The sequence below is a fragment of the Sapajus apella genome, unplaced genomic scaffold (genome assembly GCF_009761245.1).
Source record: "Sapajus apella isolate SASKATOON/1434 unplaced genomic scaffold, GSC_monkey_1.0 scaffold5, whole genome shotgun sequence".
In the NCBI taxonomy this organism is placed as follows: Eukaryota; Metazoa; Chordata; class Mammalia; order Primates; family Cebidae; genus Sapajus; species Sapajus apella.
The window spans coordinates 8,493,794-8,565,882 of NW_022436945.1; positions in this window are offsets into that span (position 1 = coordinate 8,493,794).

Consider the following 72,089-nt stretch of genomic DNA (forward strand, 5'->3'; position numbering starts at 1 on the left):
CCATGTATTAAGCACTGTGATTTTAAAGAGAATCTCACGTTGTACAATAGATATCTTGAACTTATTCCTCCTAAGTGAAATTTTATGCTCTTCGACCAATAGCACTCCAACCTCTCACCTCCTTCAGCCCCTGGTAACCACCGTTTTACTCTCTTCTATGAGTTCAACTTTTTCACATTTCACATATAGTGAGATCATGGAGTATTTGTCCTTCTGTGCCTGGCCCAGCTCAGAACATTGTGACGATAGTGCATAGCAATTTATTATGGTTTGAAAATCACAAGGAAAGTAGATTTTAAGTATTGTCACCACAAAAAAATTCTGTAAGTATTTGTGGCAATGCTTGTACTTATTGGATTGATCAATTCACTCAACAACATATTTACGTTTTAAAACATCATGTAGTACACAATAAACATATACAATATTTTGTCAATTAAAAAAAGGGAATGTCAGTGGGTTTTGTTACAGGAAAGGATTCTGATCCAGACCCCAAGAGAGAGTTCTTGGATCTTGATCAGGAATGAATTCAGGGCAAGCCCATGGAGTAAAGTGAAAGCAAGTTTATTAAGAAAGTAGAGGAATGAAAGAACGGCTACTTTACAGACAGAGCATCCCTGAGGGCTGCTGGTTGCCCACTTTTTATGATTATTTTTTGATGATATGTTAAACAAGGGATGAATTATTCATGCCTCTACTTTCTAGGCCATATAGGGTAACTTCCTGATGTTGCCATGTCATTTGTAAACTGTTATGGCACTGTTGGGAGTGTAGCAATGATGACTGGAGGTTACTCGCATGGCCATCTTAGTTTCGGTGGGTTTTAGCCAGCTTTTTTACTGCAAATTGTTTTATCAGTAAGGTCTTTATGACCTGTATCTTATGCTGATCTTCTATCTTATTCTGTGACTTAGAATGCCTTAATCATCTGGGGATGCAGCCCAGTAGGTCTCAGTTTCATTTTACCCAACTCCTATTCAACATGGAGTTGCTCTGGTTCACAGGTCTGACATTCCCTGCCCACATTTTATTTATTTATTTATTTATTTATTTATTTATTTATTTATTTTTAAAATTTTATTGCATTTTAGGTTTTGGGGTACATGTGAAGAACATGCAAGATTGTTGCATAGGCACACACGTGGCAGTGTGATCTGCTGCCTTTCTCCCCATCACCCACATCTAGCACTTCTCCCCATGCTATCTCTCCCCAACTCCACTCCCCTCACTGTCCCTCCCCTATTTCCCCCAAACAGACTCCAGGATATAGTGCTCCCATCCCTGTGTCCATGTGTTCTCATTGTTCAACACCCGCCTATGAGTGAGAACATGCGGTGTTTGATCTTCTGCTCTTCTGTCAGTTTGCTGAGAATGATGGTTTCCAGGTTCATCCATGTCCCTACAAAGGACCCAAACTCATCGTTTTTGATGGCTGCATAATATTCCATGGTGTATATGTGCCACATTTTCCCTGTCCAGTCTATCATCAATGCGCATTTGGGTTGTTTCCAGGTCTTTGCTATTGTAAACAGTGCTGCAATGAACATTCGTGTGCACGTGTCCCTATAGTAGAATGATTTATAATCTTTGGATATATACCCAGTAATGGTTTTGCTGGGTCAAATGGAATTTCTATTTCTCGGTCCTTGAGGAATCACCACACTGTCTTCCACAATGATTGAACTAATTTACACTCCCACCAACAGTGTAAAAGTGTTCCTATTTCTCCACATCCTCTCCAGTATCTGTTGTCTCCAGATTTTTTAATGATCACCATTCTAACTGGCGTGAGATGGTATCTCAATGTAGTTTTGATACCTTGTAGCATTTCTCTGATGACCAGTGATGATGAGCATTTTTTCATATGTTTGTTGGCCTCATGTATGTCTTCTTTTGTAAATTATCTGTTCACAGCCTTTGCTCACTTTTGAATGGGTTTGTTTGTTTGTTTCTTGTAAATCTGTTTTAGTTCTTTGTAAATTCTGGATATCAGCCCTTTGTCAGATGGGTAAACTGCAAAAATTTTTTCCTATTCTGTTGGTTGCCGATTCACTCTAATGACTGTTTCTTTTGCTGTGCAGAAGCTGTGGAGTTCGATTAGGTTCCATTTGTCTGTTTTGGCTTTTGTTGCCAATGCTTTTGGTGTTTTGGCCATGAAGTCCTTGCCTACGCCTATGTCCTGAATGGTATTGCCTAGATTTTCTTTTAGGATTTTTATGGTGTTAGGTCTTATGTTTAAATCTTTAATCCATCTGGAGTTAATTTTAGTGTAAGGTGTCAGGAAGGAGTCCAGTTTCTGCTTTCTGCACATGGCTAGCCAGTTTTCCCAACACCATTTATTAAACTGGGAATCCTTTCCCCATTGCTTATTTTTGTTTGGTTTGTCAAAGATCAGATGGTTGTAGATATCTTGTGTTGCATCTGAGGCCTCTCTTCTGTTCCATTGGTCTTTATCTCTGTTTTGGCAACAGTACCATACTGTTTTGATTACTGTAGCCTTGTAGTATAGTTTGAAGTCCAGCAGTGCAATGCCTCCCACTTTGTTCTTTTTGCTTAGAATTGACTTGGCTATGTGAGCTGTCTTTTGGTTCCATATGAAGTTTAATGTGTTTTTTTCCAGTTCTGTGAAGAAGGTCATTTGTAGCTTGATGGGGATAGTGTTGAATCTGTAAATTTCTTTGGGCAGTATGGCCATTTTCACGATATTGATTCTTCTTAACCAGGAACATGGAATGTTTTTCCATCTGTTTGTGTCCTCTCTTATTTCATTGAGCAGTGTCTTGTAGTTCTCCTTGAAAAGGTCCTTTACATTCCTTGTTAGTTGTATTCCTAGGTATTTTATTCTCTTTGTGGCAATTGTGAATGGCAGTTCGTTCTTGATATGGCTCTCTTTAAGTCTGTTATTGGTGTATAGGAATGCTTGTGATTTTTGCACACTGATTTTGTATCCTGAGACTTTGCTGAAGTTGCTTATCAGTTCAGGAGATTTTGGGCTGAGATGATGGGGTCTTCTAGATATACAATCATGTCATCTGCAAATAGAGACAATTTGACTTCCTCCTTTCCTATTTGAATGCCCTTTATTTCTTTTTCTTGCCTGATTGCTCTGGCTAGAACTTCCAGTACTATATTGAATAGCAGTGGTGAGAGAGGGCATCCTTGTCTAGTGCCAGATTTCAAAGGGAATGCTTCCAGTTTTTGCCCGTTCAGTATGATATTGGCTGTTGGTTTGTTGTAAATAACTTTTATTATTTTGAGATACGTTCCATCAATACCTAGCTTATTGAGGGTTTTTAGCATAAAGGGCTATTGAATTTTGTCAAAGGCCTTCTCTACATCAATTGAGAGATAATCATGTGTTTTTTGTCTTTGATTCTGTTTATGTGGTGCATTATGTTTATAGACTTGCGTATGTTGAATCAGCGTTGCAACCCCGGCAGCAAGCCTACTTGATCATGGTGGATTAGCTTTTTGATGTGCTGTTGCTATTGGCTTGCCAGTATTTTGTTGAAGATTTTTGTGTCTATGTTCATCATGGATATTGGCCTGAAGTTTTCTTTTCTTATTGAGTCTCTGCCAGGTTTTGGTATCAGGATGATGTTGGTCTCATAAAATGATTTGCCTGCCCCCATTTATAAGGGAACCCTTAGTCCTAAGGCTTGCAGAGGGATGAAGATCTATCTTCTAATTTCTTGAGGCTGAATGGGGCAATCATCTTCCTACCTAACTATAAGGTTCTCTTGTGTTCAGGGTAGAATGAGTTCAGTCAGAAAGCATCATTATGGTGAGGGGCTTTCATGACTCTTGAGTTTTGACAAAAGGTGATATCTAGAAAATTAGTCAGTGATCAATTTAAGAAAATATTCAGTAAGCCAATCCTGAACTCCTACCCAAAAAGTACAACAGCAATATATTCCACAAAAGTAAAAAAGAATAAGTAAAATTATTCAGGATAAACTAAGTCTTTGCATGAACTGGGCAACTGTTGGACCAAGATGATATGGGGTATAGCTGATTGAATATGCTCAGAATTAGAATACTAATCCAGATTTTTACATTACTCATCCCTCTTCTTCTTCTGAGCAGCAGTCAGAGATCACTGGTTAGTTCACATGAACAAGCCTTCAGTCTAAGTTGCAGAAAGAAACTTAGAAACAACTGATGAGACTAGAATTTGATAGCAAATGCATCATAGTTCTTGAAACATAATATTTTTCTCCAGTTTCCCCATTTTACTACAGACAAATCATGGTAAGACTGACATGCTTTATTATACTTGGCCTGATTATTTGTATCAAGTGGAACAAGGACATTCTTCTTTACATAAGTTCTTTGTAAATTTGCTTTGATCAAACTTCTTTTCCACAGAAGGACTCTTGGACATGACTATTTTTAAAGCCAAGTCCTGCCATGGGTTTGTACCCTCAAATACCTATAAGTTGAGTTAATTCCTCTTCTCTTGGGGTCCAATATAACCTGGGGCTCCTGGATCTGTTAGAAAGTGAAATTCTTTACTTACCACAGTCAAAAACCTTGCACAAGAACTGTGAGGACAATGTCTGAGGCCAGTTCCCCAAGGGACTTTTATTGGCTTTACAAGTGAAGTTTGATTGATTCCTTAAAGGAAAACACATCATTCCAGTCAAAGCCTTGGTAAAATAACCAATTTCTCCAATTGTGTCCTGTTGCAAAAGAAAACAGATTCTTATTGCACTTAAGCAAGTATCTACATTGCTGTAAATTAAGAATACTCACAAATAGTTTCCAAATTCTGGAGAAATCAGGTAGCAATCAACAAATATGCTCCAAATGTTATTCACAACAATATACTTCATTCAATTTCTACACACTATAAATAGCTCAAAAGAAAAGTTTTCTTGACTCTGAAAAACAAATCAAAGGCTTAGCAACATTTTAAGCAAAATTAAAAAGATTAGACTTCTTCAGTTCATCCACGTACTTAACTTCTGTTTGATATTTACGAATGTTTCAACTCTCTATAAGAGCTCTGAAAGTTAGGTCTTCTATTCTAACTGTTACAATTTCCAAAGTTATTAGAAACTTGCATAAGTACTCCTGTTAAAGCTCTATAGCTGATTATAAACCACCTGCTAAAAAGGATTAAAACAATACAACGATTGTCTTTGGATGACAAAATGTCTTAGGACAGCCAGTCAAAAACACAATTGACAAAGAAATTTGGTTATCTCTTTGGCACACAATGATTTTGTTAACAAACATGAGTATTAATAATATGCACTAAGTTATATCAAAATTATAGGAGCTTCCCATTATTTTGGAACATATACCAAAACACGTTTATACGAATAAAGCCCAAAGAAAATCAAACACCATTTCATATTTGATAATGCTTCCTATATAATTTTTGTACCAAATAGGCCACATTTTACGTTTACATTAGTGTACTATTCATGTTAAATCCAATTCTGTTTTTTTTTTTTTTTTAGACAAGAGTCTCATTCTATTGCCCAGTGTGGAATGTAGTGGTGCAATCTTGGCTCACTGCAACCTTGCCTCCTGGGTTTAAGCAATCCTCCTGCCTCAGCCTCCTGAGTAGCTGGGATTACAAGTGCCTGCCACCATGCCTAGCTTTTTTTTTTGTATTTTTAGTAGAGATAGGGTTGTTGACCAGTCTGGTCTCTAACTCCTGACCTCAGGTAATCCACCCAGCTTGGCCTCCCAAAGTGCTGAGATTACAGGTGTGATCTGCTGAGCCCAGCCAGTATTAAAAACAATTCTTAATAAAATCTTATAGACATTTTTACCCAATTTCAATGTTTGACTATAAGGTAAGATTCTTATAAACCTCTTATTAACTCCTTACAATTTTTGTGAAAGAGCAAATCACAAGCAGATTTTGCTTAAAGAAAAACCTATTGTGCTTTTATTCAGATATTTAATTTACAGAAAAACTGAATAATACTCCTTTAACTTTAGCCAATGTGTTCGCACACAGAATCTGTTACCATTTTTAACAAGCCTTTCATAACTGTCTAAAACTTTAGATTTTTCCTATCTCATTTTAAACAATCCTTTGACCCTTTCATCTAGGCAAGAAAAATCCACATTTCCATGCCTTTTTATTATCTTTTACCAAATTATATTCTATTTTCCTTACACACCTTGCATGTAAAACTATCCTTCAGTAGTTTCAATTACATGTCATAATGTTAACTCTTACGACTTTTATTTTTGGTGAAGACCTTGGTAAATAGCAATTTAAATAAGGTGCTAGGTGTGGAGCCTAGCATAGTATACACCAGGCAGAATGCAGATAAGGGCTGCCTCCGGCGTACTTCAGGGTCATGGCTAACTCCACATGTCCCCAGCCTTGTTTAGACTCTAATGCCCCAAAGTAGGTAAACGGAACAATTTCCAAAGGTCAAAGAAGCAATTTATGATCTGTGTAATTTAGACCAAATGTCTTTATTTTACCAATAATCTTTAAAGTTATCTTTCTTTCCCAATAATTACTTAAGTCACATGAACTAAAATGCATTATGCTTTTTACTTTTGTGACAAAATATTTGATTTAAGCTCTTACAATTTATAAACCAATTAATAAAAACTCTTATTTTACACACACATAATATATATAAATACACAGAAAGAAGATAAAGGATCATTCCCTAAGCTGGGAACTGAACCCTGAACAAGGGCCATCACTGTGACGGCAGAGACCAAGAGAAACTACTGTCATGTGGTTACAAGGTCAAACTGCCAATGACATGACAAACAGTTTGTTGGACCATCTTGAAAAGCAGGCTTACAAGTGTCCTAAGCCCATGTTCTGTCCCAAGTTGTTCTCCTCCATTATAGGTCACCGAAAGACACACAAGACACACCAAATTCATTACAGCTCAAGGCTAGCCTCACAAATCCTTTTCCTATTAATTAAAACTTTACAGAAGAGATAAACAGTGATTTTTACCATTGAACCAGTTTACACACAGAGAGGGAGGGAGAGAGAGAAACAGAGAGAGAGAATGAGAGAAGAGAGGGAGAGAGAGAGAGAGAGAGAGAGAGGGAGAGAGAGAGAATGAGAAAAAAGCATTGCCTGAGGCAGAGAGGGTGAGGAAGGCGAGGCGCTTAGGGTGGCCAGAGAAAGCCCTGCCCATTGCAGCCCTGCTGAAAAGTTCAGGTGGCTGCTTTTCAGTAGTGAAGTGATCTTTACCAGCAGTCCCATCAGCTCTCAATTTTCCCCTTTTAGGGAGGAAAGAGTTCCCCATGTCCCACGATACTGTACATGGCTAATCCTGTCAGCCACAGCCATCAGGAAAGAGTGTAAGGCAGATTATTCCAAAAAGAATAGTAGTTAACATCCCGTAGTGTCAAACCCCTTCTTAGCCAAGAGGGACTTTACTGAGAGGGGCCTTCAATCCCCTAAATCTCAGAAGGGATGCGAACCCTCCTAAGTTGGGCCTGTAACCTGAGGTCAGTCAAGCATCCTTGTCTTTCATTGAAAGGAACCTTTAACTAACTCTCTCTGTCTTAGGAAAGACTCTAACTCCCATAAGCTGGGCCTCTAATCCAATTCCATATTTTTACCGGGTATTCCACAACTTACCCAATGTTGTCCAATCAGTGCTGCAGCCTATTTCATTTGGGTCGGGGTTTCCTCAAATTGTTCTTTCAGGGTTTGCCAGAAAGCTGTTACCAAATCCCATCACTTACCGAAAGTTAGCATTTGGATTGGGGGTTTCCTCACTATAGTCCCTTCTGTGGTCACCAGTAAGATGTTACAGAAAAGAAGTCATGATCCAGACTCCAAGAGAGAGTTCTTGGATATCATGCAAGAAAGAATTCAGGGTGAGTCCATAGAGTAAAGTGAAAGCAAGTTTATCAAGAAAGCAGAAAAATAAAATAATGGCTACTCCATAGACAGAGCAGTCTTGAGGGCTACTGGCTGCCCATTTTTACAGTTATTTCTTGATGATATGACAAACAAGGGGTGAATTATTCATGACTTCCCTTTTGAGACCATATAGGGTAAGTTCCTGATGTTGCCATGACATTTGTAAACTGCCATGGCGCTGGTGGGAGTGTAGCAGTGAGGACGACCAGAGGCTCGTGGCCATCTTTGTTTTGGTAGGTTTTAGCCAGATTCTTTACTATAACCTGTTTTATCAGTAAGATCTTTATAACCTGTACCTTGTGCTGATCTCATATTTCATCCTTTGACTTAGAATGCCTTAACCATCTGGGAATGCAGCCCAGTAGGTCTCAGCCTCATTTTACCCAGCTTCTGTTCAAGATGGAATTGCTCTGGTTCACACACCTCCAACAGTTTCTTCTGTGAAATTAATTAACAGCAACAAGAGGAATGATAAAACTGACATTACAGTCATCTCACACATTACAAACATCTTACATTACAGTCATCTTCTCTATAGATTCCTTCTCTTTCTATTAATGACTGTACCCACTAAAAATTGATAAATAAATTTAGAATTGGAGTGTAAGTTGGCTTTGGAAATTTTTCTTTCCTTGGTATATTCAATACTCGAGTAATAAATAGTCAATGATCCCAGTGATATATTAATATTCTAATGTGCAGAATTAAACAAAGCATTTAACTATGATGGTGGAGAAATTCAGTTATACTTTATGTTGGTTAATTTAAGTGGTTTATCAAATCTACATTTGTATGATCTATTGATCTTCTCATTGAGGATGGCTAAAGTTGCCATGCCACCAATTTATCTAGTCTTTTGGTATGGCTATTAGTCTGCCATTGTTGCCGTAACAGAACATCACAGACTGGATACTTAAATAATATGAATTTATTTTTTCACAGTTCTGGGGACTTTAAGTCCAAGATCAATGGGCTGGCAGGGTTGGTTTCTGGTAAGAACTTTCTTCCTGGCTTGCAGATGATGACTTTCTTTTTTTCATCTTTTCTTTTTCTATTTTTTTTTTAAGACAGTCTCGCTCTGTCGCCTAGGCTGGAGTGCAATGGCACAATCTCCGCTCACTGCTACCTCTACCTCCTGGGTTCACGTGATTCTCCTGTCTCAGCCTTCTGAGTAGCTGGGATTACAGTCATGTGCTATCACACCCAGCTAATTTTTGTACTTTTAGTAGAGATAGGGTTTCACCATGTTGGCTAGGCTGGTCTTGAACTTCTGACCTCAAGTGACCCACTCGCCTTGGCCTCACAAAGTGCTGAGATTACAGGTGTGAGACACCGTGCCCAGTCCAGGTGGCCAATTGGTCCTACTGGGTTGGGATCCATTCATAACTTTCACTGCTTCCTTAAAGGCAATAGCTCTAAATACAGTCACAGTGGGAATTAGGGGTTCAGCATATAAATTTTGAGGAAAGAAAATTTAGTACATAACACACTGTCCCCCTCTCCCTCAAAAGAAAAACATGAGGAGAAAATAAATCTGTATCCTGCGTGAATAACAAGGCCAGAGACTTTCAAAATATATCTGCAATATGGGCAGCTTCATCATGTTCATTAATTGTCATGTTAGAAATCACAAAGCAGAATTTCAGTGGAACATGAGACAGAACATTTTGGTGGAACTCGTCCAATGGCCAGGAGAAGACAGTGTACCATCTGGAGGTCAAAAGGTCTCGTGGAGAACAAGTAGATGAAAGATGAAATGAGGAACAGAGATGCAGCAATAGGTTATACAAGTTATAGTTGTTCCATTCCTGCTCTTTTGACATAAGCCACCTGTCTTTCTACTCTTGGTAACATGCAAGGAGCACATTCCTAGGGGTACCATTCTATGATTTAGTGTCACTGTCTTGATGCCGTTTTTGTGTCTCATTGTTCCTTCTCAGTCTCAACCTCTGACATTTGGTCCTAATAATTATTCCTCTAATTTCTTTGACGTGTTGATGGAAACATCCATTAAACATAACTTTAAAAATAATAATATACTTATCTAAGTATAAATATTGATACAATTATTACAAGTACTTATCTATAAAAAACATCAACTGACATTTCCTGAGTACTTACAGTGTGCTAAGTGCTTTATACTCATTGTGTTAGTCTGTTCTCACATTGCTAATAAAGTCGTACCCCAGACTGAGTAATTTATAAAGAAAAGAGGTTTAACTGACTCACAGTTCCACATGGCTGGGGAGGCCTCACAATCATAGAAGGCAAAGAGGAAGCAAAAGGATATCTTACATAGTGTCAGGCAAGAACGCTTGTGCAGGGGAACTCACATTTATAAAACCATCAGCTCTCATGAGGCTTATTTACTGCCATGAGAACAGTATGGGAGAAACCGCCCCATGATTCAATTATCTCCTCCTGGTCCCGCCTTTGACAGGTGGGGATTATTACGATTCAAGGTGAGATTTGGGTGGGGACACAGCCAAACCATATCACTCATCTGTTCGTTGTAGTCTCATAACAGCTTTCCAACATACATTCTTTATTATATTCACACTTTCCCAGTATTGAACCTAGAACCTTTTCATTTAGCGAATATCTCTTCCTAGCATGTCACCTATGTTTTAGAATATAACTTAGTAAATAAAAGTATATTGAAATTCAATAACTTAGGATACAATATTACAGGGACTCAGAATGGAAGATTGCATTAAGTCAAGCCCCTATAACATGATAGCACCACAGTAAGTGGCCAGTTCTGTGATAAGCATCCATCAGATCTGCCTGTTTGGTGCTGGGGTAGATTTTTTACTTGATAATGAGGTTATTATTTAGTAGAGTATAGCAAAAAATATATGAGTGCTTCTTTGCATCTGCCATCTTCCCAAAGGGCCCCTCTAACCTATACAGTGTGGTTTGCTCATCTGGCATTGCTACGGCACATCAAGGGCTCCCTTTTCCTCAAGTACCCAGGAATTTTATTGATAAACATAACTGTACAGATTGAAAGAACATAGAAGTAATTGTGCTTTCAACTTCTTAATTTTGTGAATATATAACTCACTTAATGTAGCTTGAATAAGATTATCTTAAAGTTGATCTTACTAAATATAATTTAAAAATCATTTTAAGCAACTATTAAATTATATTTATGTATCATAAGTATTTTGCATGAGTGTCTCCTATGTGCCTGGCATTATACTCCGTATGCTAACAACAATTAATATTTGTTACCTCCACTTAATGGCGCAGAAACTAAGTTACAGAGAGGTTAAATATCTTTTCCAGTGCTATAGATCTTATAATTGGTAGACAGAGCTGTGGTTTGAAGCCATGGTTGGCTGAGACTACAATTCTGATATGTTTTGTCATTAGTCTGTGATTTTTCAAATGATTTTGACTTTTCTAAATTATTAAATATGACCACAGGTAACCACAGCCACTGTGGTTAGTTTCTATTCTAGCCTATATAAAGATTTATTTGCTCCTCTTACCATTTCCTTCATTTTCCAATAACACGTCTCTTTATATGTTTATGATTTAAGTAACAATCATGCCTGCTTTTAATGGTTTTTTTTTTTTTTCATATTGAGTTAAAGAAACTCCAGAGAAACATTCAGATTAAAATTTTCTTGAGACATTTTAAAGAAAAAAAAGTAAAAATTTAGATTTCCATTTGCTTTTTTAATTTGAAGACACTTTTCTGTTTTTGCAGGTTAGGGATTTGGTTTAAACCCTTAGCTCTGCTATTCACCCCCAAGTTTGTGTATGACCTAAGGATCACTGTGCAAATATCACAGATAGGCATATTTGGGTGTTTTTTGAGAATACGTTTTCTGGTCTGTGGGCCTCATGTCTGTTTCCAAGTGAATGCATTTTTATATGAGTATTTGCAAGTCTCTTTTTCCCCCCGGAGATGGTTTCATTTCCAATGGGATCTATAATGGTGTAAAGATGGCTCCTGATTTTTAAGAGACTTAAAATCCTGCTTCAAGAGAATTTAATCTTAACCCTTCTATTTTTGCAATATTTGATTATCCCCAGGTCCCTCTGCCCACTTATTTTCTGACTTAAACCATAAGTACTCTCAGAGCCAATTTTCAAAAAAATTTTACTTTGAAATTTTTATTTGATCAGCAGCCTCAAGATCTGAAGGGGATTACATTTTTCCCCCTTTCTTGTTTCTCGAACTAGCATAAATAATCCTCTTTGTGATAATACCCTGTGTCCCAGAGCGCTTGTTTATCATAAGAGGACTCTTGTTTCCATGGACTAATGAACTCAGAAGCTTGGCTGACTTTCTGATGCAAATGTCAGACAGGAACCATGTCTTTGCTTTTCCAGCCAAATTGCTTCGTTTTTACAACACGATGCTTGATTTATAGGAGTTTTTGAAATATTGAAATTGCCCCCTGTACTAAAAGAAATGCAACATGTAGGCATTTTATTATAGAAACATTAATAAGAATAATTTATAGGGGAAATAGGTTGCAGGGTTTTGGAAAATACTCAACTCTTTGAGAAAAATATGGCAGTGTCAATGAACAACACTGACATTCTAGAGGGAGGTGCATATATTGAGGAATAACCAGAGGCAACCTCAAGAGAATGTCATAATTTCTAAGTTTGTATTTAAATAAACCTTAAAGAAATAGCAAAAGGGGGTCATAAGACATCAGTTTACTTTTGTTTTTTCTAGTATGTTTCTTTATTTTTTATTGATAAATGTTCCAAAGTGACCATCAACCATGTGCTCACTCAAAAATAGTGTTTCTATTTTAGTCATGCATTTAACTCGGAACCATAGATGTTCCTTCATAAGCACTGGTGAGAGTGGTGAGAGAGACTAATTTATTGTACGTATTCAACATGCCAAAAATAGGGACAGACAGCTTACATGTCTTTAAATCTCATTCATTTTGTGTAACTGGGTGTTAGTATCTGCATGTCATTGCTTTGGACACCAGAAGTGAGAGAGACAAAAGACATGCCTAACATCTCACAGTTAGTAAACTTTGGGTAAAATACACAATTCAGAGACCATAGTGGTAAGAAGGACAAAACAGAGTAAAACAAAAGGCTGGCTTGAAAACATTCATTTTATATTGTTAAAATATAAAAAAAAGTTGACTAAATCCAATTAGTAAAAAACGTATATATATTTTTTATATATACTTAATATATATATTAAAAATATATACTTTTTATAATATATAAATATGTAATCTATATTAAGTATATATGTGTGTATATATATTCCCCCTCCCCAAATGCATGACATTATTTTAGCCACAATTGGTACGTTGGTGTTGTGGGGATGGAAAGTGGGTTCTGGCAAGATGACTTGCATGCCTCTTCAGAGTAGTTTTTACAGTGTTTTTATGTAAGAATTCAATGATTTTATGACCACTTAGAGGTTGGAGAGAAACTTTCAAGATGCATTAAAAAGGGACCGTGTGTAACAGCAGACACATGACATAAAACTTAAAATAAGAGATGGAAAGAAGAGTAGAGAAAAAAGGAGAGTAGAGAAAAAAAGTAGAGATACAACAGAACACAGAATACTGGCAAATTGAGGTGCTGAAGAAGAAAATGCTAATTAAATTCCGTGCCCTAGAGATATAGACTGTTTCTGGATAGTGCTATTTATTTTTGTTGGATTATTTTGGGGATTATTAGTTTTTGAACACCTGGTAGATACCAGCCTTTGTTCTGCACAGTGAAGAGACAGAATTCCATGGCACAAGGAGCTCACAGCTTAGGAGGCACAACAACCAAAGAGACATGTGACAGTGCCAAGATGGGGATAATCCAGAGTCACCCTGGGAGAACAACAGAGGGCCCCCCACCCACATATAAAATGTCAGGAAAAGCCTTTCAAGGGAATGACAGTTAAACTAGGCTGAGATTAGAGGTGTAAGAAAGAGTTTGGCAAAGAAAGGGAAGTTTGGAGGGGACAGAAAGTGTTTCAAACACATTCTTTGATGCACAGTATCCCATAAGTGAGAGTGAAATGGAACAGTCTAGGAGATGTAAGCAGTTTGGAATTCCTGGAATGCAGAGCGAGAGGGCACAGCAAACAGAGTAAGACTGAGAAGGCCAGCAGGAGCTATCCATAGTTGCATTTAAAAAAATAATCACCATCACCATCATTATGTTATTCACCTATTCACTGTTCACAAACATTTATTATAGGGCAGGTACTCTGACATTTAATGTGAGTTTTTTCCGACGGAAAATACTATCTTCTTTATAAGAACAATATTTTATTTATCTTTATATTCTTCATGATAGCCTGAAAATTGCACTGTACATAGAAGTTGTTATTATATATATATTAGATGCTTGTTAAATTATCTGGATGTGATAATGAAGTATAAATATCAGCTAAGGATCAGAAAAGATTTTTTAAATCTATGAAGAAATTTAGAAAATAATTTAATTTACTACAGCATCAAAAAGAATAAATTAATTAGGGATATTTTAATAAACAAATATATAGAAAAATGCTATTGAAAGAAATTTAAAATGACTTAAATAAATGGAAAGACAGTTTATATTTATAGACTACAAGATTTAATACTTTTAAAATGGTGGTACTCCTAAAATTAATCTACAGGTCTAAAGCAATCCCTATCAAAATCCTAACTGCCTTTTCAAGTAAAAAGTGACCAGCAGCTCCTAAAATTCATATGGAAAAGCAAAGGACTCAGAATAGCTAAAATAATTGTATAAAAGTAAAAACAAGTTGGATGACTAACACTTGTCAATTTCAAAATTATCTATAAAGCTTTAGTAAGAAATACGGTGGTGGCATAAGGAAAGGCACATAGAACAATGGAAAAGACTTGAGAATCCAGATATAAACCCTGGCTTTCATGGTCAGTTGATTTCTGATATGAAAGTTAACACAATTCAATGGGGAAAATAATCGTCTTTTCAAGAGATAGTTCTGATTGGCTCTCTATACATGAAAGAATGAAATTGGACTTCCTCCTCACACCCCATAAAAAATTAATGTACAATGGATCAAAGACCTAAATGTAAGAGCTAAAATGATAAAACTCCTAGAAAAAAATAGAGGAGTAAACCTTTGTAACCTTGTTTTAGGCAATGGTTTTTTAATATTATACCCAAATAAAGATAAATAAATTGGACTTAATTTTTTAAAACTTTTGAGCTTCAAAGGATATAGCAAACAAAGTAAAAAGACAACCTACATATGGGCAAAAATATTTGAAAAAAGTTTATAGTCAGGTAATAAGTGTTGGTGAAGATATTGGGATATCAGAACCCATATACACTGCACATTGTAAAATAGTGTGCAGTTTTACAGCGTGTGCTATTTAAACAGTTTAGCAAGTCCTCTAACAGTTAAACACATTGTAGCTCTATGTCTCAGCTATTCCCTGCCAAGTATATGAGTGTATATACATAGACACACACCACACACACACACACACACACACACACACACACACACACTTTTACATAGACATTTATAGAAGTATTATTCTTATTAGGGAAAACATGATAAAAGTTCAAATATTCTACAACTGTTGAGTAGATAAACAAAATGCAGCATATCCATATAATGAAATATTATTTGGCCATAAAAAGGAATAAAGTACTGACACATGGTACCACGTGAATACACTTTGAAACTGTGATACTAAATACGCCCATATAAAAGTCTATATGTTGTATGATTCCACTTGTAAGAAATGTCAGAATAGCCAAATCCATACAGACAGAAAATAAATTAGAAAAAACAAACCAAACAAATGAGGATAATTTGGAAGTCTCTTATTTCTGTCTTCTACAAGTAAGGGTCTCGTATTCCATGAGACTCATGATGTATATATATTTTTTACCATAGTTTCACTGAGTAGCATAATTTTAATTTTAATTTTTATCTTTATACAAACGCGATAATAGAATATATTTTTAATAGAGGAAGAGTTCAACAAAGGAATGTGGCTAGGACCCAACAAAGTCTGCTTACTGCATTTGAAAACAACTTCATCCTATCCCACCCGAAGGCAGAAATCCCTAGGATGAAACAGAAACTATATCTTTTTTGTAAATTGCATAAATGGCCATCATACTTTGCAATACTTTCCATCAAACAGCGAGTTTAATGTTCTCATGTCTTTTATCTGTGCTCACTTTTGATTAGTAGAATGTGCTAAATATGATGTTATGACTGTTCTGACCCTATGCCACAAGAGGTATTGCAATTTCCAATGTCATGCCTTTTGACTTGGAAAAACATCATGTGGACCATCGTGGATTAGCCTGATGGAGCAGGAAGAAACAGGTGGACAGAGGATCGAGTAACATCCATGCCAGAAAATCTATCCTGATCTAGCAAGTCCAAGGGACCCCAATTCTTCTGGAAAGTACCTGAGCAGAGATCAGCTGAACCTGTTCCTTATTTTGCTACAATACAGCCCAAGATAGATTTTTAAATGTCTGAAAACAAATTGACCTACTGTCTTACAAAAACTTTTTTAGAAATCTCAGTTGTAAATTATCTATTCTTGAGTTTGATTATGTACATTTGGCCTAGCTGAAATTTCATTATCTGTTTTCTTCAGTGCAAACTAGAAGATTCCACTCTTAGCATGATTTCAGAATAATGATCAGTCAGTGCTATCTGCTTTGAGAGGCAAAGTGGTCTCTAGAATAAAATATGTGGCTGTGGCAGGACAGTATGCCACTCCAATTCTTAGATATAACTGTCAGTTTTTTCTTACAAAACAACCTGACAACGTATTCGTTCAATTATTGAAAAGTGCTAACAAGACTATGTAAGCAGTAACAGAGTATAAAACATTGGGTTTTTTAATGCGTTGCCTCAGGGTATAACCACTGGTGATTTTTATAACATAAAACTTTTAAAAAAACATACACATACACACACAGCCAAACACAGTGGTTCACACCTGGAATCTCAGCATTTTAGGAGGCCGAGGTAGAAAAATCACTTGAGCCCTGAGGTTTGAGACCAGCCTGTACAACAGAGTAAGACCTTGTCTCATTAATAATAGTAATATTGAATTAAAAAAAATAAAAACCACAATTTAAAAAAATGAAATATACTCTTCACTTACATTCTGAAATAAGGTGGTTAAATAAATAAAGAAAAGCTCTGCCTTTTAGCTTGGCCTTAAAACAAACTAGTTATTGATTTCAGTCCATCAAAAATAACTATAAGCTTTGAGTCACGGCATATCTCAAAATAAACCCCAGATAGTTACACAATTTAATAAAAGGAGATGAAAAACATAAATATATTTTTATCTGTAACATGGAAGAGGAAGACTTTCTTATCATAATCAAAGCATAGGGAAAAATCACAAAAGTATATATCAGATTTGGTGTTCTTAACACTTTGTAAAAATATCATAAAATGAAAATGCAAGTAGAAACCTAGAACAATATTAAATGCAACCTGTGTAATACCATAAAAGCTAATGTCATTTATACATAAGGTGTTCATACAAATTTAAAAAGAAAAATCCCTGTAATTCGTCAGTTTTATAGATTAAAATTACTTATAATCAAATAAATACAAACAAGAAAGTTTTTACACATCAGTCTAATAAAAGAACTTAAAACCTATTTTCACTGGGGACCATTGCTAGGGGTTAGATTTACACAACTAAAATTTTGTGTTTTTCCTTGGAAAGTTTTCAGTTTTGTGTGAGAAAAATAGATCAACAGGCCTACTAGGTATAGTTATGTAGGTTGTGCATACTATACAGTTGAAGATGCAAGTGTATTCTACTTATCAAGCCATAAGTCCTGATATGAGTTTTATTTGCTAATATTAGATATTAAAAATATTTTATATAGGCTAGCAGCATGCATGCAGGCACAAACATTAAAAAGGTAGGTATCATACAGTAACTACGAAGGGAAATTTTCAGAGTTCTGTGTGAACACAGCCTGGTGTTCAAGAAAAGGATTCTGCATGAAGAGGTCAGGGGCAGAGTCCTGAAAACTAAACTGGAATTGATCCCATTGATAAATATGCATAGATAAAATAATGTGTAATGCTTTAGACAGGAAAGATTACATGGCACATTTCCCATGACATAGAGTGTGTGAAGAGTGTCATTAGGGTTGAGGCTGGCAAAGTAATAAGAAAAAATATAGGAAGAACTTTATATAACCTATTAGGAGTCTGGCTGAGAGTGATGGAGAGCCATGAAAGGCTTTCTAGGCAGGAAAGTAATAAACAGATCTTAGTTTTAGGGAGATTAATCTGCCACACCAAGGAGACTAGATTGATAATGGTTTTGGAAAGAAATTAAAGTCTGTCAAGAATTGTTGTTCCTCTGTGTATCTCCTAACCAAGTTTTTCCAGTGCCTTACTGTAGTACAGATCTGAGTTCTCTGTGACATCTGTCCAGCCAATTAGATAATCTTTCCCCAGCTCACTTACTGTGCAGTCTGATAATTTTTGTCAATGATTTTTTAATGTTATAGCTCCAGGAACATACAGAAGCTGACTCAAACTGCTAATGGTCTTACCTCCAAATTCTCAGGATGAAATATGGTTGGTTTAGACAGTGCAGGGTAGTTTGTCTGATCTAAACAGCCATGGCTGGGGGCTCAGAGTCACCTGTGGCTCAAAGCTGGCTGCTGCCTCTGCTTATTCAGGGAATAAACATGGAGCAATTCCTACAAAAAAAAGAGAGATTTTGAGTTAATTTTGACACAGCCACACACTTAAAATATACTGTACTAAATCAGGGGAAGTCTGGTGTTATGGTCTGAATATTTGTGTCCCCCTCAAATTTGTGTGTTGAAGCCTAATTACCAATGTGAGTATATTGGGAGGTGGGGCCTTTGGGAGGTGATTAAGTCATGAGGGTGGAGCCTTGGTGATTGAGATTAGTGCTGTATAAAGGAGGTTGCAGAGATCTGTGTTGCCTCTTCCGTCACAGAAGGACACAGTGAGAAGATGCCATTTATGAATATGAAATCAGTCCTCACCAGACAGTGAATGTTCCAGCTCCTAGATCTTGGAATTCCTGCCCTCTAGAACTGTGAGAAATAAATTTCTGTGTTAATAAGTGACCCAGTTTATGGTATTTTGCTATAGCAACCTGAATGGACTCAGACAGCCGGTATTCTAAGGACAGGCAGAGAAAATAGGCTGTAAAAGAGAGAGATGGGAAGGAATAGAAGAAACATCAGGACAATGTCTGAAATCATTATGAAATATATTAAATAAACCAATCTGAAATAAATCAATAATTTTTATATTACTCACATTTGACTCAGCAATTTCCCTTCTAGTATTCCACATACACCAGGTACATCAGAGGTCTAGAAGCACAGGAGTCTCGCTGCCTTCTCTGCCTTTCTTCTAGGCTCATCTACAAGCACTTCTTGATCTACTCTCTATGCCCCGGTACCATTTATATGCACCAAAGTTCTCTACTTTTTGCCTGAGCTTTTTCAATTCTGAGTTATTTATATGCTTTTGTCTTTGCCTAAAATATCTCCTCCTGAACTGTTTCCTATATGTGTGCAGGACTTTTCTTCAGCATGTGAAGAAGCCAACACAGATATCAACTCTTGCAGAAATATTTATGTTCCAGGATGGGTGGAATATTCACCCTTTGAGAGAGTTTCCTTACTGTTCATTTCACTCACCTCTGGAAACACTAAATACTATTATTTTTTGTTTTTTTTTAATATAACTGTCTCATAATTTTGTTCATTCTTAAAGGTTAACAATCATATCTTGTTCATCTTCATTAGTTTGAAGGATATTACAGTACTTTGTTAATAGATGACATTTGATAAATATTTGTAGAATAAATTTAATGATAGGATAATTATAGTCAAATATATTGAGAAGAAACAGGGTAAATATATTAGTTAACTGCTATAATTGCTAAAAAAATTGTCATGTTAAAATGTGGGGACAGAGAGAGTAGCTCCTCTATAGCTCTGGGAACTGCTATGTGCATTGCTGTGAATATTTTGATTCAAGAGAAAGGTCTAACTTTGTTTGACTGAAAAGGTGAGCTTTTTATCTTATAATCTTACAAGGGAATTTGATGCCAAGCCCAGCGTCTGGATTAACAGGGTAAATTATTAACAAGTATTTGCTAAGTTAAAAGACAAGCCTTCTTATCCAATCAAAATTATAATACAGTAAATTCTCATGTGAGGTCATCAATAAATTTTTGGAAACTGCGACTTTAAGTGAAATGACTTACCATAGGCTACTTGATATAAGGACAAGTTCCTACTACATCTATCTGGTCACAAAAACGTTATCAAATTTCTAAATAAAGACCCTAAATCCTTCTAATATTAAACATTAAAATGAATCTGAGCTATCCACACATTTAAGAAACATTAATTAAAACAAATAAGGTAGTTATTTACCCATTTATTCCCTATTCAGGGTCACAGATGTCTTGAGCCTCTCCCTGTAGCTCAGAGCACTGGGCAGGGACCCACAGTGGACAGGAAGCCATTTTGTCACAGGGTACACTCACATACACCCATACCCTTGCTCAAACTGGGACACACAAATTCACCTAATGTGCACATCTTTGGGATGTGGGAAGAAATGAGAGTACCTGAAGAAAACACACAGAAACATGGGAAGAATGTGGAAACTCCATAGAGGAAGTGGACTCAGCCATTTTTCTCATCAACATTATAATAAAACAATGTTGAAGGACATGGCATAATTTGAGGGCCTGCTGTAGTCTTATTCTGAATTTCTAATTGTGTTTTAAAATGATTACTGTTTGGTTTGATTCTTATTTCACCTTATTAAGGATTTCAAGAATTGGCATATTGGCCTGAGGCAGTGACTCACACCTGTAATCCCAGTGCTTTGGGAGGCCAGGGTGAGTGGATCACTTGAGGTCAGGAGTTTGAGACCAGCCTGGCCAATGTGGTGAAACCCCATCTCTACTGAAAATACAGAAATTAGTCAGGCATGGTGGCGTGCACCTGTAATCCCAGCTACACTGGAGGCTGAAGCACGAGACTTCCTTGAACTTGGGAGGTGGAGGTTACAGTGAGTCAAGATGGTGCCGCTGCACTCTAGCCTGGGTGACAGCAGATTGTTGAGTAGGCAATACCAGTATTTGATGTCATCAATTATAGCATCTCATGAAAGTCTTTCACATACCCAATAATCTCAAGCTCACTTCAGATTTTTTTAAAGCTGCTTTAAGGAAAAAACAATAATATATAATCACTTATAATCTCATATAATTTAAAATTAATTTTTAGTGAGCATTAATCCTCCTTTCTGATTGTGGAATATATTCTTGCTCTTCCTTCCTCCTTTCTTTCTACTATTCTTTGTTCCTTCTTTCCTCTGTCTTTTAATTCTCTGCCCTTACCTCCCACCTTTCCTTCCTTCTTTCCTTTAAATTAAATGGATGAATACATTAGAGAGATATTACAATGAAAAAAGAGCCCTCTGGAACTTGTGAAATCACATCTAAACCTGACACTAGGATTTATGCTTCTCATCAAATATTTATTTAGTTAATTTAATATTAGTCTTCCTTAATGCATACAGCCATGGATACTTTCTGAGAAATGCATTGTTAAGCAATTTCTTTGTTTTGCCAACTTCATAGAGTGTACTTACACAAACCTAGATGGTATAGCCTACTACACACTTTGACTATGTTGTATAGACTATTGCTTCTAGGCCAGAAACCGGTGAAACATGTACTGTACTGCTGTACTGTGTTATACTTTACTGTAGGCAGTTGGAGCACAAGGGTAGGTATTTGTGTATCTGAACATATCTATACATAGAATAGGTAGAGTAGAGATAATGGTATTGTAATTTTGTGGAACCACTGTAGTACATGTGGTTTGTCATTGACTGAAACATTGTTATATGGTGCATGACTATTTCTTTAGGAGAGATCCTGATACTGACAGGTAAAAGGCCAAAACCTGTTTTGAGAAAAGCTATATATTTTTTTATTCCTGTGGCTTAGAAATTGTCTTGAAACTAAATAACATTTTAATTTTTATCGTCTTCAAGTAACATAAGGCTGAGTCAAACTTAATTAATAGATTGAAGATTGTTTGCTTCAGGACAGCATTTAGAGGACATGTGTTAATTCCTTCGTTGAATTTCTGATTTGAAGCACAAAAGAAGTAATAAGCATTATTTCAAGAAAAGATGCTTTTCTGTCTTCCATTAAGCTTTGCTAAAAAGGTAAACTTATAAATAAGAATAAATAAGAAATAAGAACCTACAGAGTTTATTATTTCCAAGAGACATTTGCAGGTGGCTGATTTCTATTTAAATTTAGGTGTTTTCAAAGAACAAACATAATAAATGTGCTTAATGATTAGAACTTAAATATATTAGGACCCTCATTAAAATCTAGAATATCTGCTTGAAATTACCATTCAATGTAGATGCATCTCAAGTAAACTGATTAAGTGTACATTTCTTCACAATTTATGCTCTTCTGAGAATAAAAACTACATATATGTCTTCAGAAGTATATCAAAAGGACTTTGGACAAAATGACCTTTAGTTTTCATGAGTCTGTGAATTGAAAATATGGTGTATCTCAAAGGGGAGCAAGGCATTATATATTAGGACTGAAAAGCAACATTTATTTTGATTTTGAGGCTGTTCCCTTCTCCTAAGAAAAATGTTTTCAGAAAGCTCTTAAAATAAGATTGGGATGCTTTAAATGATAAGTAAAATTTATATGCCCATATTTTGTATATTTGCTTATATATTTGCTTATATACATATTACATGTAGACTAGTAAACTTTCTTATAATAAATTGTATACTTGAAACTTTGAAATAAAGATGAATGAATCCAGTACTAGCCTTTTAAATATATTGTTAGTTGAGAAAGTAGTGAATTTTCCTAGCTACATCAATTTGTCACTTTTGTTGACAGGGTGGGTATAATAAATTTCCACCCAGAGAGAATCAGTCAAATTTATACATAGTCTTTGTCATGACTCAAAGAAGAGATTTTGGTGATATCCACATATTCAACTAGAGTTGTGTTTTTGTTGACTTTAGAGTTACAGTGATAAGGTAGGGTAAGCCTTGGAATAGAGTAAAAATGCACTAGATGTAGTTAAGCTTAAAGGGAGGTAAAGAAAGATAGGACAAGATATCCACCATGATAATACAAGCTAGAGAAATGGCAGACCTTTGTATCTAGAAATCACATAGATAATAAACCTGATAATAATCTTTAAGATAAATCACTTGTAAAGAGCCATCCTGGAAACTATCACCTGGACTTGCATTTATTGACTTTTATCAGTGGCGCTGAGGTATGGGTAATAAATCTGGTTAATATAAATTCATAATAATGCATGTGAAGACTCTAATAAAATAACTATGTTTTCACTGGAGTGTTCAATTTACAGTTTTTGAGTGTAAGCCTTCTGAACTAAGAACATAAGGCCTACCTACCATGTGTTCCATTCTTTTCTGTCCCTTGCCCAGTGGTAAATCTCTCTCAGAAATTGTGGATTTGACATGAGTTGAGGTGTTAATTGGAGTTTGGGAACTAATTGAAAACCCTGACCCTAATGGTTGAAAATGTACAATAATCATACATTCTTACAAAAATCATGCTTTAATGCTTTTCATGAAAATCTTGATCAAGACAGAATGTTCATGAGACTGTCACATTAAACAAAACAAACACATTTCCAGTTGGATTTGATCACCAAATTCTACCTGCAGAAATCACACTGACTCAAATCAGCATGTTACTAATTTGAGTCAGTGAATAAAAAACAACAAAAATTTTGTTTTTTTTATTTACAGGGAAACTGTTGGATTAAGTCATAAAATTGAATTCTATTTTATTTAAAGGCAGCTGGGCACAGTGAATAGAACAGATTTTACAGGACTTGTTTAAAATTGAATTGTAAAGCATTTGCTGGTCTTCCTGCATTTACAATAACATTTAATGTATGTTATCTCTGTTAGTTACATTTATCTACAGCATTATTTCTGTATCATGGATGTATGTGTATATGTATTTATGTGTCTATGTATAAAATGCCAACTAAATTTATTATTATCATGTTATTAGGCAATTAATTTAAACATTTACTCAGCATAGTAATTTGGGCAAACCAAAAGGGAAAATGCCCGCCTTTTGGTAGCCTATTTAATATAACATCTTTCTTTGACCTTTGATTCTCAAGTTCATCTGAAAAACTTACTATAATGGCCTTAAAATAGCACTGTCCTGATAATCAGAATGTTTTCAGCCTAAACACAATATTTAAGTTTGTTTTCAAGTTTAATGTGTTTTTAAAATTATGAGTGACTAGCCAGGCACCATGGTGTGGGATTCTATTCCTAGCTATCTAGGAGGCTGAGGCAGGAAGATAAATTGAGGCCAGGAGTTTCAGGCTACCGTGCACTATGATTGCACCTGTGAATAGCCACTGCACTCCAACTTGGACAACATAGCAAGACTACATCTCTATTAAAAAAAAATGGATGACTGACAATAGTCATTTGACCTTCCATACATCTGAGAATAGTTTTCCAGAGTCATCTAAAGCATTAACTCTTCAAAGGCAACCTTAACAGAAAGACCCTCAAATAGTGATAGAATATCTAGATTTTCATTGTGGAATTAATATAACTTATTTTAGCGGCTAAAATTGTATATCAGTTATCAATAGCCTAGCCTTCAGATAAAATTTTCTTTCTTAAACAAAAAAGGAAAAAGAAGTTTTTGAAGTGGTAGCTATATGAATTCTATCGGCATATTTATATTGCAGGTGTGAATATTTAATTTTTTCTATATTTATTATTTTCATTCTTAAATTTTTGTTTTGCTTTGTATTTTTTTCAGAGTCAGCTTCTCAGTCTGTCACTTAGTCTGGAGAGCAGTGATGCAATCATAGTTCACTGTAATATTGAACTCCTGAGCTCAAGATATCCTCCTGCCTCATTCTCCCTACTTACTAGGACTACAGGTATTTGCTACCTTTTGCAGAGACAGGGGTCTTGCTATGTTGCCCAGGCTTGTTTGAAACTCCTGAGCTCAAGCAGTCTTCCTACCTTGGCCTCCCCAAATGCTGGAATTACAAGTGTGAGTCGCTTCATCTGGCTTCATAAATTTTTTAATAGAATGATTTTTTTTGGCACTCACCTTGATTAATAGTTTTGATTAGTAGTACCTGAAAACAGTGCCACAGTTTTCATATCACTACTTGAACAGGTCTGCCAATCTGACAAATGTATAATTTTTGAACATTTTCTGAAGGATTCATGAAATCTAAACATTGATTTCTCTTTTGTAGTTGGTTGAATAATAGTCCTGTCAAGATGCCTATATCTTGATTCCCTGAACATGTACTTTATGGCAAAAAGGGTCCTTGCAGCTGTAATTAAGTTAGGAATTTTGAGGCTTGGAGATTGTCCTGGATTATCTGAATGATCCAATAAAATCACAAGTGTCCTTATTAAAAGAAGGCAGGGGGAGATTGAACCACAGAGGAAGATGAGAGGATGATGGAAACTAAGGTTGCAACGGTGCACTTTAAGATGGAGAAAGAAGCCCCAAGTCAAGAAGTGAAAGCCTAGAAGCTGGAAATGCAAGTCTAGCAGCTGGGAAAATCAAGACACAGATTTTCCCTTGGAGAATCCAGAAAGAACTCAGCCTAGTCAATCCCTTGACTTTAGACTTTTGACATCCAGATCTGTAAGATAAATCTGTGCTCTTTTAAGTCAATAAGTTTTGGGTAACATGTGATAGCAGCAATAGGAAACACACACTACTGTTTTAAAAGAAGAGCTGAAGTTACATATTTTGATGTTTTTCTCTTCCTCTCCTAAATTAAATAATTAGTTGAACAAATTATAGACCTATATTCTGATAATTTTCAGAGAGGGCAAGTTAGGGATTTTAACCTTACAATGGTTGTGAAGTCTCTGATATGCAAGAATATGCTGAACAGGGTGAAAGAGATGGGGTGAGAGCATCTCAGTTAACCTGTGCTACTTATAGTGGAATTGCCTTAACAAACGAGACCCTCATTACCCTTCCCTTTGCAAAAGTGACTGATGTCTTCAGCTGCTATTAATAAATGGTGCTGGCAATTCTACTGGGTTATTATTTTTTTTTAATGTCCTTCCCCAATCTTCACATTGTCTACATCTTAGACCTTTTCACTCATTCATGAACAGTGCCTAATGCACCAGAACATTACATTAAGTTGCTATCTGGATCTCTACATCAAAATTAAAATAAAGGAGTCATTAGGAAGGGGATGAAAAAGATTATAGTAGAAAGAAAGGCCTTTTGTAAATTGCTTTCCAAGAGCTGGGCACCATTCCAGGAAAATGAAGGGCACTTTTCAATGGACTTTAACCTTCTCCTTTTGGTGACATAAAGTCCTTCTTTAGGGCATCACCTATGCAAGCCAAAGGTGAATATTTTGCCAGAATTTTTGCATTAAAATTGTAATCACTTAATACTTTGAGGTTGGCTAATGAGATTTTATTACATAGAGAGTGATCTTAAAATTTTCATTTTATATTTTTTACAATTAACAGAACAAGCCTGTCGAATATTTCTTCTGGAACTCATATAGCTAAATTTTATTCTTTCCATATATTTGTGCCAATATAAAAAGAATTCCCACTTAGGAAAATAAGTAGTTCTTTTATGAATAAAACCCATGTTTTCAATACTATGATTCCTTGGAAAAGTAAATATCCCTTACAAGTTAAGAGTAATAGAAATTTGGACATGAGAAAGCAACCGTTCCTTATACATTGCCTACCATCAATAAAATAAACAAACAAAATAAGACATGTAAGAAATAATTACAACTGTGAAATAAAGTGAAATATATATATATAATATATATATGATTATGTCATGTTTATTAATGAAATAGAGCAGAGCCAAATTAGATGTTTATGTGTAGGTTAAACCCTTCTTTCTCTGCTACATTAATCTACATGAAATCAGGTTTAGAAAAGCTTGCACATTTATTTTATTTATTTATTTTTCCATGCTTTTCTCAGAGAACAATATAAGAGCTTGCACATTTATTATATCCATCTCCTTTTCTACATTTGACACCATTAGTATGACACCATTTCATAAAATATAAGGAAATGGAATCCCTAGGTGGTCCTTGATTAGAATTTCACAAATAGCACATCACAGAGATGAAATTAGAACATGTTGTTTGATGCGAAAATTATGCTCTTTTCTCAAATAAGAGGTATTCTGAACAGTGAGCATCAAAAGGGAAAAGGAAATGTTACACTGAAATTCTTCTTTGTGAAGTTAATGTAGAAGGGATGATATTTTGAGATTTGTTGGATTACTGTATGAATCTTTGTTCCATCTGTGTATCACAACTGATGGGTCACCTGTTTGTCAATGAAACAATCCATCCACCAAAAATTCCTTGTCACAATCCCCTTTAAAAAAGGAGAAGTAATTAAAATGGATTTATCAATCCAATGAAAATGAATCTATTACCATACCAAGAATCTGAAATTTACAAAAAAACCATAGAACTGATAAGTCAAGTACATGTGTGTTATTTTTGCTATTTGGTTTATGATATTTTCTCTGAGAAAATTCATGTAGTTATCATTTTGCAATGGCCAAAGAGATTATCACTGGCCTATGGAGGCATTATAGTGTATTAAAGATATAAATATAATATTAAGAAACATTTAAATATCCTAGTTGCCAGATAGAGTTCTCAGATTTTTAAAAAATTTGTTCTTTTTGTATAATGCATGCTAACACAGTCCTCACAATTATTTATGCTGTTGGGTCTGTTATAATCTCTATTTTATAGATTAAGAAACAGCACACAGAGGTAAAGTAACTGATACAAAGTCACCCACATAGTGTCTATACCTGGGATTCAAATACAGGTGTCCTGACTCCAGATATCTTTATGCTTAAATACATGCTCAAATATATGACAATTTCTAATAGAATTTGAGATTTTCTTAAGATATTAAAAATTGTTTAAAAATGGAGAAATAGAAAAATGAAATTTCCTAGACCTAAATTATGATGTGATTTTATAGCATGAAAGAGTCCACCAAGGACTAAGTATGATGAATGAAAATGCCCATTAAGACACTTCTTTGTAACATTTCAGAAAATTAAAAAATATGTAAAATATTCCAAAAAGATATGAATATAAACAACAAGCCAGTTAGTTATAAAGATATAAGAATTCGAGGTCAGACATAGTGGCTCACGCCTATAATCCAGCACTTTGGGAGGCCGAGACAGGCAGATCAACAGAGGTCAGGAGTTTGAGACCATCCTGGCCAACATGATAAAACCTTGTCTCTACTAAAAATACAAAAATTAACTGGGCATGGTGACACACACCTGTAATCCCAGCTACTCAGGAGGTTAAGGCAGGAGAATCACTGGAACCTGGGAGGCGGAGTTTGCAATGAGCCGAGATTGTGCCACTGCACTCCAGCCTGGGCGACAGAGTGAGACTCCCTCTCAAAAACAAACAAACAAACAAACAAACAATGAAATAAAAATTGGAGTGGTATTTGACTTCTCATCAGCAAATCGAAATGTGACAGTGGAAAAAAATTATTTTAAGTTATAAAGAAAAATACTATTTTATTTTAAGTTCTAAAGGAAAATACTGTTCCCTGCCAAAATATCAAGGACAAGTGTGGGACAGACATGTATTTGGATATGCAGGAACTCATTAAGTTTACCACTCACCTCCTAAAGTGATTTTGTTGAATGAACTCCAGCAAAAGTAAGATGAAATACAGGGAAGTGGAAGACATGATATTCGAAAATATCACATAAAATGTGGGTGAAATTTAAAAAATAGATGTTAACCGTGCAATTGTCTTAGAAAATAAAGTAGAATAGAAAGTGAAAAAGTTTTAAAAGAAACACATTGAAGGAGACAATTGATTCACTGAAACATAGAAAATAATATAGAAATTACATAATTTTGGCACAGGCTTTCTCAATCTGGGCACTATTGACATTTTGTATCTGATAATTCTTTTGCATGAGAGGTTGTCTTGTGAATTTTGGAATGTTTAGCAGCAACTTGAAAAATGATGGAATGCTTTACTTTCCTGACACAAAAGTGCTCTATAAATATTTGTTAACTGGACTAAGTTTACAGAAGTAAAAATGGGATAAATGTCAAAAACATTTATGTGAAAAGCAATGGTGAATAAAATATGAGCAAACATCAAGCATTACATTCTTAGCTCATGTCATAACAAATCAAGAGATAATGACAAGTTGATGGGTTAGGACCTAATATTAAAGTGAGTATGCAAAGAGTTGAGTATACAGAGAATAAATAGGGAAGCCAAAAATAAATTTGGTGTAATTTGGGAGGAATGGGGAATTTATAAAGTACAAAGGAAGATATACTTTATATATGTGTATGAAAAATAACTTCCCATATTAATGAAAAACAAATAAGAAGCAAACAAAACAAAACAGAAACACAAATTAACAAAAACCAACTTATTAGTGGGATAAGTCAATGATTATGAAAGTCAAATCATTATCTTTTACTCTCATATCTTTCAATTTACTATTTTATTTAAAACAGAAATTACATATTTTATGGAAGAAAACGTGAAAATAACAAAATTGTTGTGCCATGTAATTAATTGGTTGTTTCATAGGAAACCTAACATCCTCTTCAGAATCATTGAATGCTAAATGAGAAATTGGTAGGTGAGTATTCACGAGCTGCTCCCATAGAAAAGTCTAAGTTATGGCACGGTGCAATAAGGCTTACATTTTCAAAATATTTTCAGGGATGAATAAACAATAGGTCAAATAGATACTACATTCGAGATACAAATTCAGTTAGAAGGTTATTTTGACCAACTGGGTGAGAGTAGCTGTAGTTTGAAAGGAGGAATCAACAGGCTGATGAGAAACTTGGGAAATAGGAGGGGCAGGATGGGGGACAAATTCTAAACTTCTAGCATGACTTCAACTGCAAGAGGTAATATATGTTTTAGGAAAAAGAGAAAATTAACTTTTGGAAATGTTGAATATGAGCATATTTTAGTTCATTTGCACTGCTATAACAAAACACCATCAGCTAGGTGTCTTCTAAACAGAAGAAATACATTTATCCCAGTTTGGGAGGCTAGAAACTGTAAGATCAAGGCACTGTCAGATTTGGTATCTGGTGAGGCCCCTATACTGGTTCATAGAAATTGTGCCTTCTTACATGGTGGAACTGGAGAATTTTGGTCTCTTTGATCCCCTATATAGGCACTAATCACATTTACCAGGACTCTGTTCTCATGACCTAATCATCTCCTAAAAGGCCCCCCTCCTAATATGATCACCCTGGGGGTAAGAATGTCAACCTATGAAGTTGGGGGAACACAAACATTCAGACCATAGCAGGACCTGCTGTTTTTCACACAGATGTTGAAAATACAGGACTGAAGATTCAAAGAGTGATTTAGAGATATAAATTTGTTGAAAATATTCAGTCTAGTGCTATTATTGTCAAGATAATATTATGAATATGGTAAGTGGTATGCTATTTAGGGCTCTAAGCACCCAGCTGTGTCAACTTGAATATTATTTCTTTTCCACACCAATAAAATAAAACAAAAGTGGGATGAGATAGCATTGAAGATATCTTGAAGTTCTGGGAATTTGTCAAAACTTCTTACTGAAATTAATCTACTATCGACAGTAACCAGATACATATAGACTGAGTTGCAGTCTATGTCAGAGTTACATGTACTCTAATCAGCTCTCTCTATAATTGATGCTTTATAATGCAAATACTGAACTGAGTATGGCCTTTTCTGAGTTGTATAGTCTCTGACAAATTGCCCTTCATTTATGTTTATTATGGTGTTCATGGATTATATATTATGCAGTAATGCCCAATATGTTCCTGATTTTAAGCAAAGGAATTTATTTATTTTCAATCCACTTATAATATATTCTTAATTTAAAAATATCTTCAGGACAACTGGTTGAGTTGGGAGGGAATGTGCTATGGAACTCTAGGGTATCTTCAAAAGATAACGTACATGTTTCTGGATAGAAAAATAGAATTTTGGCCTGAGCAAAGTTTTGTGGGTTAGATTGATACTATCTCCTTCAGTGTTTATTTCCTGAATTTATCCTGGTTGCCCAAAACACAGTTAATTTTCTTGTTTTTTTGTCTGCCTCTCCAGTCTAGACTGGAAATATGTCTTCTCTAAACATTTGGTAAATAGCCCAACCTGAAACTCCTCTATCAAATCTATGTACAGCATTTCCCCAGGGAAAATGCTAAAATTGACCACTATACCCAGAAGAAAAATCTTAGCAAGCTTTCCAAACTTAAACATTATGATTTTTCCAGCAAGGATCTTTAAAAGCAAAGATATATGGAGCTTGCATATTTTGGTTTACAAAACTCAAACTGAGATTTGATTCACCTTACTTTTCATTAAGTACAAGGAAGAGAATAATCTAGGCTTTTCCTAGAATTAAATATAATCTCTTTCCAACTGTATTCTGTGAATTTAAAAGCACTTCAAGTGATTAAAATAACCTTGTATGTATAATTCAGTCACCATGCATATAATCTCAGCACAGCTGATTTTTATCATATATGATATCTTACAGATAAATGGCCTTCTTTGTAAAAAAGAGGAACTTTCAATTTATAAAGTTGAAGATTAAAACTAAGCAAATTCCAGGTTTTATTTTAAAGTCTATGCTTTAGCAAGATACTTTCCAAGTAATGCTTATTAGAGAGCAATGCATATTAAACTAGTTTGAGATTTTTTATTTGCATAGATGATTTTACTCTTGTAAAAACACAGTTTAATACTTTAGTCTATGTTATAATATACATTATTAGTGCTATAGATCACTTGAAAATTAAATATTACTTTTATCACTCATTATTATTGTTAAACTTGAAACCTTTACACAGAATAAATTACACATTATTTGCAAGGTCTCTCAGGAAAATTATGTGTGTTTGCATCTTTCAAAATGTACCAGGGAGGCTATTTTAATAATGTGTGGAAATAAAGATTTTGGAAAAAGGGAAAGGAGCTAATAGACTATTCAGTCTTGTGTTAAATTAACATTAGGATAAGCTCCTGAAATTTGAGTGGATTTATGAACTATAAAAATATTCAATATTGAGATGGATTGACCTAAACCTCATAATTTTAGGAGTTTTATTTTGAACACCTCAGTAAAATTAACCTTCTGTTGATCATAACATTGTGTATTACTAAAAGATGTACAAACACAGTAATGGTTGGAATTGCTGCTCATATCTTAAATAGTATTTGAAAAATATTTTTCAAATGGACACATTTTACTTGATTTTTAATTAAATTTTATATATGGTAGTAGTCATAAATATAAATAGTTTGCCTCCATGACAATTGTTGGCATACTTCTATGAATAGCCCAAAAACCCCATACAAAATATAGTCACCAAGATAAGCATAACAGAAATACTACAGGCATTATCTTCAATACAATTATATAATAAGCTATGCTGATGTAAGTGAGGTCAAACTGAAAACAGCAATAAAAGGCATAGTTTCAACATATCTGTAACTGAAAGCAGATACAGGAAATACTCTTCAAATGAGCCTGAGAGCTGAAGAAACCAGAAATTACCCTCATTTGTTATGAAAAGCTTGGTGGGCAAATCCACAAGAATTCAACTAAAAAGGGGTCTACAAAGCCTTCCTTTCCAAGGAAGTGAATAGTGACCATGAACACTTTAGGCAATGTTAGGATGATATGGTTCCTATGCATTTTTGCAATTCATTAACTCATTTTTAGGATAAAGCTCCAGATATGGGTGAAATCACTGTTGAGAGACTTTGCACTGAGCAGAAAATAGAAACTGGGCACAAAAGATAAACATAGTCCATAAAAAAGTCGGTGAAAAAAACAAGAGTTAGCCTATCTCAGAAAATGCAAAGCTGTGTTTTGAATTTTATAATAATAGAAGATACTGTTCTAGAGTCATGTGACTTAATGACTTTTTTAGCCTACCCTTCTCTTCTAAGAGTCTGGGAAAACTTATTTCACTTGGAAATGAACAACGAAGATAAGATATATTTAAATGGAACCTATACTAAATTCCTATAAGAACAAAAGAAGAAAATGAGCAAAATAAAACACCTATATATATTTATTTCATAAAATCAAGCACAAAATAAGATTTATAAGCTAACATCTTAAGTAGTTTAAAAGGTATTAACACAATGGAAATGAGAATTGGAAAAACTTGTTAATATAAGAGAATATGAATGAAAGACAAACAGAACTTAGAAAATAATTGGAAATGAAAGCAAAAGATCAATTTCATAAGTAAATTTAAGCCAGAATAAAAACATCGGGAGATATGTGTGTGTGTGACCTATGATATATTTTTAATCTATGTAAAGTACATGACTGTATAATAGTAGTAACTGCAGAAGAAGGATAGCAAACAAGAGTAAAGCAAATACTACAGAAAATATAATTTCCTTGGAATAAAAGACTCAAAACTAGAATTTGAAATAATACAAAACACATCTTTAATAATGAACCTATAAATACTGGTTGTTAAGATAATTACGGCCTTTAAAGAAATAAAAATCCTTCAGGCATTCTCACAAAGAGATGGAGTTACTTATATGAAAAAAAAAATCAGATTGTTACAGAAATTTATGAATGCAACATTTTAAGCCAGGAAATAATGTAATATTTTACTTAAGAAAATTTAGATAAGAAAACATAAGCCAACAGTTACAAATCCAGTTAAACCGATATTTAAATATACAAATCTTTTTTCATTCTACAGACATACTATTATTCACACAGAATATCAGTTAATATTTTTACATCAGTCCTTCATAAGAAATAAGGATGTACAGTAATATGTAAATGATTAAAAAGATGCTGTCATAATTATTCACAGAGAGCATTGGATATAATTTTAGCAATAGAACTAAAATTTGTTTTGAGAGAATATAGAGAATAAAAGAAAAGCAGAATGAATTCATATACTTTCCTATAGATAAAATGAGAGTAAACTATTATATATTATATATCATGATAAATTAAGTGCAGGGAGAGGGAGAGGTTTACCTAACAAACTTCCTTATAGTAGGAGACAAATAGTCATATCCAAAAAGAAAAAAATAAAAGCATGAATTGTATATTCTGAAAAGCAATTACTATAAAGATAACTGTCATAAAAAACACAAACTTGCTTGGCCGGGCGCGGTGGCTCACGCCTGTAATCCCAGCACTTTGGGAGGCCAAGGCGGGTGGATCACGAGGTCAAGAGATCAAGACCATCCTGGTCAACATGGTGAAACCCCGTCTCTACTAAAAATACAAAAAATGAGAGGGGCATGGTGGTGCGTGCCTGTAATCCCAGCTACTCAGGAGGCTGAGGCAGGAGAATTGCCTGAACCCAGGAGGTGGAGGTTGCGGTGAGCCGAGATCACGCCATTGCACTCCAGCCTCGGTAGCATGAGTGAAACTCCGTCTCAAAAAAAAAAAAAAAAAAAATACAAACTTGCCTAACTAAATAGCAAATATGTGCACTGAAAACCAGAATGAGAGCAAGGATGAAAGAGAGATGAAAGAGACAAACACTACAATAAATGACATTTAAAGGCAAATAGAGTTTGAATATTTCCTACTTGATGTTCTTGTAGCTAAAATTGTTTTAGATTTCAAATTTTTTCAGATTTTGGAATATTTGCATATACATAATGAGATATCTTGGGAATGGAACCCAAGTCTGAAAATGAAATTCATTTATGTTTCATATGCAGCTTATTCACATAGACTGAACATAATTTTAATAATTGTGCATAGAGCGAAGTTTGTGTTAAGAATTTATCTTTGGAATTTTACATTGTGGTTTCATGTTGGTGATCAAAAGTTTTGGATTCTAGAGATTTGGGATTTCAGATTTTCATATTAGGGATGTTCAGCATGTATAGCTATTGCAGAGGAGTGACATCAGAATGATGGCAGAATAGAAGGTGCCATCCTTCATCTCACCCACCCCCCTACCCCCAGCACACAAATACAACAGCTATATCTGAACAAAAATAGCACTGGGAGTTTTCAAAGTTTATTTAAAAACCTGCAGTCACAGAGTGATGCAAAATGTAGAAAACAATTGCCCGGAAAGGACTGCTAGGGTGATTGGCATACCTGAGACAATGGGAAATGGCTAGGAACAAAGACAAAGAGAAGAATTTTCAGTGTAAACTGACCTAGAAAGACTGATTGTTAAGATACAATGGGTGATAGCCAGTGGGCGATACCATGAGTCCCAGCTGCCTTCTCTATGGAGAATTCAAGCAGCCTTTGTCATTGAGGACCTCAGTGGCACATATGACACTCAAGGGCTTCATGTAGCTTTCACAGCAGAGGTCCCATTAGTGTTCATTAGTGTGGACCCCAGTAGCCTATTTTACAGAGAACACTGGCATCTTTTGCCACTGAGGTAAACAGACATGGCTACCATGGGCCCTCTGGAGAGAGAGAAGCTACTGTGCCTCTAAGAAGAAGCTGCTTCTGTCTTCCCAAATTGGGGCCACCAGTTCCCCAAACTCATGCATACTCCAGACCCAAGAGCCACAGCTACCCTGCATATGCCCATGCTCTAGATCCTGGCTCTGTTGATATTTCACATTCATCCATGCCTTGCACATAATACTAACATTGCAATGGCAGTTCCTGCTCTATTGGAGCTGGTGCCACCATCTTTTTAGACATAAGAACTGTAGTACATCCATATTCACTCCCATCCAGTCCCTGGCTCCATGGCTGCTCTACAGGAACCATTCATCAAAACCAATATCATCACCATAGTGAGAACACTGACAAGCTGGACACAACAAGAGGGATCTGCTGGATAAGTAGAGGGATCTATTTCTTCCATGAAAGAAAAAATGATCATGATGACCCCAACAGTCATCACCACCACTGTATACACCTATAGCCATGGCTGCTGAGAACACCTGCAATCATTGCCTCCTTTGATCTGAGCTGATACTGCTTCACAGAGACTACTACACTGTACACTTTTTGGGGCTGAAACCACCGTAATACACCTAGCCAATACACTCGCATCTATGTGGAGATATTAATCATGAAAAACAGTCTATAAAATCTGAACGAAGTGGCTGCTTCATCAAATGAACAGTTCCAAGGCAACAAAAAATGTTTAGATGTTTTTTAAATGACACTCCCAAAGTAGTAAAATAAATATCCAGTAACAAGCCCCAAAGAAAGAGATATATGAATTATGAGATAAATAATTAAAAATAATTCTTTTAAGAAAAGTGAGAAAGCTATGAGAGAATGGAGATAGATAACTCAAAGATATAAAGATAACAATGCAAGAACAAAATGAAAGAGTCCATTGAGAGATAAAAATAAAAATCAAACCAAAATTTGGAGCAGAATGATGTAATGAATGAAATTTAAAAATGCAATAGAGAATGTCAATAGCAGGTTTGATAAAGCAAGAGAGAAAAGCTGTGAATGCAAGAACAGGCCATTTGTAATTGTCTAGTTATAGTAACAAAATGGTAAAATAACAAAAAACAATAAGGAAAGCCTATGGAATTTATGGGACACCATCAAACAGTAGCATATACATTATGAGATAAGTGAAGGAGAAGAGACAAGAGAGCAAAAAGCTTATTTTATTTATTTATTTTAAGTTCTAGCATACATGTGCAGGATGTGCAGGTTTGTTACATGGGTATACATATGCCATGGTGGTTGGCTGCATCTATCAACTCATCATCTAGGTTTTAAGCCCTGTATGCATTAGGTATTTTTCTTAATGCTCTCCCTCCCCTTGTGTGATATTCCCCTCCCTGCATCCATGTGTTCTCATTGTTGAACTCTCACTTATGAGTGAGAACATGCAGTATTCGTTTTTCTGTTCCTGCATTAGTTTGCTGATAATGATAGTTTCCAGCTTCATCCATGTCCCTGCGAAAGGACTCATCCTTTTTTATGGCTACGTAGTATTCTGTGGTATATATGTGCCATAATTTGCTAATCCAGTATATCTTTGGTGGGCATTTGGGTTGGTTCCAAATCTTTCTATTGTGAACAGTGCTGCAATAAACATATGTGTGCATGTGTCTTTATGGCAGAATGATTTATAATCCTTTGGGTATATACCCAGTAATGGGATTGCTGGGTCAAATGGTATTTCTTGTTCTAGATTCTGGAGGAATCACCACACTGTCTTCCACAATGGGTGAACTAATTTACACTCCCACCAACAGTGTAAAAGCATTCATAATTCTCCACAGCCTCTCTAGCATTTGATGTTTCCTGACTTTTTAATAAATACCATTCAAGCCAGCCTGAGATGATATCTCATTATAGTTTTGATTTGCATTTCTTTAATGACCAATGATGATGAGCTTTTTTCATGTGTTTTTTGGCCACGTAAATGTATTCCTTTGAGAAGTGTCTGCCTTTTTTATATCTATTGAGATACTCATGTGGTTGTTGTCATTGGTTCTACTTATGTGATGGATTATGTTTATTGATTTATATATGTTGAATCAGTCTCGCATCCCAGGAACGAAGCCAACTTGATCACAGTGGTTAAAATTTTCAATGTGCTGCTGGATTCAGTTTGCCAGTATTTTACTGAGGATTTTTGCATCGATGTTCATCAATGAAATTTTCTTTTTTTGTTGTGTCTCTGTCAGGTTTTGGTATCAGGATAATGCTAGCCTCATAAAATGAGTTAGGGAGGAGTCCCTAGTTCTATTATTTGGAATAGTTTCAGAAGGAATGGTATCATCTCATCTTTTTCTTTTTCCTTTTTCTTTTTTCTTTTTTTTTTTTTTTTTTTTTTTGAGATGGAGTCTCACTCCGTAGCCCAGGCTGGAGTGCAGTGATGTGATCTTGGCTCACTGCAACCTCCACCTCCCAGTTTCAAGTGATTCTTTTGCCTTAGCCTCCCAAGTAGTTGGGACTATAGGCACGTGCCACCATCCCTGGTTATTTTTTGTATTTCTAGTAGAGATGGGGTTTTACCGTGTTAGCCAGGATGGTCTCAAACTCCTGACCTTGTGATCCTCCTGCCTCAGCTTCCCAAAGTGCTGGAATTACATGCATGAGCCACCATGCCTGGCTGATACCATCTCCCCTTTGTACCGCTGGTAGAATTTGACTGTGAATCCATCTAGTCCTGGGCTTTTGTTAGTTAGTAAGATATTAATTTCTGCCTCCAATTCAGAACTTGTTATTGGTCTATTCAGGGATTCAACTTCCTCCTGACTTAGTCTTAGGGTGTATGTGTCCAGAGATTAATCCATTTCTTCTTGGTTTTCTAGTTCATTTGCATGTAGGTGTTTATAGTATTCTCTGATGGTAGATTGTATTTCTGTGGGATCAGTGGTGACATCTTTTTTTATCATTTTTATTGTGTCTATTTGATTCTTCTCTCTTTTCTTCTTTATTAGTCTAGCTAGTGGTCTATTTTTTTAATCTTTTCAAAATACCAACTCCTGGATTTATTTATTTTTGAAGGGTTTTTCAAGTTTCTCCTTCAGTTCTTGTCTGATCTTAGTTATATATTGTCTTCTGGTAGCTTTTGGATTTGTTTGCTCTTGCTTCTCTAGTTCTTCTTTTTCTTTTCGAGAGGAAATCTTGCTCTGTCGCCTAAGTTATTTTAATTGTTATGTTAAAGTGTTGATTTCAGATCTTTCTAGCTTTCTGATGTGGGCATTTAGTGCTATAAAATTCCCTCAACACTGCTTTAGCTGTGTCCCAGAGATTCTGGTACATTGTCTCATTGTTCTCATTGATTTCCAATAACTTCTTTATTTCTGCCTTAATTTCATTATTTACCCAGGACTCATTCAGGAACAGGTTGTTCAATTGCCGTGTAGTTGTGTGGTTTTGACTGAGTTTCTTAATCCTGAGTTCTAATTTGATTGCACTGTGATCTGAGAGACCTTTGTGATTTTAGTTCTGCATTTGCTGAGGAGTGTTTTACTTCCAATTACATGGTCGAGTTTAGAATAAATGAAGTATGATGTGATGTAGTGCTGAGAAGAATGTATATTCTGTTGATATGGGGTGGAAAATTATTTGGATGTCTATTAGGTCTGCTTGGTACAGAGCTGAGTTCAAGTCTTGGATATCCTTGTTAATTTTCTGTCTTGTTGATATGTCTACTATTGACAGTGGGGTGTTAAAGTCTCCCACTATTACTGTGTGGAAGTCTAAGTCTCTAACAACTTGTTTTATGAATCTGGGGGCTCCTGTATTGGGTGCATATACATTTAGGATAGTTAGCTCTTCTTGTTGCATTGATCCCTTTCCCATTGTGTAATGCCCTTCTTTGTCTTTTTTGATCTTTTTTAGTTTAGTCTGTTTTACCAGAGACTATGATTTTCTTTTCTTTTTCTTTTTCTTTTCTTTCTTTCTTTTTTTTTTTTGCTTTCCATTTGCTTGGTAAATATTCCTCCTTCACTTTCTTTTGAGCCTATGTGTGTCTTTGCACATGAGCTGGGTCTCCTGAATACAGTACACCAAAGAGTCTTGATTCTTTATTCAATTTGCCAGTCTGTGTTTTTTGATTGGGGGCACTTCATCCATTTAAATATAAGGTTAATATTGTTATGTGTAAATTTGATCCTGTCATCATAATGGTAGCTGGTTACTTTGCCTGTTACTTGATACAGTTTCTTCATAGCATGAATGGTCTTTACGATTTGATATGTTTTTGCAGTAGCTGGTACTGTTGTTCCTTTCCATGTTTAGTGCTTCCTTCACTAAAGGAGATCTTGTAAGGCAGGACTGATGGTGACAACCTCTCTCAGCATTTGCTTGTCTGTAAAGGATTTTATTTTTCCTTCCCTTATGAAGCTTGGTTTGGCTGGATATGAAATTCTGGGTTGAAAATTCTTTAAGAATGTTGAATATTGGGCCCCACTATTTTCTGGCTTGTAGGGTTTCTACAGAGAGATCCACTGTTAGTCTGATGGGCTTCCCTTTGTGGGTAACCTGACCTTTCTCTCTGGCTGCCCTTAACATTTATTTTTTATTTCAACCTTGGAAAATCTGATGATTTTGTGTCTTGAGGATGCTCTTCTCGAGGAGTATCTTGGTGGTTTTCTCTGTATTTTCTGAATTTAATGTTGGCCTATCTTGCTACATTGGGGAATTTCTCCAGGATAATATCTCCTGGATAATATAATGAAGTGTGTTTTCCAACTTAATTCCATTCTTCCTATCATTTTCAGGTAAATCAATCAATCACAGGTTTGGTCTTTTCACATAGTCCATATTTTTTGGAGGCTTTGTTTGTTCCTTTTCATTCTTTTTTCTCTAATCTTATCTTCATGCCTTATTTCAGTAAGTTGAACTTTAGTCACTGTAACCTTTTCTCTACTCAATCAATTCAGCTATTGATACTTGTGTATGCTTCACAAAATTCTTGTGCTGTATTTTTCAGTTCCATCAGATCATTTATGTTCCTCTCTAAAATGGTTATTCTAGGTAACAGTTCTGTTAACATTTTATGAAAGTTCTTAGCTTCCTTGCTTTGGCTTAGAACATGCTCCTCTAGCTCAGAGGAGTTTGTTATTACCCACCTTCTGAAGCCTACTTCTGTCAATTCACCAATCTCATTCTCTGTCAAGTTTTATGTCCTTGTTGGAGAGGAGTTGCAATCATTTGGAGAAGAGGCATTGTGGGTTTTGGAATTTTCAGCATTTTTCACTGGTTTTTCCTTATCTTTGCGAATTTACCTACTTTTAATCTTTGAAGCTGATGATCTTTTGAAGAGGTTTTGGTGTGGGAGTCCTTTTGGTTTCTATTTGTTGGTTTTTCTCCTAACAGTCAGGCTCCTCTTCTGCAGGGCTGCTGCAGTTTGCTGGAGGTCCACTCCAGACCCTGTTCACCTGAGTATCACCAAAGAGGCTGCAGAACAGCAAATATTACTGCCTGCTTCTTCCTCTGGAAGCTTCATCCTAGATGGGCACTGGCCTGCTGCCAGCCAGAGCTCTCTTATATGAGGTGTCTGTTGGCCCCTATTGGGATGTCTCTCCCAGTCAGGAGGCACGTGGTTCAGGATTTCACTTGAGGAGGCAGCCTGTCCCTTATCAGAGCTCTAGCACTGTGCTGGGAGAATCCTCCTTGCCAGGATCAGCTGCTCTCTTCAGAGCTGACAGGAAGGAAAGTTTAAGTTCGCTGAAGCTGTGCCTGCAGTCACCCCTTCTCCCAGTTGCACTGTCCCATGGAGATGGGAGTTTTACCTGTAAGCCTCTGTCTGGGGTTGCTGCCTTTCTTTTAGAAATTCCCTGCCCAGTGAGGAGGAATCTAGAGAAGCAGTCTGACCACAGCCGCTTTACTGCACTGTGGTGAATTCCACCCAGTCCAATCCTCCCAACCTCCTTAGCACTGTCAGGGAAAAACCACCTACTAAAACCTCAGTAATGGCACATGCCCCTCCCTCCACCAAGCTGGATCATCCTATGACAACTTCAGACTGCTGTGATTGTGGTGAGAATTTCAAGCCAGTGGTTCATAGCTTGCTGTTCCATGGGAGTGGAACCCATCCACTAGGCCACTTGGCTTCCTGGTTTCAGTCACCTTTCCAGGGAAGTGAATGATTCTATCTCAGCGGAGTTCCAAGTGTCGCTGGAGTATGAAGAAAATTCCTGCAGCTAGTTTTCTGTCTATCCAAACAGCCACCCATTTTGTGCTTGAAACCAAGGGCCCTGGCAGTGTAGGAAGATGAGGGAATCTCCTGATCTGTGGATTGCAAAAACTGTGGGAAATGCATAGTATCCATTCCATGTAGCACAGTCCCTCATGGCTTTCTTTGGCTGGGGAGAGAGGTCCCCCACCTCCTTGTACTTCCCAAGTAAGGCAATGCCCCAACCCTGTTTTTGCTCACCCTCTGTGGGCTGCACTCACTGCCTAACCAGTCCCAATGCAATGATCTGGGGACCTCAGTTGGAAATGCAGAAGTCACTCACCTTCTGTGTTGGTCTCCGTGGGAACTGCAGATTGGAGCTGTTCCTATTTAGCCATCCTGCCCTAAAAACTTATTTAAATAAATAATCGCTAAAATCTTCATAAGTTTTGGGAAAGATATGAGCAGCTACACACGTAAAGCTGAAATATTCCCAAACAAGTTAATTTCAAAGAGATCTTACCAATATATGTATAATAAAACAATCAAGAATCAAAGAGAAAGAGAAAAAGTAGAAAACTGTAAAAGAAATTTTGTCATATGCAAGGGAATTTCTATAAGAATATCAATGAATGTCCCAGCAGAAAACTCCCAGTTGAGAGTGGGATGATATATTCAAAGTTCTGAAAGAACAACAATAAAAAATAAGCCAGTGAAGAATATTATACATAACAAAGCTGGGATTCAGAAATAAAACAAAGAGAAAGACTATCTTTTTTGTACAAAAGTTGAGGGAGTTGATTACCACTAGAACAACCTCATAAGAAAGACTAAAGAGAGCCCATCAAGCTGTAATAAAAGATGAAAATTAATGAAAAGATTTGAAATTATAGAAATCACAGGTAAAAGTAAGTATATAATGAAATTCATAATACTATAATATTGTAATGGTGGTCCTATAAATTTATTTTAACAAAAGCCACACAAAGAACATAATATCTTGGAATAAAGTTAACCAGGGAGTTGAAAGATCTCTACAGTGAGAATTAGAATATGCTGCTGAATGAAAGCACAGATGACATAAACAAATGGAAAAAAATTCCATGTTCATGGATAGGAAGAGTTCACACTGTCAAAATGACCAAGGTGCCCAATAAAATTTACAGATTCAATGCTATTCCTGTCAAACTACCGATGACATTTTTTAAAAAATTTAAAATTCATATGAACCCAAAAAGGAGCCCAGACACTCCTGAGCAACCTGAGCAAAATCAACAAAGCCAGAGGGATTATACTGGCTGACTTCAAACTATATTATAAGGCTACAGTAACAAAAGCAGCATGGTTCTGGTACAGCAATAGACACATGGGCCAGTGCGACAGAACAGAGAGCCCAGAAATGATGCCACACACCTACTATCATCTGATCTTCAACAAAGTCGGCAAAAACAAGCAATTGGGAAAGGACTTCCTATTCAATAAGTGGTACTGAAATAACTGAGTAGCTGCATGCAGAAGATTGAAACTGGACCGCTTCCTTATACCATATAAAAAAGTCTACTCAAGATGGATTGAAGACTTATCTATAAAACTTTAAACTGTAAAAATCCTGGAAAATACCTTTTCCTGCCCAATTGAGATGATTCTGTGGTTTTTGTTTTTAGCTCTATTTCTGTAACAAATATCATTTAATTAAACTAAAGGGTTTCTATACAGCAAAAACTATCATTAAAATAAACAGATATTCTACAAAATGAAAAAATATATTTGCAATCTATGCATTCAACAAAGGTCTAATATCTAGAATCTATAAGGAACTTAAATAAACTAACCATCAAAAAGCTACCCCATTCAAAAATGGGCAAAGAGGCCAGGTGTGGTGTCTCGAGCCTGTAATCCCCCACTTTCAGAGGCTGAGGTGGGTGAATGACTTGAGCTAGGGCATTCAAGATCAACCTGAGCAACATGTTAAAACCTCATCTCTACCAAAAAAAAAAAAAAAAAAAAAAAAGCCATGGTGGTATGTTCTTGTAGTTCCAGTTACTTGGGAGGCTTAGGTGGAAGGATCCCTTGAGCCAGAGAGGCAGAGTTTGCAGTGAGCCAAGATTGCACCACTGAACTCCAACCTGGATGACAGTGACCCCAGCTCTAATAAAAATAAAAAATAGGCAAAGGACATGAACGTACACTTTTTTAAATGTCATATACACAGCCAAGAAGCATATAAAAAGTGCTCAATATCACTAATCAAATTCTGTGAAAAAGAATGAGATCATGTACTTTGCAGCAGCAACTATAGAACTAGGGGCCATTATCCTAAGCAAACTGCTGCAGGAACAGAAAACCAAATATCTTATGCACTTCAGAGACATTTGTGGCAGCCCCTCCCATCACAGGCCCAGAGGTCTAGGAGGACTTAATAGTTTCATGAGACAGGCCCATGGCTTCACTCCACAGTGGGGACTCAGGACATTGCTACCTGCATCTCAGCTGCTCCAGCGCCAGCCATGGCTCAAAGAGGCTCAGATACAGCTCAACTCAGGCCACTCCTTCAGAGTTTGCAAGCCACAAGCATTGGCTTCTACATGGTATTCAGCCTGAGTTGCACAGAGTTCAAGAGTCAAGGGTTGGGAGCCTTCACCTAGATTTCAGAGGATGTATGGAAAATCCTGGGCATTTGGGCAGAAGCCTGCTGCATGGGCAGAGCCCTCACAGAGAACTTCGAATAGGGCAGTAAAGAGGGGAAATGTGGAGTTGGAACTCCCACACAGAGTCCCCACTGGGGCACTGTCTAGTGGAACTTTGAGAAGAGTCACCTCACTCCAGACTCCAGAATGGCATATCCACCTGCTGCTTGCACCATGTGCATGAAAAAGCCAGAGACATTCAATTACAACTTGTGAGATTGGCTTCAGGGACTGAACACTGCCAAGCCATGGAGGTGGAGCTGCTCAAGGACTTTGGAGTCCAACCATTGCTACAATTGTCCCTGTATGTGAGAAACAGAGTCAAAGGAGATTATTTTGGAAAGTTAAGATTTAATGATTGTTCTGCTGGTTTTTGAGCTTGCATGCAACCTGTAGCCTCTTCTTTAGGATGATTTCTCCTTGTCAGAATGGGAATCTTTACCCATTGCTTGTACCCCATTGTATCTTGGAAGTAACTAAACTTGATTTTGATTTTACAAGTTCATAGGTGGAAGGGACTTTCCTTGCCTTAGATGACGGTTAGGACTTTGGACTTTAGAGTTAAAACTAGAATGAGTTAAGATTTTGAGGGACTACTGGGAAAGCATAATTGTGTTTTAAAATTTAAAAAGAACATGCTATTTGAGAGCACCCTGGGAAAGAATATTATAGTTTGGATGTAAATCCCCCACAAATCTCATGTGATCTCCAATGTTGTAAGTGGGGCCTGGTGGAAGGTGGTTGGATCATGGAGGCATTTTTTTTTATTATACTTTAAGTTCTGGGGTACATGTACAGAACATGCAGGTTGTATACACATACCATAGTGGTTTGCTACATCCATCACCCCATCATCTACATTAGACATTTCTCGTAAGGTTTTCCCTTCCCTCGACACCCAACTCCAACAGGCCCTGGTGTGAGATATTCCTCTCCCTGGTCAATGTGTTCTCATTTTTCCACTCCCACTTATGAGTGAGAAAATGAGGTGTTTGATTTTTTGCTCTTGGGTTAGTTTTCTGAGAATAATTGTTTCCAGTTTCATCCATGTCCCTGCAAAGGACATGACCTTATCCTTTTTAATGGCTGCATAGTATCCCATGGTGTATATGTGCCACATTTTCTTTATCCAGTCTATCATTGATGGTCATTTGAGTTGGTTCCAAGTCTTTGCTATTGTGAACAGTACTGCAATAAACATATATGTTCATGTGTCTTTATAATAGAATACTTTATAATCCTTTGGATAGATACCCAATAATGGGATTGCTGGGTCAAATGGCATTTCTGGCTCTAGATTCTGGAGGAATCACCACACCGTCTTTGACAATGGTTGATCTAATTTACACTCCCACCAACCGTGTAAAAGCATATCTATTTCTCCACATCTTCTCCAGCATCTGTTATCTCCTGAGTTTTTAATCATCACCATTCTAACTGGCATGAGATGGTATCTCACTGTAGTTTTGATTTGCATTGCTATAATGATGAGTGATGATGAGCATTTTTTCATATGTTTACTGGCAACACAAATGTCTCCCTTTGAGAAGCATCTGTTCATATCATTTGCCCACTTTTTGATGGGGTTGTTTGTTTTTCTCTTGTAAATTTGTTTAAGTTCCTTGTAGATTCTGGATATTAGCCTTTTGTCAGATAGGTAGGTTGCAAAAATTTTCTCCCATTCTGTAGGTTGCCTGTTCATTCTGATGACAGTTTCTTTTGCTGTGCAAAAGCTCTGGAGTTTAATTAGATTCCATTTGTTTATTTTGGGTTTTGTTGTCATTGCTTTTGGTGTTTTAATGATGAAGCCCTTGCCATGCCTATGGCCTGAATAGTATTTCCCAGGTTTTCTTCTAGGGTATTTTTTTTCCATTTATTTATTTTATTGCATTTTAGGTTTGGGGGTACATGTGAAGAACATGCAAGATTGTTGCATAGGTACACACGTGGCAGTGTGATTTTCTGCCTTCCTCCCCATCACTTACATCTGGCATCTCTCCCCTTGCTATCTCTCCCCAACTCCCCTCCCCTCGCTGTCCCTCCCCTATTTCCCCCCAACAGACCCCAGTGTGTAGTACTCCCATCCCTGTGTCCATGTGTTCTCATTGTTCAACACCAGCCTATGAGTGAGCACATGTGGTGTTTGATCTTCTGCTCTTCTGTCAGTTTGCTGAGAATGATGGTATCAAGGTTCATCCATGTCCCTACAAAGGACAGAAACTCATCGTTTTTGATGGCTGCATAATATTCCATGGCATATATATGCCACATTTTCCCTATCCAGTCTATCATCGATGGGCATTTGGGTTGGTTCCAGGTCTTTGTATTGTAAACAGTGCTGCAATGAACATTCGTGTGCATGTGTCCTTATAGTAGAAAAATTTATAATCCTTTGGATATATACCCAGTAATGGGATTGCTGGGTCAAATGGAATTTCTATTTCTAGGTCCTTGAGGAATTGCCACACTGTCTTCCACAATGGTTGAACTAATTTACACTCCCACCAACAGTGTAAAAGTGTTCCTATTTCTTCACATCCTCTCTAGCATCTGTTGTCTCTAGATTTTTTAATGATCGCCATTCTAACTGGCGTGAGATGGTATCTCAATGAGGTTTTGATTTGCATTTCTCTAATGACCAGTGATGATGAGTATTTTTTCATATGCTTCTTGGCCTCATGTATGTCTTCTTTTGTAAAGTATCTGTTAATATCCTTAGCCCACTTTTGAATGGGCTTGTTTGTTTTTTTCTTGTAGATCTGTTTTAGTTCTTTGTAAATTCTGGATATCAGCCCTTTGTCAGATGGGTAAACTGCAAAAATCTTTTCCCATTCTATTGGTTGCCGATTCACTCTAATGACTGTTTCTTTTGCTGTGCAGAAGCTGTGGAGTTCGATTAGGTTCCATTTGTCTATTTTGGCTTTTGTTGTTAACACTTTTGGTGTTTTGGTCATGAAGTCCTTGCCTACACCTCTGTCCTGAATGGTTTTGCCTAGATTTTCTTCTAGGGTTTTTATGGTGTTAGGTCTTATGTTTAAGTCTTTAATCCATCTGGAGTTAATTTTAGTGTAAGGTGTCAGGAAGGGGTCCAGTTTCTGCTTTCTGCACATGGCTAGCCAGTTTTCCCAACACCATTTATTAAACAGGGAATCCTTTCCCCTTTGCTTGTTTTTGTCTGGTTTGTCAAAAATCAGATGGTTGTAGATATGTTGTGTTGCCTCCGAGACCTCTGTTCTGTTCCATAGGTCTATATCTCTGTCTTGGTAGCAGTACCATGCTGTTTTGATTACTGTAGTCTTGTAGTATAGTTTGAAGTCCGGTAGTGTGATGCCTCCCACTTTGTTCTTTTTGCTTAGAATTGACTTGGCTATGCGGGCTCTCTTTTGGTTCCATATGAAGTTTAAGTTGTTTTTTTCCAGTTCTGTGAAGAAGGTCATTGGTAGCTTGATGGGAATAGCATTGAATCTTTAAATTACTTTGGTCAGTATGGCCATTTTCACGATATTGATTCTTCCTAACCAGGAACATGGAATGTTTCTCCATCTGTTTGTGCCTTCTTTTATTTCTTTGAGCAGGGGCTTGTAGTTCTCCTTGAAGAGGTCCTTTACGTTCCTTGTTAGTTGTATTTCTAGGTATTTATTCCTTTGTGGCAATTATGAATGGCAGTTTGTTCTTGATATGGCTCTCTTTAAGTCTGTTATTGGTGTATAGGAATGCATGTGATTTTTGCACATTGATTTTCTATCCTGAGACTTTGCTGAAGTTGCTTATCAGTTTCAGGAAATTTTGGGCAGAGATGATGGGGTCTTCTAGATATACAATCATGTCATCTGCAAATAGAGACAATTTGACTTCCTCCTTTCCTATTTGAATACACTTTCTTTTTCTTGCCTGATTGCTCTGGCTAGAACTTCCAGTACTATATTGAATAGGAGTGGCGAGAGAGGGCATCCTTGTCTAGTGCCAGATTTCAAAGGGAATGCTTCCAGTTTTTGCCCATTCAGTATGATATTGGCTGTTGGTTTGTCATAAATAGCTTTTATTATTTTGAGATACGTTCCGTCAATACCTAGCTTATTGAGGGTTTTTAGCATAAAGGGCTGTTGAATTTTGTCAAAGGCCTTCTCTGCATCAATTGAGATAATCATGTGGTTTTGTCTTTGGTTCTGTTTATGTGGTGATTTACATTTATAGACTTGTATATGCTGAACCAGCCTTGCATCCCTGGGTTGAAGCCTACTTGATCATGGTGGATAAGCTTTTTGATGTGCTGTTGCAATCGGCTTGCCAGTATTTTATTGAATATTTTTGTGTCTATGTTCATCATGGATATTGGCCTGAAGTTTTCTTTTCTTGTTGAGTCTCTGCCAGGTTTTGGTATCAGGATGATGTTGGTCTCATAAAATGAATTGGGAAGAATTCCCTCTTTTTGTATTGTTTGCAATAGTTTCAGAAGGAATGGTACCAGCTCCTCTTTGTATGTCTGGTAGATTTCAGCTGTTAACCCAACTGGACCTGGGCTTTTTTGGGGTGGTAAGTTCTTAATTGCTGCCTCAACTTCAGACCTTGCTATGGGTCTGTTCAGAGTTTCAGCTTCTTCCTGGTTTAGGCTTGGGAGGAGGCAAGTGTCCAGGAATTTATCCATTTCTTCCAGGTTTACTAGTTTATGTGCATAGAGTTGTTTGTAATAATCTCTGATGATGGTTTGAATTTCTGTGGAATCTGTGGTTATATCCCCTTTATCGTTTTTTATTGCATCAATTTTGTTATTCTCTCTTTTCTTTTTTATTAATCTGGCTAGTGGTCTGTCTATTTTGTTGATCTTTTTAAAAAAACCAGCTCCTGGATTTATTGATTTTTTGAAGGGTTTTTTGTGTCTCTATCTCCTTCAGTTCTGCTCTGATCTTAGCTATTTCTTGTCTTCTGCTAGGTTTTGAGTTTTTTTGATCTTGCTCCTCTAGGTCTTTCAATTTTTACGATAGGTTGTCAATTTTTGATCTCTCCTTGCTTCTCATGTGGGCCCTTAATGCTATATATTTTCCTCTAGAGACTGCTTTAAATGTGTCCCAGAGATACTGGTATGCTGTGTCTTCATTCTCGTTGGTTTCGAAGAACCTTTATTTCTGTCTTCATTTCATTGTTTATCCAGTCAACATTCAAGAGCAAGTTGTTCAGTTTCCATGAAGCTGTGTAGCTCTGGGTTAGCTTTTGAATTCTGAGTTCTAACTTGATTTGCGCTGTGGTCTGAGAGACTGTTTGTTATGATTTCCGTTCTTTTGCATTTGATGAGGAGTGATTTACTTCCAATTATGTGGTCAATTTTAGAGTAGGTGTGATGTGGTGCTGAGAAGAATGTGTATTCTGTGGATTTGGGGTGGAGAGTTCTGTAAATGTCTATTAGGTTTGCTTGGTCCAGGTCTGAGTTCAAGTCCTGGATATCCTTGTTAATTTTCTGTCTGGTTGATCTGTCTAACATTGACAATGGGGTGTTAAAGTCTCCCACTATAATTGTGTGGGAGTCTAAGTCTCTTTGTAAATCATTAAGGACTTGCCTTATGTATCTGGGTTCTCCTGTATTGGGTGCGTATATATTTAGGATCGTTAGCTCTTCTCGTTTCATTGATCCTCTTACCATTATGTAATGTCCTTCTTTGTCTCTTTTGATCTTTGTTGCTTTAAAGTCTAATGTAACAGAGATGAGAATTGCAACTGCTGCTTTTTTTTTGCTCTCCATTTGCTTGGTAAATCTTCCTCCATCCCTTTATTTTGAGCCTTTGTGTATCCTTGCATGTGAGATGGATTTCCTGGATACAGCACACCGATGGGTTTTAGCTTTCTATCCAATTTTCTAGTCTGTGTCTTTTGATTGGGGAATTTAGTCCATTTACATTTAGAGTTAATATTGTTATGTGTGAATTTAATACTGCCATTTTGGTGCTAGCTGGCTGTTTTGCACATTAGTTGATGCTGATTCTTCATTGTGTTGATTCTCTTTACCATTTGGCATGTTTTTGAGTGGCTGGTACTGGTTGTTCCTTTATATGTGTAGAGCCTCTTTCAGGAGCTCTTGTAAAGCAGGCCTGGTGGTGACAAAATCTCTGAGTACTTGCATGTTCACAAAGGATTTTATTTTTCCTTCACTTATGAAACTTAATTTGGCTGGATAGGAGATTCTGGGTTGAAAGTTCTTTTCTTTAAGGATGTTGAATATTGGCCCCCACTCTCTTCTGGCTTGTAGGGTTTCTGCTGAGAGATCTGCTGTGAGTCTGATGGGCTTCCCTTTGTGGGTAATCCGACCTTTCTCTCTGGCTGCCCTTAGTATTTTCTCCTTCATTTCAACCCTGGTGAATATGACGATTATGTGCCTTGGAGTTGCTCCTCTTGAGGAATATCTTTGTGGTGTTCTCTGTATTTCCTGGACTTGAATATTGGCCTGCCTTTCTAGGTTGGGGAAGTTTTCCTGGATAATATCCTGAAGAGTATTTTCCAGCTTGGATTCATTCTCTTTGTCGCATTCAGGTACACCTGTCAAACGTAGATTAGGTCTTTTCACATAGTCCCACATTTCTTGGAGACTTTGTTCATTCCTTTTTATCCTTTTTTCTCTATTCTTGCCTTCCTGTTTTATTTTATTGAGTTGATCTTCGACTTCTGATATCCTTTCTTCTGCTTGGTCAATTCAGCTGTTGAAACTTGTGCATGCTTCGCGAAGTTCTCATGTTTTGTTTTTCAGCTCCATCAATTCATTTATATTCCTTTCTATTTTGTCCATTCTTGTTAACATTTTTTCAAATCTTTTTTCAAGGTTCTTAGTTTCTTTGTATTGGGTTAGAACATGTTCTTTTAGTTCACAAAAGTTTCTTACTACCCACCTTCTGAAGTCTGATTCTGTCATTTCATCACACTCGTTCTCCCTCCAACCTTGTTCCCTTGCTGGTGAGGAGTTGTGATCCCTTGTAGGAGGAGAGGTGTTCTGGTTTCGGGTGTTTTCATCCTTTTTGCACTGGTTTCTTCCCATCTTTATGGATTTATCCACCTGTCGTCTTTGTAGTTGCTGTCTTTCAGATTGGGTCTCTGAGTGGACGTTCTGTTTGTTGATGATTACGTTATTTCTGTTTCTTAGTTTTCCTTCTAACAGCCTGTCCCTTCTGCTGTAGGTCTGCTGAGGTCCACTCCAGGCCCTGCTTGCCTGGGGATCACCTGCAGCAGCTGCAGTACAGTAAGGGTTGCTACCAGTTTTCTTCTGCTATCTTTGTCCCAGATGGATAACCGCCAAGTGTCAGTCTGACCTCTCCTTTATGAGGTGGCTCTTTGGATATACAGGGGTCAGGGAGCTGCTTGAGGAGATGGTCTGTTCTTTATAGGAGCTCAAATGCTGAGCTGTGAGCTCCGTTGTTCATTCAGAGCTGCTGGGCAGGTACGTTTAGGTCTGCTGCAGCAGAACTCATAAACCGCTTTTTGTTCCCAGGTTCTCTGTCCCAGCAATTTAGGGCTTTACTTATGAGTTTCCGTTGTGCTGCTGCCTTCTTTTTTTTTCCTTCAGAGATTCCCTGCCCAGTAAGGAGACAGCCTAGTCACTGTCTGCCTGTAGAGGTATTGCTGAGCTGCTGTGGCCTCTGCCCAGCTGCCGAGTGAGCTTCCCTGCAGTCCTGTTTATATGCATGTAGTTAGAACTTTCTCAGCAATGATGGCCCACCTCTGTATTGGTGGACTCTCTCTGTAATGGCGGGTTGCCTCGACAACGGCGGGCTGCCTCAGCAATGGCAGGTTGCCTTGGCAACGGTGGGCTGCCTCAGCATTGGCTGACTACCTCTGTAGTGTTGGAGTGCCTTGGTAATGGCGGATGCCCCTCCCCCACAGAGCTGGACCTTCCCAGGTTCAGCTGCGCTTGCTGTGAAACTCTCAATCCAGAGAGTTTCTGATTGCTGTTCTTTTGTGGGGGTGGGACCAGCTGAGCCTGATTGCCTGGCTCCCTGCCTCAGAGCCTTTTTTTTTTTTTAAGGTGGTGTTCCAGTCACCTGTTGAAGAGGCACTGGGATCTGTGTGTTTTCCCATGCGGCGACTCACTGCGCTGGCTTAAACAACGGCACTGAGATTCGTGGTGCTTTTTTTGCCTTGGAATCTACTGTCCTGGTTCCCTGTTCATTCCCCTTTTTAAACAGATGAATGGGCGATTTCCCGTGGCTCCAATCGCCAGCCTAAAGGGCACCTGGACCAGTGTATTTTGTATGAAGAACCGCTGTGCCGGGGTGTGGACAAAGCAGCTGCACAGGGCAAAGCTGCCGAGCTGGCCGACACGGCAGCACTGGCCGAAACAGCCTTGCTGGCAACTCTTGGGGCTCCTCTGCCTGGGAATTTCCTAGTCTGTGGGCAATAAAAATGCAGCATCCACTCACCCTCTGCGCTTTCACTGGGAGCTGCAATCCTGAGCTGTTCCTAAACGGCCATCTTGGATAGATTCACCTCTTCTACGGTTTTTATGATTTTAGGTCTTCCATTTAAATCTTTAATTCATCTGGAGTTAATTTTTGTAAAAAGGTGTAAGGAAGGGATCCAGTTTAAGCTTTGTGCATATGGCTAGCCAGTTTCCCCAACATCATTTATTAAATAGGCAATCCTTTCCCATTGCTTGTTTTTGTCAGGTTTGTCAAAGATCAGATAGTTGTAGATGCATGGCATTATTTCAGAGGCCTCTGTTCTGTTCCATTGGTCTATATAACTGTTTGGTACCAATAACATGCTGTTTTGATTATTGTATCCTTATAGTATAGTTTGAGGTCAGGTAGCATAATGGATGGGAACATATTTTTAAGAACTGGTTTAGTATCATCCTTCTTGGTTCTGACCTCATGATAGTAAGTAGTTATCATGAGATCTACACACTTTTAAAAGTGTGTATTACCACCCCCTCACTCTCTTGCTTTTGTTTTTACCATGTGACATACCTGCTCCTCCTTTGCTTTCTGCCATGATTAGAAATTTCCTGAGGCCTCCCCAGAAGCAGATGCCATTATGCTTCCTGTGCAGCCTCCTGAACCACAAGTCAATTAAACTTCTTCTCTTATAAATTACCCAGTCTCATGCATTTCTTTATATAAATGTGAGAATGAACTAACATACCATATGTTCTTATATGTAAGTAGGAATGAGGCACTGAGTACATATGTACATAGAGAAGGAAACAAAACACACTTGTGCCCACTTGAGGGTTGGAGGAGGGTAAGGATGGAAAAACTACTTGTGAGGTACTATGTTTATTACCTGGGTAGTGCAGTAATTTGTATACCTAACCCCTGTAACAATTTACCTATATAACAAACTTGTACATGTATCTATTAACATAAGATAAAGGTTAACTTTAAAAAGGCATATAATGGCAAAATAAATTAAAAAGCAAAACCCATCTATATGCTGCCTAGAAGAGACACATCTCAGTTTAAGCATCCACACAGGTTGAATGTAAAGAAATAGAAAAATGTAATTCATAAAAATGGAAATCAAAATGAGAAGGGATATCTATACTTAGATCAGTCAAAATAGACTTTTAGTTAAGAAATTATAGTAAGACACAAATCAGGCCATTAACTAATAATAAATGGGTCAATTCAACAAGAATATAAGACAGTTATATATTTACCCAGCACTTCAGCACTAAATTAATTTGAAAAATTAACAGATATGAAGGGAGAAATAGTAATACAATAGCTATAGAGAACTTCAATATACAAATTTTAATGATAGATCATCTAGACAAAAAAAAAATCAAAGAGAAAACATTAGATATGAACTATGCTTTAGACCAAAAGAATCTACCATATATACAGAACATTCCATCAGACAGCATAAGAGTATACATTCTTCTCAAGTGCACATGGAAAATTTTGCAGAGTAGATCATGTATTAGATGACCAAAAAGTCTCAACATATTTTAGAATATTCAAATCATATTAATATGGTATCTAACTACAGTAGTGAAATTAGAATTTAGTAACTGGAGAAAAATGGAAAAATTTACAAATATGTGAAAATTAAACAACATACACCTAATAACCAATGGGCAAAGAAATAATCTTTGGAGGAAATTGTTTAAACATTTTGAAACCAATGCAAATAAAAACACAACCTTACACAAAAACTATAAAATGCAGCAAAAATACTGCTAAGAGCAAACTTTACAGTGATAAAGACCTACAAGAAAAAATCTCAAAGAAAAAAATCTAACTTTAAGCCTCAAAGAAATTAAAACAAAAGAAAAACTTAGCTTAAAATTAGCACAAGGAAAGAAATAAAAAAAATTGTAGCAGAAATAAATGAAGTTGAGTGGAAAACTATAGAAAAGATTAGTGAAACTAAGATTTTCAAGATAAATGTTAACAAATCTTTAGCTAGACTAATGAAAGAGAAAGAGAGAGAAGAGAAAGGATTCAAATAAATAAAATCAGAAATGAAAAATGAAACATTACAACTTATGCAACAGAAATAAAAAGAATCATAAAGGACTATGGTCAATTGTATGCCAAAAATTAATGTGCAAAAAGAAACAGATAAATTTCTAGAATCATACAAGCTACAAAGACTGAATCATGGAGAAACCATAAAATTTGAACAGATAATGAGCAAGGAGATTGAATCAACGACTGAAAATCTCTCACCAAAAAAGGTTCAGGATCACAAGACTTTACTGGTGAATTTTGTCAGGCATTTAAAGAAGAATTAATACCAATCCTTTTCAAACTCTTTGAATACATTGAAGAGGAGGAAACATTTTCAATCCCATTTCATTAGGTTATCATTACCCAGATGCCAAAGTCAAATAGGAATAAGACAAGAAAGGAAAATTATATATGTATTAATATCCTTGTGAACATAGATGCAAAAATCCTCAACAAAATACTAGCAAACTAAATTCAATAGCACATTTAAAAGACCATACACCAAGATCAAGTGGGATTTATCTCTGGGTTGTAAGCATAGTTCAAACTACATAAATCAATAAATATGTCAGACTACTATAAAAATGAAGAATAAAAATTATAAGATAATCTGTACATGCAAATAAAAAAGAATTTGATCATATTTAACATCCTTTTTTCTTGATAAAAACTCTCATCAAATAAGATATAGAAAGAAGGTGCCTAAACATACTGAAGATCATGTAAGACAGGCCTAGAGCACATCCTACTGAATGGTGAGACGATGAATGCTCTTCTTTTAAGATCAGGATCAGGAACAAGTCAAAGGTGACCATTCTTGCTACTTCTAGTAAGCATTGTTCTGAAAGTCCTAGCTAGAGCAAATAGGCAAGAAAAAATGTGCATCCAAATAGGAAACGAAGAAGTAAAATTATCTCTGTTGGAGATGGCACAATATTGTGTAGAAAACCCTAAAGACTCCACCCACAATTCACTCAAAAATGTTTAAACAAATAAATTTGGGCCAGGCATGAAGGTTCACACTCATAATCTGTGTTTTGGGAGGCTAACGTGAGAAAATTTCATGAGACTAAGAGTTAGAGACCAGTCTGGACAACAGATTAAGACCCTATCTATAAAAATAAAAATAAAAAATTAAATTAGCATGGCATGGTGACACATACCTATAGTCCTCACTACTGATGAAGCTGAGGTGGGAGGATCCTTTATGCCTATGAGTTCCAGGCTCTCATAAGCTCTGATTGTGTACTCCAGCCTAGGCAACAGACTGAGACCTTTTCTCTAAAACAAACAAACAAAAAATAAATAGATGCAGCAAAGCTGCAGGACATAAAAATCAACATATAACAATGAGTTGTGCTTCTATATACTGGTAATGATGTGAAAAAGAAATTAATAAAATAGTACCATTAAAAGGATATCGAACAATAAAATCAAATGCTTAGGTTTAAATTTAACTGGGAAAGTGAAAGATCTGTGTATTCAAAAGTTTAAGAAATTGATGAAGACATTAATAAATGGAAAGATATCTTGTGCTTATGTATTGGAAGAGATAATATTGCTAAAATGTCCATATCACCCAAAGAAATCTACAAAACCAATGCAATGCCTATCAATATTCCAATGGCATTTTTCCAAAAAAATTTAAAAATTATGAAATTTGTATGGAACCACAAAAGATACTCAATAGTTTAATTTGGACCAGAAAGTACAAATTGAAAGAACTGTAAAAAGATTATATTTCAAAGCTATACTACTAATCAGAAAAAGTATAATTCTAGCATAAAAACAGACATATATACCAATGGAAAAAAAATACAGAGCTCAGAAATAAACCTATTCACATATGGTCAACAAATTTCTAAGAAAGGCACCAAGAAAATACAATAGGGAAAGTGTGGTCTTGTCACTAAGTGATATTTGAAAAACTGTAAATCCACATGCAAAAGAATGAAATTGGACATATTATCACGCTAACTTGAAATGCATTCAAGAGTGAAAATCATATCTGAAATTCTAAAGCTGCTTGAAAGAAACAGAGGAAAGCTCCTTGATGTTGGTTTTGTCATTGACTCTTTGGATTTGACACCAGAAGCACACAGAAGAATGGGAAAAATAAACAAGTGGACCACATGAAACTAAAATGTTCTGCACAGTAAAAGAAATAATAAAAAAAAATGAGAGGAAACTTATAGGAGAAAATACTTGTGATATGGTTAGGCTTTATTTCCCCACCCAAATGTCCTCTTGAATTATAATCCCCATAATCCTCACAAGTCAAGGGAGAGACCAGGTGGAGGTAATTGGATCATGGAGGTGATTTACCACATGTTGTTCTCACGATGGAGAGAGAGCTCTCATGAGGCCTGATGGTGTTATAAGTGTTTGGTTGTTTCTCCTGCATTCATTCTCCTTCCTGTTGCCTTATAAAGGAAACACTTTGATTCCCTTTTGATTCCCATCATGATTGTAAGTTTTCTAAGGTTTCCCCAGCCATGCTGATCTGGTAGTCAATTAAACTGCTTTCCCATATATAAATTACTCATTCTCTGGTATTTCTTCATGGCAGCATGAAGATCAAGTAATATAGTGAATTGGTACCAGGAGTGGGGCACCGCTATAAAGATACCTGAAAATGTGGAAGCCACTTTGAAACTCGGTAGCAGGCAGAAGTCAGAACAGTTTGAAGGGCTCTGAAGAAGACAGGAAGATGTGGGAAGGTTTGGAATTTCCTAGAGACTTGTTGAATCACTGACCAAAATGCTGATAGTTATGTTGACAATGAAGTCCAGGCTGAAGTGGTCTCAGCTGGAGATGAAGGACTTATTGGAAACTGGAGCAAAGATGATTCTTGCCATGTTTTAGCAAAGAGACTGGCAGCATTTTGCCCCTACTTTAGAGATTTGTGGAACTTTTAACCTGAGAGAGCTGATTTAGGGCATCTGGTGGAAGAAATTTATCAGCAGCAAAGCATTCAAGAGGTGGCTTATATGCTTTTAAAAGTATGCAATTTTTATTTATTCACAGAGATATGGTTTGAGATGGGAACTTATGTTTAAAATGGAAGCACAACATAAAAGTTCAGAAAATTTGTAACCTGATGATGCAATAGAAAAGAAAATCTCATTTTCTGAGGAGCGATTCAAGTTGGCTGCAGAAATTTGAAAAGTAATGAGGGACTAATTGCAAATCACCAAGACAATGGGAAAAATGTCTCCAGGGCATGTCAGAGGTCTTCACAACAGCCCCTCCCCATTGTAGTCCTGAAGGCCTAGGAGGAAAAAAAGGCTTCATGGGCTAGGCCCAGGATTTCCTGCTCTATTCAGTCTCTTGGCTTGGTGCCCTGTGGCCAAGCCATGGATAAAAGGAGCCAATTTACAGCTTGGGAAATAGCTTCAGAGGGCACAATTCCCAGCTTACACATGGTGCTGGGCATGCAGGTGCACATAAATCAAGAATTGAGGTTTGGGAACTTCTGCATAGATTTCACAGGATGTATGGAAATGCCTGGATGTCAAGACAGAGGTTTGCTGCAGGGGTAGAGCCCTTATGGAGAACTTCTGAAGAAAAATATGGGTTTGGATCCCCCATTTAGAGTCTCCACTGGGGCACTGCCTAGCGGAGCTTTGAGAAGGGGGCTACTGTCCTCCAGACCCCGGAATGGTAAATTCACTGACAGCTTGTACCATAAATCTGGAAAAGCCACAGGCATTCAATGCCAGCTCATGAAAGCAGCCACGAGGAGAGCTGTACTTGAAATTTGCCAAAAGAGTAAGTCAGTTGTTCTCAGCACACCTACACACACCTATGTATGCACTCCCACACCCACACACACATACAAGGTAACAAGGTGGGATAATGGATGTGTTAGCTTGATCATAGTAATAATTTCACAATGTATAAGTATATCAAAACTTCAGATAATACACCTGAAATAAATACAATTTTAATTGTCAAATATATCTCAATAAAGTCAATAAAAAGAGTTTTTTATTGTTTAAAACTTTTGGAATTAGAATAATTTGATCTTTAAAAATTAGTTTATGGAATCAATATAAAGAAAATAAAGGTAAACATAAAATATGAAAAATACCACAAAACTCTGATGTCTGAATTATTTAGTGTGCCAGTCAAGCTTAAGTCAGGAAGACAGAAGGCATTCTGTGTATTCAGGTCCAGTCATTTTAGCACAATAAGGGACTTAAATATCTGTTGGAAAAGTGGTTATGGCAGAAGTAGAGAAGCTGCTACTGAAAAATCAGAGAATCTCCTGCAAGTCAGTGGAGTCCACACTAAGCGCCAAACTGAATAATTATCAAACTGGAAGCTGTTGCAATTCTTAAGAAAATTAAGAGTTCCCCACAAAATACCTCAGCTCATAGTGGAGAAGCAAGTGATTTTTAAGAACTGTCAGGAATTTTTCATGTTCCTATATGTCAATCACAACTACCTCAAGAGAACAATCCATATTTTATTTTCTCAGATAATTCTTTTCTTTATGATATCTCCTTTTTCATCCCATTTTGTATGATATTTACATTGATATATAAAGTACATCCATAAAACCAGCAATGAGCAGATCCTATTTGTCTTATGAGAAAAAGCTCTCTCATAATTCATGATAATTTTACTGTACTATATCAATAATTTTTATATTTAGAGGTGGAAGCAGATTGAGCTAGTTGTAGAGAAAATTTTTTACTAAGAAAAGAATTGCTCTTCATTTAAGAATAACTCAACTCAATGCAGTGTCTGTTTTATTCTGTAAGGTGTTCTTTAGTGGAGGCTGAGACAAAACTATACTAATTAGATCTCACAATATGATAAAGTTTCAACAATTTTGACATTAGCCTCATGTAGGTCTTGAAGAAGATTGACATCCAAGAAGAAATTATAAAACTGAATGTCAAAAACATAGCATGGTGAGGAATAGGGTTGAGAAGAAACATGACTAGTGGGATGAGGTGTACGTTTCTAGGAATAGTACATTCTGACTTGTGGTTTTCAGTAGCATTTCTCCTTGTGTCATAATCACTTCACAAAACCCTCTTGCTTCATTTCCATTTACCCAAGTAACCAGTAAAATGTGTTCTACTTAAAATCCTTGTAGGTGTGCTTTTAATGAGTGACAGAGGAAGAGATGTTTTTTAAATTTGGAATAAGTGAATTGAGAGATCAGCAGCTGCAAAAGGCAATGCCCATAGCAGGTGTGGAAGGTTCATTGTGAATTCAAATTGAGAATGAAACAGCCTTGACGATGTAACTTATCCCTGAAGTTGTCTTGGAGGATGTTATAATTTCTGCTCTTGAGTGGCATGTTAGCTTGAATGATTTGATTTTTTTTTTTTTTTTTTACGAAAAGGCTATGCCATAAAATGGAGGATAGATTACACATATATGAACACTCAAACACACTGACTATTCCTGTTGAATTATTAGTAAAGTTAAATCACATGATGTAATGTAACAAATGCCATAAATTTGCAATCTCCAAATACATACCTCCTACTATTGGATAGCAAGCAAATTAGAAGTAGGTAAAATAAGTGTGGAAAATTTTTAAAATTGAAAAATAAGAAATGAGAACTGTCACTGGGGAGGAGATATGAGAATTTCAAGCTTAAACAAAAGGATCAGTTTGAATCTATTCAGTATGGTGTCAAAAATCCAAAATAGTTTTATATTTCTCCATTAATAAAGAGCAAAATAATTGTTTTTCAAAATTATGATCTTGGTATAAAGTCTTGTGTTTTGTTGCTTCTTTTTAATAAAGTACAATAAGTGACTACTTGAGTTTTTCATTTCTGAATAGATCTTTTGTATAAGAAAAAGTTAATTACTGAGAATTGTTTTTAATTAATCAACCTACTAAAATAAATTTTACAACTGGATTTTCTTATTTTGTTAAGTTTATGTTAAAACTTTTGTTTTTCCTTTATAAATGCAATTTTTTTTCTTTTTTTTGAGATGGAGTTTCACTCTTGTTATGCAGGCTGGAGTGCAATGGTGTGATCTCGGCTCACCGCAACCTCCGCCTCCTGGGTTCAAGCAATTCTCCTGCCTTAGCCTCCCGAGTAGCTGGGACTACAGTCATCTGCCATCATACCTAGCTAATTTTTTTTTTTGTATTTTTAGTAGAGATGTGGTTTCACCATGTTGACCAGGATGGTCTCGATCTCTTGACCTCGTGATCCACCCGCCTCGGCCTCCCAAATTTATAAATGCAATTTTTAAAAAGAACAATTATCTTCACTTTGATTACAGTTAGAAAAATTTATATTTAACAGATTAATATCTTCTAAGCAAGTAATTACATTCTAGTTCATTATATTTTCTGAAACATTTTAAAGTATACTTACAAATGTAATGTATTTAATTATTTCAAGTAATTTGCATGTCTAGCAAGGCAGACTTAAAACCCTAAAAAGTAAAATCTCTAGCATATAAGCATTTCTTTGAAGTTGAATTAGTCTGTTCCCATGCTTCTATAAAGAAATAACTGAGACTGGGTAATTAATAAAGAAAAGAGTCTTAATTGACTCACAGTTCCACAGGGATGGGGAGGTCTCAGGAAACTTAACCATGGTGGAAGATGAAGTAAACACATCCTTCTCATGGTGGCAGGAAAGGGCAGAATGAGCACTGAGTGATGCGGGAAGCCCCTTATATATGCATCAGATCTTGTGAGAACTCACTCACTGTCACTAGAACAGCATGGGAAAACCTCCACCATGATTCAATTGCTTCCCACTGGGTCCCTCCCACAACATGCAGGGATTATGGAAAGTACAATTCAAGGTGAGATTTGGGCAGGGATAGGGTCAAACCATATAAGAAGTCAATATAGTCAATTTTTCTTACTCATTTTAATAATTCAGAAACTGAAATAAGTACATTTAAATATTTTAGCTTACATAGTATCATATCTAAGTTTAGTTACATATTTCAATTTGATTAACATCATGAATCTATCAGATTATCTTAAATACATAAACATTTAAAAATTACACAGATCATTTCCAAAATTGGCACAATACTATTGGCATTATGGGTTTTATTTTCTTTGTTAATTTTACAATTATTTTAAAACTATTTGAAAATTGCAAAACCATTGACACAATCATGGAGACATTTATCATCTCGGTGGGCTAAAATTTGTGGATAAAAAAACTTCAGCTACTTATCAGCTAAAGATCCAAGACTGGATCATGGAATCTGAGCCACTGAGTCTACCTGAACCACAGTTGAATATCATTAGGTGCTTCTTATGATTGGGTTCTGCTGCTATGAAAGTGGGCAACCCCATTTCCATGACATCTGGCTGGAATTTATTTTGCAACCTAACGCATTGTATATCCCCTCTAGGTGTCTTTCATTTATCACCATTACTTAATATATATAATCAAGGTTGCGAGTAATATCCTTCACCTTTTGATTTGACTCAGTCTATGTTTTACTGTCTTACTGGAGTCTTTATTGCTTTCAGATTTCTCTATCTAGCTTTAGGCCTCAATTTTATAGTCATTTTATTGGTAACATTTAACTTATTTCAGAATGTTTTCCACACTGCTAGGAAAATATTTCTGAATGTATGAACTTCAGCTCTAAGAAATACCCCATTATGTGAATCTCATTCCTCACTGATGGTGGAAAAATGTGTTTACGGAGTAAGAAGACCTGAGTGGTACAATATTTCTCTTTTTGTTTTCCTTAGGGGAAGAAAATCAGTGAAAAGCTAAACTCTGAGCTCCAGTGAAAATACTAAATTATCATCTTGTTATGAAGGTTTGGGCCTCAGATTCTCCTCTGTATACTTGTTTCAAAGAATTAGAAACACGTTGATTTTTACTATCCTTGTTTTCTTCCTCATTCTTCCTCCCAAGAGAGCAAGTCTTGTGTCAGAAGTCTGCAAATGCTTCGAATGCTACTATACCAGGAAAGACCTCCTGGATGATGAATTTATCTCGCAGATTCCTGACTTATTCTAGGAACATTAGTTATTAATGCTAAAGTTCAGCTAGGTTTTTTAGACACTATACCCTGCTGACCTAGACATAATTTCCCAATCATCTTGACCACCCTAGCTAAACATGACTCATGCCAGATATTATTTTTTATCTTCTTCACAAAACCCCAGAAATATTTCCTTTAGATTTTACTTCATAAGTATTCTATATTTGGCCTAGATTTTATGTTTTATTTATTTTATTCTAAAATTTCTGCCTTAGGATATGAGAAGAACATATTCAAAGATGGAAATTTCAAAGAAAAGGAAAGCCTTAAAGAACGAGGAGATTTTAGGTGAGTAGGGAGAAGGGAAACACTACTCACCAAGCAAACAAAATACGGTTTTAAGTTAAACATGAATTCCTTTATACACAATATTTCATACATAATGTAAATATCCTATTTATTGCATTTTATCTTTTACTATTGCTGTGGTATAACAAACTTAAAATACAGATATCTTAAAATTATATCAAACACAAACTGTAAAGATTTTTTGGTAACAATTTCACTGATTCATGATTCATGATTATATTTTCTTGTTACCTTTTTGTCTAGAAGATCTAAAGACTGAGTTAAGAGCAATGGAAACAGTTTTTGTATGAGTTTGGATTGTATCTGTACTTCTTTCTTGTGGTATATTTTTGGTCAAGTAACTTAAACACTCTACTTCATTTGGCTCATCTGTAAAAAGGCAATATTTATGCATCTACCTCCTATGTATGCTGTAAGGTTTTGTAAGTTCCTGTATGTCAATGGCTTGGAACAGTGCCTGGCATTATAGCAAGGGATATGAAACCAAAGAACCATGGGCAGAAGGATGATAGTTATAAATTAAAGCCCTTGCAAACTGTTTTTAAAAATTTTTTAGTTACTTCAATTTTCACTTCTAATTCTGTCTCCTACAACTGAGGTTGCCTGTGCCTTAAAATAGCAAACAAGTTCTAAACTGTAAATCAGGAGATAATATTTGCAGATCCAAACAAGGTGTAGTCACCTTGTCTTTCTAGTGCTTAAAAGCAGCTGTTCTAAGTGGTCCTGTGAGTCTCCCTGCGAGACAATCTTCAAGCCAGATAATCAAAGACTTTTATAATTCAACTATCCCATAGAATTCAAGGTAATTCCAGAGTTTCACATTATCTTAGTAAAAAAGAGATTAAAGGATCAAATTCTCATATTTTGATTAGTGACTCAAGAAAAGATTGTATATACTGGTTTAAAATACTCCATTTATTATTACCTTTCTATATTCATTACCTAAAACTGTTCAAATATTTAAGATACATATTGGGAATTATATATTAGACACTTATGCCAGCAATCTTTATTAATATTTACCTTTGTTTAAGAATATATTTGTATATAGCAACAGTTATAGAGGTTAAAGAGACTTTTCTTGTCTTTGATGATTTATATAACCAAGCCCAGAGAACATTAAACAGATATTTATGTGTCATAGAGATCTACTGTTATATGTTAAATGGTTCTGTTATCCATTGTAATAGGCCCCCAGTACAGTATTACTTTAAATCCAAAAAGTAAGGATGATAAAAATAAACGGTCTGGCAGACAGATACATGGAATGGAATAGAAGGCTCCAAAATAGACCCACATAAATATGGTCAATTGATTTTTTACAATGATGTAAACATTATTGACATAATTTGCATATTTGTCCCCACGCAAATCTCAAGTTGAATTGTAAACCCTGAGGCTGGAGATGGAGTCTGGTGGGAGGTGATTGGGTCCAGGCAGATCCCTCATGACTTGGTGCTATCTTTGTGATAGTGAGTTCTCATGAGCTCTGGTTTATTAAAAGCATGTGGTACCTTCCCCATACTTAACCCCTTTCTCTCTCTCACTTGCTCCTGCTTTTGCTATGTGATGTGCCTGATCCCCCTTCACCTCCACCATGATTGTAAGGTTTCTGAGGCCTCCATACTAATTGAGCAGATGCCCAAAATATGTTTTTTGTAAAGGCTGCAGAACTGTAAGCCAGTTAACCTACTTTGTAAAACATTACTCAATCTCAGGTATTTCTTTATAGCAATATGAGAATGGCCTAATACAATTATTGACTGGAGAGGGAAAGGAAGGAAGGAAGGCAGAATGGAAAGAGAATGAAAAAGAGACAGAAGAGAAACTAAGCCTATATCTCTCTACATGAACTCAAGATGGATCATGATGTAAATGTAAAATATACAATCATAAGACCCTTGGAAGAAAACATAAGAAGCATCTTTTGATGTTGAGTTAGGCAGAGTTCTTAGATATGACAGCAAAAGTGCAATTTATTAAAAAAGGAAGTTATTTGGTTTTATCAAAATTCAAATCTTTTGCTCCACTAAAGATATTTCTAAGAAAATAAAAAGACAAACTAAAAACTAGGAGAAAATATTGCGATCACATATCTAACAAAAGACTTGTATACAGAATATTTAAACATTTTCAAATTTTGACAATAAGTAAACTAATTACCCAATAAACATTTGAGGAAACTCTTCTAAAAAAAATTGGTATAGCTAATAACCACATGTAAAGATGCTCAACATCAAATTAAAATAAAAATTAAAACAAAATTAAGAAATCCCTATACAACTACTGGAATGGCTAATTTTATGGAAAAACATACACGCAAACACAGACAACAGCCATTGCTAGGACAGCAAAAGTCCTCAGCCACTCTGAAAACAGATGCATATGTCCTATAAACTTAAATAAGATACACTTACTATATGGCCAGGAATATAGTATTTATCTTAGAAAAATCAAACTATTTTTGCCTGAAAACCTGTATACTGTTGTTTATAACTACTTTATTCTTAACCCCCCAATCCACATATTCTTCAGCCACTGAAAGGAAACACAGATAATGGTATACCCATACAATGATGCACTGTTATATAAGAAAAAGAAGCAAGCACTTGATGCTTACAATACATGTGAATCTTAAAGGCATTTTGCCAAATAAAAGAAGCCAGTAAGGGATTCTCTTAAAAGCAAATATATGAAGATAGAGGCAAATTGGTGGTTGCTAGGGGTTAGAGGTTAGATTTGCATTTCATGACAAATGGACAGCATAAAAGAATTTTGGGGGTGAAAATTTTTTGTATATATAGACTGCATATTCTGTTATATTCTCTCTAGTTCCTGTCCTTCCCAGCTATTTCTGCTTCTCGAAATCCTTCCCATTCATCAGAGACAATCTCAAATTCTACATTGCCCAGTAATAATCCATCTCCCCCAACTCTAATATATAATTTATATCTCCTGTATACTTTAAATGTTTGGATGCAGCTCCCCAGTGACTATATCTATTTGTTGTTACTACCAGGTTGCAGTTTCCCTGATATTACTATGAACTATGTATGCATAAATTCCATATTGCATGGCATACATAAAATCTTTATTAATTTACTAACCTTATTTTCCCCAAGTGCCAATGCACTAAGAACTAGAGTTACAAAGAATATTGCAAAGCATATGTGTGAAATTTCAACAAGGGCCTATTTAAGATTGTGAGCTTATTGAATTTGAGCACACCCAATGCTGCCACCTATTCTTTACTTGTGTCTAGAATAGAATCAAAGACTGCCAAATACCATGGAAGCATAAATATCTAACTTGCCTCCTAGAGCAAGAAGTAAGCTATATAAAAGGGATGATTTGTCAAGCACACTCCCACATTTCTGGGAAAGAGCATTCCAAGCCGAATGAACAGAAAGTGCACAAGCTGGGTTAGGATAGTAGCTGGCATATTCTAGAAGATGGAAGAGGCCTATGTCACTGAAGCAGGTGGACACCTGGGGGGAGTTGTAAAACATGGTGTAACAGAGCTAATAGGAACCAGAACATGTGATGCCTTCTATGCTATTGTAATATGCTTGCTTTTACTGTGAGTGAAATGGAGGGTCACTAGAGGATTTGAAAAGAAGAGTTACAAAATTACTCTAGCTTTGAATTTAAAAATATCATAGCTGGGCAAGGATAGAGCAGAGAAACAAATTAGGAGACTATAGACAGAATCCAGGTGAGATTGCACAGTAGCTTAAACAAGAGTGTAATGGTACTGGTTTTGAAAAGTGGTTTTATATTTTGTATATTTTAAGAAGGTATTAGCTTTGGTAAAGTGTGTAAGTTTACGAAGGATATACAGCAACTGAAAAGTTTGAGTTGTCATTATTTGAGATAAAGAGGACTTTGGGGAATCAGTTCTAGTGGAGAATGGAGGGGAAATCAGATTATATTTTTTGAAACATTTGGGTTTAAGATACCTATTAATCATCCATGTGAAGGTGTCTAGTAGACAATTGTGTTTATAAGTCAGAGGTTCCAGAAAAATGCTTGAACAGAAGATATAAATTTGGAAGTGGACAGACTGAAGATAACATTAAAATCTTGTGTTTGGAATAGATCACTGAGTGTGTTGAGGTAGATAGACAAGAAGTCTGAGATGTGTCACCCAAGGCTTTTTATTGCTTTAGAATCGCAATAGGTGAAGAAATTAACAAAGGAGGATGAAAAGAAGCTGCAAGTGACATTGAAAGAAAATAAATAAAATAAATTTCCTAGAAACTAAGTAAGTAGATGAGTTTCAAGAAGGGTTGATTTACTGTATCAGATATAGCTGACAGGTATAGTAAGACACAGGCTTATAATTGAAACTGGAAGTTTTAGTGGAATGATGGGTTGAAAGTTGATCATATAGGGTTCAAGAGAGATTGAGGGAAGATGATTTGGAGACATAATATAGAAATAGCTTTTCTGAGAAGATTTTCTATGAAAGAGAATGAAGCTGGAAGGGGCTATAGGGTTAAGGATAATTTTTGGTTGGTTTTGAAGCTGAGAATTATTATAGCATGTTCACAAGTTAATAATCATGATCCAATAAAGAGTAAAAGGTAATGATTTAATAATGCTGAAACATCACCTTGAGCAGGTGAGAGAAGACATGTTCTAATGCATCCCAGCAGGATTGGCCTGGGAAGGCTGAGTAGTATGTTCACTTTAACTGGAATTAAGAAAAAAATCTGCAAATGCAAAAGCAATTTTCTTGCATATATTTTGATCAGAGCATATGGATTTACCTTCTGATTGTCTCCGTTTTGTGGATAAAATGAGATCCTAGGCCATCACCTGAGAATGAAGGTAGAATAGGAGGTGTTGGAAGTTCAAGGAGAGAGTTGTGAAATAGTTATCTAAGAGAAGAAGAAAAAATAATAAATTTGTACTAGAATTTATGGGCATCTAATGGGCTACATGAAGTTAGAGTTCAAGCATTTAAAGCCAGACTTCCTAGCAGAATTTTATGCTTTCTTCTACATGAATTTAGTTGCTCTTGTTCAGGCGTGACACAGGCAAAGAGTTGAGTTTTGCCAGATAAGTACAACACAGTGAGATGGGAGCAAGGGAACTGATGGGATATGCAAATGTCATTAAAATCATGCATCTTACTTGAGGGAAATTCAGTAGACCCTCTACTGCATTTCTTTCCAATCTGGCTTTGATCTGTAGTACCCACCTTCCAAGACAAAAGGAACCAGCAGTGCTAGTATTACGAATGCATGTGCATCAAAATTTATCTTTATCTATAGCTGATACTCTAACTGGAGGAATAATTAATTATTCCTACATTAATGCCTACAATTTTCATCTCTCAAAGGCTATTATTTAATTGTCCCTCATGAAGATTAGATAGGTTCCAAACAAATGAGGAATTTGAAGTCAGAGAGAAGTGTCTTTCTTTCCCAAGGCCCCAGACAGTGGCTGAGCTGGACTCAAACAACTACATTCTTTTACATGAGCTTTGCTCTGTTTGCTACACTGTATCAGCCTTGGGCCATAATTTAATTTCATGTGTTAGTTTTAGTTCTGGTTTGGAACAACTGTTATAGGACTTGCAATTTCCTTTTTATCCATTAGTGAAAAGGTCAAAAGTTTTGAATATAACAAAAACTCATTTCTAATAAATGGCAGGCCTTCTTTTTTAACTTTCTTCAGTCTTAATGCTGTAGGATATAAAACTGCAAAAGCCACTGTTTATGCAACACAGATTACATATGGCATTAGAGGACTGAGAAAGTTTTGGAAACTAAATCTAAAAGGCAAATTACAGGGTAATTAAATAAATTATTTTAGGGTCAGTGTTTGTTTTGTCATAAAATGTGGATCATTCAAGGAAATAAAAATTAAGAAAATATCTTTTGTCAAAACACTAAGTGGAAATTTAATCTTAGAAGGAAAATGTCTCTGTTTTTTACCATGGAACCTAAGCTCTGGGGAATTGCTCTTCTGTCTATGTGATGTGTTTCTTATACATGCACTACCTCATTTTGCAAGAACACAAAAGAAAGCATTTTTCTGTACTTTGCTTATATTAAACCAATTAGAAATAAGTTACTTTTATTGGGAAATTAATGTAGCTCAGTTATTAAAACGTAGAGAATATGCTATTTAGTAATGTGTTGACTTGTTTGCTATACTGGTGTCTGAACTTTTTCATTCATGTTCACATGACATTTTCAGAGGGAGTTGCGAATGTTGGTGTTTTAACTGTGCTGCCTTTTAGCTGCATACCTGCAATGCAATTGTATGAACCATAAGCATCTGAAATGCAGTGCATTTCAGTACAGATCTTACTTGTTCTCCTATGAAACAGTAACCTCTCTGGAGATTCTTGTCATGTACTAGGGGACCTACGTAAGAAGTATGGAATTTATCCTAGTCCCCATAGCTCAATAAGTAAGAATTTAAGCTCCAGAGCCAGACAATTACATATTCAAATCTTGACTCTGAATCTTATTAAGTCTTCCCTAACATGTCCTTTAGCTTCTCCAAACACAATTTTTGTAAAAGTGGGAAAATAATAATGCCTAATCCATAGGATTATTTTGAGGATTTAAGTAAGATAATACAATTAATAAATATTTACTGAGCTTCCACTATCCAGCATTGTGTGGACATACCCATGAGGGAGATATACAAGGTTCAGCCTTTAATAGACTAAACACTCTACTTGGGAACACAGACATTAAATCAACAAACCAGCTGGGAGCGGTGGCTCATGCTTGTAATCCCAACACTTGGGGAGTCCAAAGTGGGTGGATCACAAAGGTCAGGTGTTTAAGGCCAGCCTGACCAACATGGTGAAATCCCATATCCACTAAAAATACAAAAATTAGCTGGGCGTGGTGGCGCATGCCTGTAATCCCAGCTACTCAGGCAGCTGAGGCAGGAGAATCGCTTGAAACTGGGAGGAGGAGGTTACAGTGCCAATGTACTCTAGCCTCGCAAGAGAGTGAGACTCCATCTCAAAAAAAAAAAAAAAAAATCAACAAACCAAGAAACAGGCATGATTGTATCGAGTAATAAATGCAATGATGGAAAAGCCATGAACATGACAGAGATCAGGAAATTAGATGGACCAGAGTAGGAAGATTTTTGCAGGGAGGTGAAAGTCAAAATTTAGTAATGTGGAGATCTAGAGGAAGATGATTTCAGCTGAAGGAAGGGAGCAACTAATGCAAAACCACCAAAGTGGAAGTGACGTTCTTGAGATATGCTGAACAAGAGAAAATAAGCCAGTATAGCAGGAAGGGAATGACAAAGAAGAAGGATGCAGCTGATATCAGAGATGGCAGGGACTAGATAGCATTCTCAAAAGACAGAATGAGTACTTCAAATTTTACTTTTAATGAAATAATAATGAGATAGATAAAGATTTGAATAGAGAAGGGGCATGGTGCATTTTATTTTTGTAAAAGTATTACTTGGTTAATCTTTATGATGTAGTCTCACCATTTATGCTATAAACATGTCCCCTGATTTGTTTTTCGGTATAGTTCATATAATTGCTTGCCATATTTGGCACATGTTCGTATAGTTCATATAATTGCTTGCCATATTTAGCATATGTTTATTTGCTTACTGTGTGCCTCAATCCAATAAAATATATAAGAGAAAACCAGAACACTGTCTGGTTTGCTCCATGTAGTGTCTTAGTTGCCTAGAGGGATCTCAGCAAAAACCAAATGATATAAGTTGAGTGAATTGATGCATGAATACATGAATTAATTAGGAAGAGTGAAATCAGTATGATCCACTAATGAATGGATTAAGGAACCAGCTGAGTAACGGTGACATTTACTCTGAGATTCAGCAGGTGTCAAGTAACATTGGGGTTGGGAGATGGTAAGAAATTAGGTTTGGGAATAAAATTTTGGTAATCAAAGCATTGAGATGGCTATTAGACCTTCAATGAAGGTATAATGTAGGTCGTTGGATACAGAATAATAGAATTCAGGGAGGTGATCAGGGAGAGAGATCAAATCTCTATAGAAACAGAGTTTCATCAAGTATCTACTTGGTCCTCTGTTCAGGGTATCATAAGTTGTGAGAAAGTTTCTGGTCAGGACTAGGATTTCATCAGAGACTCTACTGAGGAAGTGTTTACTTTAACAGTTCCTCCGGCTGTTGCCAAATTTCATTTCCTTATAGATCTGGATTCATGGCAGCTTGCTTCCAAAGCCAGCAACAGAGAGAGACTCCAGCAAGAAGGGAATTACAACTGTATACAATCACGTAATTATAATCATGTATATTTTATGTCCTTTGCCGTTATTTCACTTGTTGGAAGCAATCACAGGTCCTGCTCACACTCAAAGGGAAGAGACTATGTGTAGGTATGAATGCCAGGAGGTGGGGATCACAAAGGTCATCTGTTTATATCACAAGGCCAGAGGAAGAAGAAAAATAGCTGCAGAGTGCTAAAAGGAAAAACAAAATGTCACCAGTACATTTTATGTAGGGGTGACATCATTTAGAAATGAAGATACCATGTAAACGTCTCAGATGAAGAAAACCAAGAGAATTCATTGCCAGAAGATCTGCTTTAAAGAAAACCTGAAGGGTGTTTGAAGGCTGAAGAGAAATTATGTGAATGGGAAAGGTTGATCTTCAGGAATAAACAAATAAAAACTGTAAATAGCTGGATAAATATAAAACATATTTTTCCCTGCTCTAAGCTCTTTAAAATACAGGTGACAATTTAAGGCAAATATTGTTACATTGCTTGTTGCTTTCAATGTATATAGATGTAATACATATGACAACCATAACATGAAAGGCAGGAGAGAATAAGAAAGGACCCAGAGAATGGCAATGTTTTCTAGATTTCACAGGAAATAGTAAAAATATCAACTCTTCAGACTGTTAAAAGTTAATTAGGTATATTGTAATTCCTAGAGTAATTGTAAAAAAGGTAATGTAATGTGGCCATAAAGCCAATAGATAAACTAAAAAAAAATTCAAATAATCCAAAATAAGACAGGACCATGAACACAGAGGAAAACAACAAAAACAAGA